At 48.5% G+C, this 72,089-nt stretch overlaps 3 protein-coding genes across 3 annotated transcripts in view; 1 reads left to right on the top strand and 2 right to left on the bottom strand.

Annotated features, from left to right (window-relative positions):
- Window positions 1–2,350: 2,350 nt before the first annotated feature.
- CTBS (chitobiase) lies at window positions 2,351–21,313 on the bottom strand. Its single transcript, XM_083157871.1, has 7 exons — window positions 21,146–21,313; window positions 19,171–19,309; window positions 17,834–18,042; window positions 13,817–13,988; window positions 12,878–12,975; window positions 6,444–6,605; window positions 2,351–4,086 (listed from the first exon to the last, which is right to left on the bottom strand). The coding sequence occupies exons 1-7, from the start codon at window positions 21,269–21,271 to the stop codon at window positions 3,901–3,903; spliced, it is 1,092 nt and encodes a 363-aa protein (XP_083013997.1). The 5' UTR covers window positions 21,272–21,313; the 3' UTR covers window positions 2,351–3,900.
- A 13,354-nt stretch (window positions 21,314–34,667) lies between these two features.
- LOC146026840 (vitellogenin-A2-like) lies at window positions 34,668–55,693 on the bottom strand. The gene is made up of 35 exons (XM_083157873.1): window positions 55,562–55,693; window positions 55,349–55,369; window positions 53,368–53,519; window positions 52,497–52,748; window positions 51,991–52,155; window positions 51,719–51,867; window positions 51,244–51,394; window positions 50,688–50,845; window positions 50,387–50,546; window positions 49,091–49,216; window positions 48,614–48,832; window positions 47,785–48,008; window positions 47,585–47,682; window positions 47,322–47,446; window positions 47,132–47,233; window positions 46,918–47,037; window positions 46,638–46,827; window positions 46,292–46,385; window positions 45,870–46,055; window positions 45,194–45,341; window positions 44,267–44,486; window positions 44,000–44,172; window positions 43,389–43,868; window positions 41,462–41,506; window positions 40,530–40,661; window positions 39,954–40,166; window positions 39,723–39,865; window positions 39,095–39,233; window positions 38,192–38,327; window positions 37,905–38,091; window positions 37,149–37,243; window positions 36,971–37,068; window positions 36,296–36,449; window positions 35,920–36,072; window positions 34,668–34,951 (listed from the first exon to the last, which is right to left on the bottom strand). Exons 1-35 carry the CDS (start codon window positions 55,599–55,601, stop codon window positions 34,848–34,850), a joined length of 5,352 nt encoding a protein of 1,783 aa, XP_083013999.1. The 5' UTR covers window positions 55,602–55,693; the 3' UTR covers window positions 34,668–34,847.
- Window positions 55,694–70,766: 15,073 nt separating this feature from the next.
- Window positions 70,767–72,089, top strand: part of LOC146027290 (uncharacterized) — a 14,566-nt gene continuing 13,243 nt past the window's right edge. Inside the window, exon 1 of the mRNA XM_083158224.1 lies at window positions 70,767–70,889. Coding sequence (XP_083014350.1) covers window positions 70,838–70,889 — 52 coding nt within the window. The 5' untranslated portion in view covers window positions 70,767–70,837. The remainder of the gene's footprint in view (window positions 70,890–72,089) is intronic.

Below are 72,089 nucleotides of genomic sequence, written 5' to 3' on the forward strand. Positions count from 1 at the left end.
GCGCTCTGCCCCCGGCTTCCCATATATACCCTCACACAGCTGCGCTCTGCCCCCGGCTTCCCATATATACCCTCACACAGCGGCGCTCTGCCCCCGGCTTCCCATATATACCCTCACACAGCGATCTGCCCCCGGCTTCCCATATACCCTCACACAGCGGCACTCTGCCCCTGGCTTCTGGAGAGGGGCATGCTGGGAGGTATGGGCATGTACTAAGCACTGCCTACTCAATGCAATCCATCCCGCCACTGATCGGGTACATGCTGGCAGTAATAACGCTGCTATGTACTTAGAATTTGATTACAATAAAAAAGGACATTCCTCCTGGTAAGCGATAGAAAGACTTCTGGGGGTTACGAATAACGATAACAATTCATGGCGCTAATTCAGACCTGACACCCCCCCCCCCCCCTGCAGGGCCTGATTAGACCCTTCAGACGGAGGTTGTCTTCTATAATCTCGTGCCACACACAGGTTCTGGAGACCCAGCTTCCCATGCACAGAATAAAATGAAAATCAAGTACCTCTGTATGTTTCCAACCCGCCACCATCGTCGTCATCATCAGATGTTTCAGGTGAAGTTTCTCCATCTTTTAGACGACATTTAATGTGATCTCCTCGAGTGGTCTAATTATTTCATGGATAGTCAGAATTCAGTGTCCTCCCTGTACCTGTTTTAGACCTTTCCTAGTTATACCCCTCCTAATGAAGGCATAAAGGTCAGCTCAGAGTATCCGCACACTACCCGGCGTTCTCACCATCACAGCAGCACCGGTGCCACCTAGAGGGTGGGTGTAAATGCCAATCTGATGGCCCTGTCCGAAGCTCTCCAATATATGGTGAGCGGTCATTACCCCATTTTCACACCTATTAAAGGTGGCCATACATCAGAAAGCCCAGTCTAAAGGCCCATACACACTTAGATTTTCATTTAAAAAGACTTTGCCAAACTCTTTGATAGATATATCTTTCACCAGTGTAGTGCGTACACATTGAGCTATCTCTGATAGATATATCTTTCACCAGTGTAGTGCGTACACATTGAGCTATCTCTGATAGATATATCTTTCACCAGCGTAGTGCGTACACATTGAGCTATCTCTGATAGATATATCTTTCACCAGTGTAGTGCGTACACATTGAGCTATCTCTGATAGATATATCTTTCACCAGTGTAGTGCGTACACATTGAGCTATCTCTGATAGATATATCTTTCACCAGTGTAGTGCGTACACATTGAGCTATCTCTGATAGATATATCTTTCACCAGTGTAGTGCGTACACATTGAGCTATCTCTGATAGATATATCTTTCACCAGTGTAGTGCGTACACATTGAGCTATCTCTGATAGATATATCTTTCACCAGTGTAGTGCGTACACATTGAGCTATCTCTGATAGATATATCTTTCACCAGTGTAGTGCGTACACATTGAGCTATCTCTGATAGATATATCTTTCACCAGTGTAGTGCGTACACATTGAGCTATCTCTGATAGATATATCTTTCACCAGTGTAGTGCGTACACATTGAGCTATCTCTGATAGATATATCTTTCACCAGTGTAGTGCGTACACACTGAGCTATTTTCCCCAAAGAGCAAGAGATTTTCAGGAGGCGAAAGACTTTGCTGAAAATCTTTCATTATAAATGGGCTGGGTTTGAATTCCAAGGGTTCCATATATACAGTGCATTGGTGGCAGTGGGCATATAAATATATGAACATTGGTGGGCAGTGTTGGCACTAATATATGCATTGCTGGCACAGACCAGTGTTTATATATTTATATGTCCACTGCCACAAATGTATATTTATTTATATGCAAACTGTCCATTATTTAAATGGCAAGCGTGTACTAACGGGGTGCGCAAACCCCCCTCCCTCCCCGTGTGCCCCTGGACCGATTCGGCGGCACCACCCGCCAGCCCCTTCCCTCCCTCGGAGAGATGTGGTCGCATAATTCCCCCGTGGATCAACGCGGCGGCCGCATCACCCCCCCCCCCCCCCTACAGCATCCATGGCTGTCCCCAGCAGGTAACGGCACACACAGCTGGCCACCAATGTTTATATTTTTATATTCCCACTGCCACCAATGAATTCATTTAAATGCAGCAACAATACAGCTGTCTGTTAGGTTTGTGTAAACGTGCAATACAATCACTTTCCTTCATTGACTAAACAAGTGCTGGTCCTCCTGCTACATGGATTGGGTGAGTGTGAAATGTATTAAACCTTGTATGGACCCTGCACCAACCGGATTCTACACAGTGAGTGCCTTCCTGCCTTTTTTGAGAAATATATATATTTATATATCTGGGTTTCCAATCCAAAAGAAGAGGACACAGCCGTCACTGCAGCAAGGTGTCTTTATTAGAGCCTCAATGGCTCGTTTCGGGGCATCAGCCCCTTTCTCAAGAGGCACAAAGACAAACGGCAAACAAAGTGCCTCTTGAGAAAGAATTGTACAAAAGGACGTCCACCGCTCTCTTCAGCCGCCCACCCGCCCGTCTGCCACTTGGATACTTCTGCGGCTCCCAGCATCTTCACTGCCACGGGCCGCCCGGAAGCTGCACCTCTCTTCCCTGCTAGTCACATGACTCTGGTTGTATGAGCCATCTAATGACACATTGCTGGGGCTTAATAGCACATCCAATCCCAACTGATCTGACGTGCAGCACAGACCAACCCTCCAATCCCGTGAGGGCGGACGTTGTATCCTGTTGTATCATTGGCCCTTATTCTGATTCGAGCGGTACGGCCCGCGTGCGGCCGTACCGCCGATGTTTTCCGTCTGCACATGCGCAGAGGTCAATCTGCGCATGTGCAGGCGAATTCGCCGCACATAACGTTACTACGCCGCAAAGGGGGCGTATAGGGGAGTGAGGGGCTTCATGCCCTCATTTCCCTATGTATACGCCCCGCGTTTCATGGGCGTTCCCATGCAAACGCGGGGCGTACGCATGGTAATGAGGGTATGACGCAACTCATGGGGGCGGAAAGCTGACGTCGCCGGATGTCAGCTCTCAGCCCCCATACAAGCTAGCACACGGACGATTGTCCGTGTGGTCTCAGCTTGCGGGACCTGGTGGGGCGTGCGGCCCTGCCTTCGATGGTCGACGACCATCGAATGCAGGGGGCAGCTCCCACCATGGTGGAGGCGTACGCCTCCACCATTTTTATGCGGATCGCCAGCCGTCCGTGTACGGACGGCCGTGGCGATCCGTCTCGTGGGCGGGGATTGGTTTGTGCGGCCAGAGCACCGTGTGCGGCTCTGGCCGCACCAACCAGAATAAGGGCCATAGTGTGCACACAATCCATTGAGATTGTATGATTGGGTGCAATGTCAGGTGTATGGGGGCCTTTAGACCCCAAATACTTCACCTGACGCTCCCAGGCCTTTGCTGACACCAGAATAAGCTGCTTGGCCACATTGTTCCTGCTATAATCTGTCAAACAGCCGCTGACTGGAGAAACCTGCCACCATCCCCCATGCAGGTGATCACACCTTGTGAGTGGTACGTCTAGAGGATCGAATACGCGACTCCAGTTCTTCCAAATCGTTCAACGAAATCTGGTCTCCATGGTTACAGTCTCAAAACGTCCCTCCCATTTTGTATCATTAAATTCAGATTCCGTGATTACTGGATCATCTGACGACCTATGACCTATGTTGTCACATCAGCAGATTTTATTAGATCATGTTTATACAAAAAAAAAAAAAACACCCCATAGAAGATAATGTTTGGCAGCTCACTGGACTGTGATCAGTGTGATCAGTGTGCAATGGTCTGCGTCCGCCCGCCAAAGGCCAGCTCAGAATATCCTCACACTACCCAACGTGCTCACCAAGGCTGGCACCTCACCATCACAGCAGTGCAGGCGCCACCTAGAGGGCAGTTACGGCAGCAACGCCTTCCACATCTCTTTGGTTTGCTGCTGGGCTATCGGGTCACTGGAATAATCCAGGAGGTCCCCATTCCACATACCAGTCCCCCGGAGTCCAAGCTTCTTGATATAAGCCGTTTTCAGAGTAATGCTCTGCGGGTCGTCGTACCAGACCTGGTGGATTCTCCCTTGTGAGTCCTGTTAGAACAATCAGTATAAATGTATTACACGGTCAGTGAGCAACAGGATGCACAGCGGGTACAGCACAGAGTAGTTACAGTGCGACAGGGTGCACAGCGGGTACAGCACAGTAGTTACAGTGCGACAGGGTGCACAGCGGGTACAGCACAGAGTAGTTACAGTGCGACAGGGTGCACAGCGGGTACAGCACAGAGTAGTTACAGTGCGACCAGGTGCACAGCACAGAGTAGTTACAGTGCGACAGGGTGCACAGCGGGTATAGCACAGAGTAGTTACAGTGTGACAGGATGCACAGCGGGTACAGCACAGAGTAGTTACAGTGCGACAGGGTGCACAGCGGGTACAGCACATAGTAGTTACAGTGCGACCGGATGCACAGCACAGAGTAGTTACAGTGCGACCGGATGCACAGCGGGTACAGCACAGAGTAGTTACAGTGCGACAGGATGCACAGCGGGTACAGCACAGTAGTTACAGTGCGACAGAGTGCACAGTGGGTACAGCACAGAGTAGTTACAGTGCGACAGGATGCACAGCGGGTACAGCACAGAGTAGTTACAGTGCGACAGGGTGCACAGCGGGTACAGCACAGTGTAGTTACAGTGCGACAGGATGCACAGCGGGTACAGCACAGTAGTTACAGTGCGACAGGATGCACAGCGGGTACAGCACAGAGTAGTTACAGTGCGACAGGGTGCACAGTGGGTACAGCACAGAGTAGTTACAGTGCGACAGGATGCACAGCACAGAGTAGTTACAGTGCGACAGGATGCACAGCGGGTACAGCACAGAGTAGTTACAGTGCGACAGGGTGCACAACGTGTACAGCGCAGAGTAGTTACAGTGCGACAGGGTGCACAGTGGGTACAGCACAGAGTAGTTACAGTGCGACAGGATGCACAGCACAGAGTAGTTACAGTGCGACAGGATGCACAGCGGGTACAGCACAGAGTAGTTACAGTGCGACAGGGTGCACAACGTGTACAGCGCAGAGTAGTTACAGTGCGACAGGGTGCACAGCGGGTACAGCACAGAGTAGTTACAGTGCGACAGGGTGCACAGCAGGTACAGCACAGAGTAGTAACAGTGTGACAGGATGCACAGAGGGTACAGCACAGAGTAGTTACAGTGCGACAGGATGCACAGCGGGTACAGCACAGAGTAGTTACAGTGCGACAGGGTGCACAGCGGGTACAGCACAGAGTAGTTAGTGCGACAGGGTGCACAGCGGGTACAGCACAGAGTAGTTACAGTGCGACCGGATGCACAGCGGGTACAGCACAGAGTAGTTACAGTGCGACAGGGTGCACAGCGGGTACAGCACAGAGTAGTTACAGTGCGACAGGGTGCACAGCGGGTACAGCACAGTAGTTACAGTGCAACAGGATGCACAGCGGGTACAGCACAGAGTAGTAACAGTGTGACAGGATGCACAGCGGGTACAGCACAGAGTAGTTACAGTGCGACAGGGTGCACAGCGGGTACAGCACAGAGTAGGTACAGTGCGACAGGGTGCACAGCACAGATTAGTAACAGTGTGACCGGATGCACAGCGGGTACAGCACAGAGTAGTAACAGTGCGACAGGATGCACAGCGGGTACAGCACAGAGTAGTTACAGTGCGACAGGATGCACAGCGGGTACAGCACAGAGTAGTTACAGTGCGACAGGATGCACAGCACAGAGTAGCTAGTGCGACAGGGTGCACAGCACAGAGTAGTTACAGTGCGACAGGATGCACAGCGGGTACAGCACAGAGTAGTTACAGTGCGACAGGGTGCACAGCGGGTACAGCACAGAGTAGTTACAGTGCGACAGGGTGCACAGCGGGTACAGCACAGAGTAGTTACAGTGCGACAGGGTGCACAGCGGGTACAGCACAGAGTAGTTACAGTGCGACAGGGTGCACAGCGGGTACAGCACAGAGTAGTTACAGTGCGACAGGGTGCACAGCGGGTACAGCACAGAGTAGTTACAGTGCGACAGGATGCACAGCGGGTACAGCACAGAGTAGTTACAGTGCGACAGGATGCACAGCACAGAGTAGCTAGTGCGACAGGGTGCACAGCACAGAGTAGTTACAGTGTACCACTAACTGCTTCTCTCTAGTAAATGTAGCCAGGAGAAGTGCCACCCTCACACCTGGGCATAACATGACCGAAGTACAAGTCTGAAGACTTTGCCAACCCACAGGAGTGTAAATCTGCCCCCACTATATACAGACACGGGGCTGCCATGGGTCACTGGTTATTTCCCTCTCGGATTCCGGACCTACTGTAATATTATAATGACTTGCTGCCATGGTAACTATAGCGGCATTTTACTGTGTGAATAGAAAGTGGAACCGCACCAACCTTGTAATTATAGAAGGGGGCTTTCTGCTCATCGTCCCATAATCTCCCCGACAGCGAGCTGTTCAGCTGCTTCATAATCGCACGGTACGGTACCTGGCGGCCCACTGCATCGCTGCATTCAGCCCCCCGGAACGGCTTCTTCTCTAGCGCGCAGCGATTATCCTGGAGGGAATGGGATAATAACTGCGGTCAGTCAGTGTTTACAATGCATGCTTCTATGGAACAGGTATAGCTATATAAATATGTCTCAGCATGGTGCCTGCGTACGGGGAAGTGTAACATGTAGCACCGCTAAATAATCCCTCCCGTTAGTGAGGACAATAGTGCGCAATAATTATTCAATGAATCAAACATATCTCAGTTTTGACAATATTCAACAACATAGAATAAGGTGTATTTTAATTTATACAATGAAAACAAATAAAAATGGAGATCTTCCAACAGATTTTCAAAATTGTAGATAAAAATGGGATTTGTGTACTTACCGTTAAATCCTTTTCTCCGATTCCACAGGTGGCACTGGAGATCTACAGTGGGGAATAGAGGGCGACCACTAGGAGCTTGGGCACTATAAAAATATTACACAGAGTGGCTAGCTCCTCCCCTCTACTTCCCCCTACCCGGCAGTCTAAAGAATGTGCCCGGAGGAGGCTGGAAGATGCAACATACTTCCGAGAGGAGGATCACCAACCACATACAACATACATTCTAGAAATCGTAGAACAGAAGAATATTAGAAAATTCAGTCAAACAGAGACAACCAAACACTTGAATAGAACAGAGGCCTTTGTAGACAACTTCGAATGACCCTGTGATAACTGTAATGAATACCAGAAGTCCTTTAAAAGGTAGCAGCGCCGGGAGGGCGTCCAGTGCCACCTGTGGAATCGGAGAAAAGGATTTAACGGTAAGTACACAAATCCCATTTTCTCCTTCATCCACCAGGTGGCACTGGAGATCTACAGTGGGGACGTCCCAGAGCTCCCATCCCGGGTGGGAAGGCGCTGAGATCTTTCCAACACTGCCCGGCCAAACTGGGAAGCTTGAGCCGCAAAAGTATCAAACCGGTAAAATTTGATAAATGTTCTATGTCCCGACCAGGTGGCGGCCCTACACAATTGAAGTACCGACACGCCTCGGGCAGCCGCCCATGAAGGGCCTACAGACCTTGTAGAGTGTGCCGTAATCGTCGGAGGAGGCACCTGAGATGCCGTCAGGTATGCCTGTCTGATTGCAAGACGAATCCACCTGGCTAAGGCCTGCTTGGAGGCCGGCCAACCTCTTTTGGACATGTCATAAAGAACAAATAGAGAATCAGTCTTCCTCAGGGAAGCTGTCCTGGAGGTGTAAATTCTGAGGGCCCTTACCACATCCAGGTATTTTGAATCACTGGAGTCCTCTGTAAACGCAGGCACCACAATGGGCTGGTTTATATGGAAAGAGGACACCACCTTTGGGAGGAAGGATGCCTTCGTCCGTAATTCTGCTCTGTCCTCATGGAAAACCAGGAAAGGCGGGCGGCATGATAATGCGCTTAAGTCTGAAACCCGCCTAGCTGACGCTAACGCCACAAGAAGAACTGTTTTCCAGGTTAGATATTTTAACTCCACTTCTTCCAACGGCTCAAACAGTGGAGACTGAAGGAAAGAGAGAACTAAATCTAGATCCCATGGTGAGGTGGGATTTCGAAAAGGTGGTTGAATCCTCAACACTCCCTGGAAAAAGGTCTGCACCTGAGGTAGTAGTGCTATCTTCCTCTGGAAATAGATGGAAAGTGCCGAAACTTGGACCTTCAGGGATCCCAGGCGTAATCCTGCTGTGAGACCCGCCTGGAGAAAGAGCAGCAGACGCGGCAGTTTAAAGTATCTAGGTGATACTTGACGGCTCTCGCACCACGAAATGTATGCCCTCCATATACGATAGTAATGAATGGAGGTGACTTCCTTCCTTGCTCGTAACATAGTAGGAATCACTGCTGAAGGAATCCCGGCTCTTCTTAGGATTGACCTCTCAGTAGCCAGGCCGTCAAATGAAGCCGCTGTAAGTCCGGATGGACGAAGGGACCTTGTGACAGCAGGTCTTGTTGTAGCGGCAGAGGCCACGGCTCGTCTACCAGTAGAGCTGTGAGCGTGGTGTACCACGACCTGCGAGGCCAGTCCGGTGCTATTAGCAGCACCGTGACTGGTTCTCTGCGAATGCGCTGAAGAATCCGCGGTAACATCGGAAATGGAGGGAAGATGTAAACAAACTGGTAATGCCAGGGCATCGTGAGTGCATCTACCCCCTCTGCTGCCGGATCCCGTGTCCGAGCACAGTATCTCGGAAGCTGGTGGTTGTTGCGGGAGGCCATCAGGTCTATTTGTGGACAACCCCAGCGATGGATCAGACTCTGAAAAACCTGCTGATGAAGCTTCCATTCTCCTTGGTGAATGTTGTGACGACTGAGGTAGTCCGCTTCCCAGTTCTCTACTCCCGGGATGAAAACTGCTGAAATTGCTCTGAGGTGTTCCTGTGCCCAGAGTAATATTCTGCTGACCTCCTTCATTGCGGTCCGACTGCGTGTTCCTCCCTGCTTGTTTACATATGCCACTGCTGTGGCATTGTCGGACTGTACTCTGACGGCTCTGTTTTGAAGCAAGTCTGCCGCCTCCAGCAATGCGTTGTATATTGCTCTGAGTTCTAGGATGTTTATCGGGAGTAAGGCTTCCAGAGGGGACCACAGACCCTGGAACTGATGTTCGAGTACGACTGCCCCCCACCCCCGGAGGCTGGCATCCGTGGTGAGAATCGTCCAGTCCCATATTCCGAATCTTTTTCCTTGATTGAGATTTTGTGAATTGAGCCACCACGCCAATGATAGGCGCGCCCGAGGAGATAGAGTTATTCTCCGATGGAGCGTGAGATGGGAACCTGACCACTGATTGAGTAGGCAGAGTTGAAGAGGTCTTGAGCGAAACCGTCCGTATTGAATCGCTTCGAATGTTGCTACCATTTTTCCCAACAGACGGACGCACAGGAAAACTGTGACCCGTCTGTGTTGTAGCACCAACCGGACCAGGGCTTGAAGTGACGCAATCTTGTCCTCTGGCAGGAAGATCTTCTGTTGGACTGTGTCCAGCATCATTCCGAGGAACAGTAACCTCTGTGTTGGCTGGAGTTGAGATTTCTGATAATTGAGCATCCAGCCGTGGCGTATCAGTATCTCCTGTGTACGCTCTATGTTGGAATGAAGGATGGCTGCCGACGGCGCCTTCAGAAGCAGATCGTCGAGATATGGCACTATCGAAATCCCTTGGGATCTGAGAAGTTGCATCATCACCGCCATGATCTTTGTAAAGATCCGGGGTGCCGATGAAAGTCCGAAGGGTAGAGCTTGGAACTGAAAGTGATCGTCTCTGATGGCGAATCTTAGAAACGCCTGATGAGGCGGCCAAATTGGTATGTGCAGGTAGGCGTCCTTGATGTCTAAGGACACCAAGAACTCCTCCGGCTCCAAACCTGCTATGACCGATTGTAACGATTCCATTCTGAACTTCACCACTCTCAGGTAAGGGTTGAGATGTTTCAGATTCAGAATTGGACGCGTGGAGCCGTCTGGCTTCGGCACGAGGAAAAGGGTCGAATAAAAACCCTGAGTTCTCTGCTCCGGCGGGACTGGGATGATTACGCCCATTCCCCTGAGCTTGTGAACTGCCTGCAGGAGGGCTGTTGCTTTGTCTGGAGAAGCTGCCAAACCGGTTGTGAAAAATCGGTTTGGGGGCTTCCTTTGAAAGTCTATCCTGCAACCGTGGGTCACAGCTTCTGTGACCCAAGCATCCTGACAGGATAGACTCCAGACCTGATGATAGAGACGCAGCCGCGCCCCCACCCTGGAGTCTCCTGAGTGGGGCTGAGGTAAGTCATGCTGCTGGCTTTGGGGCCGGCTTGGGGTCCTGGGGAGCTGCGGAAGCAACACCTCTACCCCGACCTCTGTAACCTCTGCCACCCGAGAGGCCACCCCTCGCGCGGCCCCGGAACCTTGCCGTAGGGCGAAAGGACCGAAAGGACGGTCCCTGAAAGGGCCTTCTAGGCGGAGCGGGAGGCGCTGCGGAAGGTAAGAAAGATGACTTCCCCCCTGTGGCCTGGGAAATCATCTTGTCTAATTCTGGTCCAAATAGACACTCCCCCTGAAAGGGCAGTGCCTCCACTGCTCTTTTGGATTCCGCGTCTGCCTGCCATTGGCGTAGCCAGAGGGCTCTGCGGGCCGAAATGGACAGAGCGGAGATGCGGGACGCCAAAACACAAACATCCGAAGATGCTTCTACCAGATAAGCAGCGGCTTCTTTAATGTGGTCCGCTAAGGCCACTAACTCACCAGTTGCGGGATCATCGCCGAGATTTTCCTGAATCTGGGTTGCCCAGGCCTCCATTGCCTTGTTCACCCAACATCCCACTTGTGCAGGACGTTGAATCAATCCCGCCGCCGTGTAGATGTTCTTAAGAGTGTTCTCAAGTTTTTTATCAGAAGTTTCCTTCAACGAATATGTTCCCGGTATCGGGAGCACTGTCTTCTTAGAGAGACGGGAGACCGATGTATCCACGGCCGGTGGGGTCTCGCATAATTTCCTACTGTCTGCAGGAAAAGGATATGCTGTTAGAAACCTGTTAGAGACCTGGAAACGTTTATCTGGATGAAGCCATGCATCCCTTAAATGTTGATCTAATTCCTCAGATACGGGGAAAGCGGCCGCCTGCTTGCGACGCTTGCCAAACATCTGAGGACGATCTGGCAGAGTAATTTCGTCGTCTACCCTTAGGGTTGACTTCACCTTAGCGATGAGGTCTTCTAACCCCTGAGAAACCGGCTCAGGAGCTGGTTGTACCTGTACCAAATCCACCGGGTCAGTGTCAGGATATTGACCCTCCTCGAGGTGAGGCATGTCATCGTCTGACCCATATGTGTGAAATCTATCAGTGAGCAGATTGCGCTCATTAGGCAAGCTGGGCGGAGCTATTGGGTCCGCATCCCTAGGGTTAAGTGCCCTAGTTAATGATTCCACTGCTGAGGTTAATTCAGCCTGTTGGGACCTGGCGGTCTCTCTATCCTTATGAGAGGCTGATATTTCAGCAGATAAATGTGAAATCACTTGTGTCAATTGAGAAGCCCACACAGGGACCTCCTGCTGGGGTGCAGTCGGGGAGTCAGAACATTCTACACAAAGTACTGCTCCTTCCACCTGCGGGGTGAATTTATCCTGACATCTTTTACATGTCACCTTTTTTGTAGAACCCCCAGCCATAATCACTCTTACAGATAAAGTAAAGTATAGCAAGAATCAGTGTAGAACAGGTAGGGTGAGACAGAGGAGAATGAGCACCCACCAGTCAGATCTGCCCCCAGCGATAGAAACCTGCAGGGCTCTGACAATAATTTGCCACAGCCCTTGCTCGCTAGCCTTACCTCTATCACCCCACTGTATACTCACAGACCTGGGTGATAAGAGGTCCTCGGTAGGGCTGTACACACTCCCAGCGGCAGGACGCGGCTAAGCAGTGCTCCGGAGCTGCAGTAATGGCGCCGGTGTGAGGAGAACGCAGGGGAAGCTGGGAAATCCTCCCGCGCGCCATAGCTCCGCCCCCCGACTTCAGCGCGCTTAATAACGCCGCTGTGTATAGCACCGCCATTACGCCCGGCCCCCCCTTGATAGCAGGGAGCCGGGCTCTACTCACCCTGCCTCGCTGACCGGTGGCGGTGGGCTGTGCGGACCGGACGCGGCCGCAAGCGACGGCGTCCAGTCACTCTGGGACAGTGGTCCCAGGAGCCGGGGACCCCACGCAGACCGCAAGCAGTGGCGTCGGGGTCCCCTCCGGCAGCTCCCACGACGCAGACAGGCAGCCGGCAGACGCTGCCTGTCTGTCCTCAGTTGTTAAAGTTGAATAATTAACATATATAAAATAAAAAATCTTCATTTGCCCTGCGAGGGCAAACTGTTGCACCCAGCTCCCCGGGCACATTCTAAGACTGCCGGGTAGGGGGAAGTAGAGGGGAGGAGCTAGCCACTCTGTGTAATTTTTTTATAGTGCCCAAGCTCCTAGTGGTCGCCCTCTATTCCCCACTGTAGATCTCCAGTGCCACCTGGTGGATGAAGGAGAAATACAAATGACAACAAATATAGTTGTTCAAGATAATGTACCCAACGCGTTTCTTACGACTTCATCAGGGGTACATGGGGAAAACTGTACGTTTACAGGATAATGTATTCCTATATAAGTGTACATGTACAGCTGTCAATGTATATATACACAAACACACATGACAAAACTTATAGGGCGAGTTGTAGTTTTGTGAATAACACGCAATACTAGAATGGGGAGGATCCACCTGCCGGCCATTGCAGAAACTGGCAGTCATATTGCTACTATGTGGGCACGTCACATGCCAATGCAATCATTACCTCGGACAGCTGCAGACAGGTGTAGTCGTAGCCGTACCAGGCAACCCCCATTACCAGCTTCTTAGGGCTGATTCCAGCATTAATGAATTCCGCATAACCTGGAAAATGAATGTAGGTAATTTGTAGTATAGACAAAGAACGAGAGAACCACAACTTACTGCTGCCATGTAACCCTTCCCCCACTTCTATTCCCATCGCTACATGCTTCAGGAATAGGGGCATTCCCATCCAATACATTAGGAATTCCACTAGGTGGCGATAAATTAACATTCCGTCACGGTATCTATAGGACAGCGCCGTTCCTGCATTTATCATTGAAGGACCGGCACTTGTCAGTAGCTTTGAGCTCGTCTGCAGGGATTTCCTTTCAGTATTGCAGAGGTATGAAGACCGAACACCACAAAGCACAGATTCCGGGGGGGATTAAGTTGAATGAAGCAAAAAACATTCACTTCAAAGCAGAACCCGCCCCCGCCCCCCCAAACTATGCTCGCCACCTATTCTATTCTCCCTCTATGTGGACCCCCACTAGGGAGAATAGCCAGTGGCCGTCGGGCAACTGTCTGTCGGAGTTTTGACAGTCAGGATCTAACGGCGGCACATGCGCAGACCGCCCACCTCAGCACATCGCGGGAACGGCTCCTTCCGGAGCCCCTGTCCCTGCGAGCGGGGGATTATACATCCCGGCATTAGGATCGTACTTTACAATGTGATCCCGGGAGATCTGTAATAACTGCTAATAAGCCGCAAGGGCACGTGACTGCGCACGCTGACTGACCAAGTTACGGTTTGGGCGTCTGACTGCGCACGCTGACTGACCCGTTACGGTTTGGGCGTCTGACTGCGCACGCTGACTGACCCGTTACGGTTTGGGCGCGTGACTGCGCACGCTGACTGACCCGTTACGGTTTGGGTGTCTGACTGCGCACGCTGACTGACCATTTACGGTTTGGTTAAACGGTGCGTTTGCTCCAGCGACGCATTCTGTCCAAATCTGGGATTGTTCGTCGTATGACATCACAAACAGGAAGTCGCACAGGTCGGCGATGCCGGTGTAGTTATAGCAGCGAAGGTCGATACAGTGTGCAGACCACGCAACATCAAAGGTGACCTGCAAGAGAAGCAGAGCGCAATTCAGGAGAACAGTCTACAACAGTGGTGTCAAACTCACAGGCCAACCGCTGTTGGGGGAACTACACATCCCAGCATGCCGTGCCACAGATTTTATATAATGGATTGCTAAAACTGTGGCAGGGCATGCTGGGACGTGTAGTTCCACAACAGCTGGAGGGACACGAGTTTGACACCACTGGTCTACAACAGTTGAAACAGCGAACGATCACGGAGCCCGTACAATGGATACGGCAAAGGCATATGCAATAATAAATGATGGAGATCTGAGAGAAGCGTTAGATATTTACTAAGCGCCAACAGTCAGCAGACTGAGCGACAGAGTTTCATACATTCAATGCAAAACCAGCGTCTTACAGTATTACAGCCTAAACCCTGCGAGCAAAACATCCGACAGTCACTGGCTCCGACTACCCGCTGCTTAGTGAATATACCCTGGGGCAGGGGTGGCCGGACTTTTACAGTCTGGGATCTACCCCTGTGTAAAATATTCCCCTCCAAATGCAATATGTCCCTTACACATAGAAGGAGACAAACTTCAAATTACAAAAAAGAAAAAAATATCATTTTTTTTGTTTTTAAGGGGCACACAACTCCATCACAGGCAGCAACTGGGATGAACATTTGTAAACAGAGCCCCTTCCCCTCCCACCGCATAACAGCACAGATAAAAAAAACAAAAAAATCTGTGGACAAACTTATCCCCCCACGTGCAGTGCACTTAACTTACTGTGATGCTGCCATTTGGGTGCAGCTTCCCTGTGTTCTGAGCTCCCAGCCCTGTCCCACCACCGCTGAGCCTCCAGTCCTTGCTGCCACAGTGCACTGCACTCCCGGCCCCCTACCACAACCACCGCTGAGCCTCCAGTCCCTGCTGCCACTGTGCACTGTGCTCCCAGCCCTGTCCCACCACCGCTGCTGAGCCTCCAGTCCCTGCTGCCACTGTGCTCCCAGCCCTGTCCCACCACCACCACCAATGAGCCACCAGTCCCTGCTGCCATGGTGCACTGCGCTCCCAGCCTTTTCCCACCACTGCTGAGCCTCCAGTCCCTGCTGCCACTGTGCACTGCGCTCCCAGCCCTGTCCCACCACCGCTGCTGAGCCTCCAGTCCCTGCTGCCACTGTGCTCCCAGCCCTGTCCCACCACCACCGCTGAGCCTCCAATCCATGCTGCCACTGTGCACTGCGCTCCCAGCCCTGTCCCACCACCCCCGCTGAGCCTCCAGTCCCTGCTGCCACTGTGCACTGCGCTCCCAGCCCTGTCCCACCACCCCTGCTGAGCCTCCAGTCCCTGCTGCCACTGTGCACTGCGCTCCCAGCCCTGTCCCACCACCGCTGCTGAGCCTCCAGTCCCTGCTGCCACTGTGCTCCCAGCCCTGTCCCACCACCACCACTGAGCCTCCAGTCCCTGCTGCCACTGTGCATTGCGCTCCCAGCCCTGTCCCACCACTGCTGAGCCTCCAGTTCCTGCTGCCACTGTGCACTGCGCTCCCAGCCTTTTCCCACCACTGCTGAGCCTCCAGTCCCTGCTGCCACGGTGCACTGCGCTCCCAGCCCTGTCCCACCACCGCTGCTGAGCCTCCAGTCCCTGCTGCCACTGTGCACTGCGTTCCCAGCCCTGTCCCACCACTGCTGAGCCTCCAGTCCCTGCTGCCACTGTGCACTGCGCTCCCAGCCCTGTCCCACCACCGCTGCTGAGCCTCCAGTCCCTGCTGCCACTGTGCACTGCGCTCCCAGCCCTGTCCCACCACCGCTGCTGAGCCTCCAGTCCCTGCTGCCACTGTGCACTGCGCTCCCAGCCCTGTCCCACCACAGCTGCTGAGCCTCCAGTCCCTGCTGCCACTGTGCACTGCATTCCCAGCCCTGTCCCACCACTGCTGAGCCTCCAGTCCCTGCTGCCACTGTGCACTGCGCTCCCAGCCCTGTCCCACCACTGCTGAGCCTCCAGTCCCTGCTACCACAGTGCACTGCGCTCCCAGCCCTGTCCCACCACCGCTACTGAGCCTCCAATCCCTGCTGCTACTGTGCACTGCGCTCCCAGCCCTGTCCCACCACCACCACCACTGAGCCTCCAGTCCCTGCTGCCACTGTGCACTGCATTCCCAGCCCTGTCCCACCACTGCTGAGCCTCCAATCCCTGCTGCCACTGTGCACTGCGCTCCCAGCCCTGTCCCACCACTGCTGCTGAGCCTCCAGTCCCTGCTGCCACTGTGCACTGCGTTCCCAGCCCTGTCCCACCACTGCTGAGCCTCCAGTCCCTGCTACCACAGTGCACTGCGCTCCAAGCCCTGTCCCACCACAGCTGCTGAGCCTCCAGTCCCTGCTGCCACTGCACTGCGCTCCCAGCCCTGTCCCACCACCGCTACTGAGCCTCCAATCCCTGCTGCCACTGTGCACTGCGCTCCCAGCCCTGTCCCACCACTGCTGCTGAGCCTCCAGTCCCTGCTGCCACTGTGCACTGCGCTCCCAGCCCTGTCCCACCACCGCTGTTGAGCCTCCAGTCCCTGCTGCCACTGTGCACTGCGCTCACAGCCTTGTCCAACCACCGCTGCTGAGCCTCCAGTCCCTGCTGCCACTGTGCACTGCGCTCCCAGCCCTGTCCCACCACCGCTGTTGAGCCTCCAGTCCCTGCTGCCACTGTGCACTGCGCTCACAGCCTTGTCCCACCACCGCTGCTGAGCCTCCAGTCCCTGCTGCCACTGTGCACTGCGCTCCCAGCCCTGTCCCACCACCGCTGTTGAGCCTCCAGTCCCTGCTGCCACTGTGCACTGCGCTCACAGCCTTGTCCCACCACGCTGCTGAGCCTCCAGTCCCTGCTGCCACTGTTCACTGCGCTCCCAGCCCTGTCCCACCACCGCTGTTGAGCCTCCAGTCCCTGCTGCCACTGTGCACTGCGCTCACAGCCTTGTCCCACCACCGCTGCTGAGCCTCCAGTCCCTGCTGCCACTGTGCACTGCGCTCCCAGCCCTGTCCCACCACTGCTGAGCCTTCCAGTCGGCTCAAACATGGGCTTCCTGCTTTTCACTTGCAGTGCGCGGGTGATGTCACACGTGCACCCGCGCACTGCATCCCAGGGAACGCTGAAGCCTCTGTTCTGTGTCAAAAGCTTCAGCAGTTATGTGTACACAGGGAACTTGGTCACGATCTACCCGCAGGACTTCCACGATCGACGGGTAGATCGCGTTCAACCTTTTGGCCAACCCTGTCCTAAACCCTGTTCCCCACCGCCTAAACCCTCTCAACCTACAGCCTCCTAACCCCTTCTTCTAAATGCCAAACCCTAACCTTCCCCCCACCACAGCCTACCCCTAAATGCCACTACTAATGCCTACCCCTAACCTACCCCCCACCACAGCCTACCCCTAAATGCCACTACTAATGCCTACCCCTAACCTACCCCCCACCACAGCCTACCCCTAAATGCCACTACTAAGGCCTACCCCTAACCTTCCCCTCACCACAGCCTACCTCTAAATGCCACTACTAATACCTACCCCTAACCTTCCCCCCCAAAACCTTCTCCTAAATACCCCCAAAAATGCCAATACCTAACCCCCATTTCACGGCTACCCTGGCTTACTTACCGGTCAGGATGTCGGTTGTTGGGATACCGGTGCCGGTCTACTGATGGCAGTTGGGATACCGGCATTGGTATAGTGAACACTGCGATGCGGACTGCATCCAGACGGAGCCGTTCTGGTAATGTACTGACCACAGTATGCGGATTACATTAATAGGACGGGAACCAGGTTGTGCCATCCCTCCTGCAGACATTACATTTACAGTGGATACTTCCGATGTGACGTTATAGGGACAGCGCCTCACCTGGGATCCGGGGATTTCCCGATGGAACGCTTCTGTGGTCTCCTGCACCAAAGCCGTCAGAGCGTAATACTCGGCGCTGTACCGGAGCACGGACTGCTCGATGTCCAAGTTAATCCCATCCAGGTACAGACTCTTTGCCAGATTCACCTGCTGAGCCACCCATGCCGACCTGTTCCGGGCATCCACTATATCCGCCAGGCAGACGTCCCCTATAACACAGGCGTAGAAGGATTAATACGACACAGAACCTTATATGCTACCCAGCAGAGGCAGGCGGTCTGCACCCGGAACCAGGGTCTACGAATACAGCCCACACGCGGGTTTTAGGACACGGTAAATGGAACAATCAGTATATATCATTTTTTGATAGTCATACGCCAATGGGTACAGCCACATCCACCGGGGGTGAGGGGGTTCCGGTATAACTGAATGGTTAGACTCCTCCCCTGCCCCCTACATACTGCTGAATCCTAACCTCACGTTACACATAACATTCCGGAGGGATTCTTAGCGTTCCAGCAGTCAGCATGCGGCGCCCAACAGTGCTATTCAATTGTCGCTCTGTTCAGGAGCAATCGGCCATGGTCACGTCAGATTGCACCCCGCAGGGGCAGTGGGCTGAGATGTGTGAATTTACTCGTTTGAGCTTCAATTGGACTTTTTACATCGCACCAATTAGTCACGACGGGTTCAGCGACCAAACACAAATTAGCGCAATAAATAAAAATCAATTGAATAGCCCACTGATCTCCCGCCACTGTAGACAGGAGATCGCCCACAATATAACAACTGAATTCCCTCCCGGAAACACTGATTACAGGAGTGTAAACCCTTCAGGTACATGTGTATATAAATAACTAACGGCTTCTGCAATTACATTCACTTTGAGCTGTGACAGTTTTTAGGCCACAAACTCTCCACCCCTCCCCCAGTCCCTATCTGCCCCTACCTCCAATCTGTCTTCACAGCTCCCGCTCTCCATATATAGCAAGTTTGAAGTCCGTGTCCCTGCAAAATTTGTGTTCACTTTCTGTTGACATCTTTTAGCACAAAAGGGGTAATTTCGTCTGTTGAGTGGCCTCTAGTGGTCAGGGGAGGTACTACACCTCATTCAGGTGAGGAGATAGATCTATGAACTACACCACCAGAGGTTTGTCAGACAGATTGTAGCATCCCCTGTGCCTGATTCAGGAACGTCGGCTGCTCTATGGACGGCCAATGGCTGTGCCTATGCCCGTTCCTGGTGTCCCCAATCTACCCCCATGCCGTTACTTTGTCAGTCAGACTGTAACTATGACACACGTGGTCCCTCATGGTCCCGCCAGCATGGCACTTACCCTTCAGAACTAATCTCGCGCCTTTGGCGTGTGCGTAGCACATGAGCTCCGGGTCATACGGTGCAAACAGCGCCACGGTGGTGACCACGGACCAGTCATAGTTCTTCCAGTTCTTGCCTCGGACATAAAACACATAGACCTGGAAACAGGAACATCGCAGCGATCATCAGCTCCATGTGTCAGACTGGGGCCACAGACTAATAAGTCACCGGCATTATAGGCACCAGGGTGGGTGGGGGGGGGGGGGGGGGGGAATCTCCAAACTGAAATCAATTTACAGAGCACAAACAACATGTGTCTGACAAGTGTGGGCTACATGCAGAAGCAGCCAGTATTTACCCTGCACAGAAACAATATGGATGTATGTGCTCCCTGTGCGGCAGCGTGGTGTGTGACAGACACAAAGTTCCTGATTATATTTATTTACAGGATAAAGTGTCTCTACAGAGATATAAGAGTTACACAACACAACGCAACGCACCTGCCAGGAGCAAAGGTTACAGCGGGCACTGCCAAATTATCCACAGGGTATTATAGAAACCTACCCCCTGGGCTGGCAATCAAGGGGACAGGGTACATGCCAACGTGGGGGAGTAATTAGGCACCGATGTGATTTGTACAGATGAAAATACAGAATTATAATACACACACACACACACAGTCCCCCCCCTCCACACACACACATACAGTGACACAGTCGCCCCCCCACACACACACACACACACACACACACACACAGTAACACAGTCCCCCCCCCCACACACACAGTGACAGTCTCCCCCCCACACACACAGTTAAGGCCCCCTTACACTTGTCAACTTATTGTCTCAACAAATTGAACCTGATTGACTCGAGATTTATCCAATGTGCAGGAGGTTCAATCTCTTCCAATCTCTTGGTTATACTCAATGGCACAGGATTGTAGATTGTGTCCTACACATCAGGCACATAAGATTTTGTCAGACGGCACATCAGATCTCGTCAGATAAATTGACTCAAATTGGATGAAATCTCACAAAATCTCACAAGTGTAAGGGGCCCTTAACACAGTCCATCCCCCCCACACAGTGACACAGTCCGTCCCCCCACACACACAGTGACACAGTCTCCCCCCACACACACACAGTGACACAGTCTCCCCCCCACACACACACAGTGACACAGTCTCCCCCCACACACACACAGTGACACAGTCTCCCCCTACACACACAGTGACAGTCTCCCCCCCCCCACACACACACAGACCCCCCACACACACACACACTAACACAGTCCCCCCCACACACAGTGACACAGTCAGTCACACACACACACACACACACACACACACACACACAGTGACACAGTCCCCACACACACACAGAGTGACAGTCCCCCCACACACACAGTGACACAGTCCCCCACAGACACACAGTCCCCCTCACACACACACAGTCCCCCCCCCCTCCACACACACACATACAGTGACACAGTCGCCCCCCCCCACACACACACAGTAACACAGTCCCCCCCCACACACACACAGTGACACAGCCCCCCCCCCACACAGTAACACAGTCCCCCCACACACACAGTGACACAGTCACACACACACACACACACACACACACACACACAGTCCCCCCCCCTCCACACACACATACAGTGACACAGTCGCCCCCCCCCCCCCCCCACACACACACAGTAACACAGTCCCCCCCACACACACACACACACACACACACAGTGACAGCCCCCCCCCCACACACACATTAACACAGTCCCCCCCACACAGTGACACAGTCCCTCACATACACATTAACACAGTCCCCCCCCCCCCACACACACACACACACAGTGACACAGTCCCCACACACACACAGTGACACAGTCCCCCCACACACACACAGTGACACAGTCCCCCCACACACACACACTGACACAGTCACACAAACACACAGTCCCACACACTTACACCCCTCCCCCCGCACTGTACCTCTGGGTCCCGGGTGCCGGTGATGGGCTGACAGAGAGCGGGGTCTGAGCAGGGACAGGCGGCAGCAGCAGCGCACAGGAGAGGGAGAAGAGTTAGGACCCAGCAGCCGCCACCAGAGACCCCCATCCTCCTCCCTGCACAGCGGCGGCGGCGGCCTGGAGAGTGACTGACTGTAGAGGGGGAGTGGTTATATAGGAGTGGGCGGGGTAGATACAGGAGAGTCACCGCCCGCACCGCTCAGGTAGGTGGGGTTAGAGGAAAAGGAGGGGCTATACAGGAATCTGACAGAGCAGAAAGCTCAGGTAGGTGGGGTTGTAAGAGGAGGGGGCGTGGTTACACAGGAGAATGACAACTCGGACACCCCATGCACGATAGACGGGGAGGAGTTATAGAAATGATTGACAGTCATGCTGAAGCCTGAAGATAAGTTAACAGTTCATCAAGACTTTTATGTTCCAGACAAAGCTTATTGGTGACATAATAATACTACCAATAATAATACTAATACTACTAATAATACTAATACTAATGCTACCACTAATAATACTACTAATCATACTGATAATAATACTACCACTAATACTACTAATAATACTAATACTACTAATAATACTAATACTACTAATAATACGGTACTTATGAGTTATCCGGGCGCCCGATTTCTAAATCGGGTCGGATCGGGCACATCGCATCGCATCGCATGCGACCATCGGATGCGATGCGATGCGATGCGATGCGATGACCCGATTTTTCCATAGGAATCAATGTTAAAATGGACAGAGTCCATTTTAACATGGAATTCAATGGGAAAAAGGGGTCCTTTTCATACCCCTACTATCCAAGTGGGCATGGAGTTGGATATAAACCTGTGGCGAGCGTAGCGAGCCACCGAGCCCGAAGCGTGGCGAGCGTAGCGAGCCCCGCGAGGGGACATAGAATACCGTCCCCTCGCGGGGCTCGCTTCGCTCGCCACGCTTCGGGCTCGGTGGCTCGCTACGCTCGCCACAGGTTTATATCCAACTCCATGCCCACTTGGATAGTAGGGGTATGAAGAGGACCCCTTTTTCCCATTGAATTCCATGTTAAAATGGACTCTGTCCATTTTAACATTGATTCCTATGGAAAAATCGGGTCATCGCATCCGATGGTCGCATGCGATGCGATGCGATGCGATGCGATATCGCATCGCATCTGATTGTATGCCTTAACTTAAGGCATACAATCAAAAAATCGGGCGCCCAGATAACTCATAAGTACCAATAATACTAATAATACTAATATTACTATTAATACTCATACTACTAATACTACTAATCATACTGATAATAATACTACCACTAATACTACTAATAATACTAATACTACTAATAATACTAATACTACTAATACTACTAATCATACTGATACTAATACTACCACTAATAATACTAATAATCATACTGATAATAATACTACCACTAATAATACTAATAATCATACTAATAATACTATTAATAATACTAATACTACTAATAATACTGATGATAATAATACTACCAATAATAATACTAATACTACTAATAATACTAATATTACTAATAATACTAATACTACTAATCATACTGATACTAATACTACCACTAATAATACAAATAATCATACTAATAATACTAATAATAATACTAATACTACTAATAATACTGATAATAATACTACCACTAATAATACTAATAATACTAATACTACTAATAAAACTCATACTACTAATACTACTAATCATACTGATAATAATACTACCACTAATAATACTAATAATCATACTAATAATACTAATAATCATACTAATAATACTAATAATAATACTAATACTACTAATAATACTACTAATCATACTGATAATAATACTACCACTAATAATACTAATAATACCACTAATAATACTAATACTACTACTACTACTACTACTACTACTACTACTAATAATAATAATAATAATCATACTAATAATACTACTAATCATACTGATACTAATACTACCACTACTAATAATACTACTACTACTACTAATAATAATAATAATAATAATAATAATACTAATAATAATAATACTACTAATCATACTGATACTAATACTACCACTACTAATAATACTACTACTACTACTACTACTACTACTACTACTAATAATAATAATAATAATAATAATAATAATAATAATAATAATCATACTGATCTCCCTACACATTGGCATTGTGGGTTATTTATATCCCTGCTTGAAATTTTTCTTGTGTGCTAATGCCGCCTACAAGGGGGAGGTGTAAGTCGTGCATGGTGGGTTGTGTGTCATGGATAGGTCTGATTGGTGCGAGGTGGGAATGTGTGTCAGGTAGGGGGCTGTGTACATGGAAAGGGGTGTAGGGTTGGATTGGAGGGTTGAGTACATGGGAAGGGGTGTAGGGTTGGGTTGGAGGGCTGTGTACATGGGGAGGGGTGTAGGGTTGTGTTGGAGGGCTGTGTACATGGGAAGGGGTGTAGGGTTGGGTTGGAGGGCTGTGTACATGGGGAGGGGTGTAGGGTTGGGTTGGAGGGCTGTGTACATGGGAAGGGGTGTAGGGTTTGGTTGGAGGGCTGTGTACATGTGAAGGGGTGTAGGGTTGGGTTGGAGGGGCTGTGTACATGGGGAGGGGTGTAGGGTTGGGTTGGAGGGCTGTGTACATGGGAAGGGGTGTAGGGTTGGGTTGGAGGGCTGTGTACATGACAAGAGGTGTAGGGTCGGGTTTGAGGGCTGTGTACATGGGAAGGGGTGTAGGGTTGGGTTGGAGGGGCTGTGTACATGGGGAGGGGTGTAGGGCTGGGTTGAAGGGGCTGTGTACATGGGGAGGGGTGTAGGGTTGGGTTGGAGGACTGTGTACATGGGAAGGGGTGTAGGGTTGGGTTGGAGGGCTGTGTACATGACAAGAGGTGTAGGGTCGAGTTTGAGGGCTATGTACATGGGAAGGGGTGTAGGGTTGGGTTGGAGGGCTGTGTACATGAGAAAGGGTGTAGGGTTGGGTTGGAGGGGCTGTGTACATGGTATGAGGTGTAGGGTTGGGTTGGAGATCTGTGTACATAGGAAGGGGTATAGGGTTTGGTTGGAGGGCTGTGTACATGGGAAGGGGTGTAGGGTTTGGTTGGAGGGGCTGTGTACATGGGGAGGGGTGTAGGGTTGGGTTGGAGGGGCTGTATACATGGGGAGGGGTGTAGGGTTGGGTTGGAGGGCTGTGTACATGGGAAGGGGTGTAGGGTTGGGTTGGAGGGCTGTGTACATGACAAGAGGTGTAGGGTCGGGTTTGAGGGCTGTGTACATGGGAAGGGGTGTAGGGTTGGGTTGAAGGGGCTGTGTACATGGGGAGGGGTGTAGGGTTGGGTTGGAGGGGCTGTGTACATGGGGAGGGGTGTAGGGTTGGGTTGGAGGGCTGTGTACATGGGAAGGGGTGTAGGGTTGGGTTGGAGGGCTGTGTACATGACAAGAGGTGTAGGGTCGGGTTTGAGGGCTGTGTACATGGGAAGGGGTGTAGGGTTGGGTTGGAGGGCTGTGTACATGAGAAGGGGTGTAGGGTTGGGTTGGAGGGGCTGTGTAAATGGTATGAGGTGTAGGGTTGGGTTGGAGGTCTGTGTACATGGGAAGGGGTGTAGGGTTGGGTTGGAGGGCTGTGTACATGGGAAGGGGTGTAGGGTTTGGTTGGAGGGCTGTGTACATGGGGAGGGGTGTAGGGTTGGGTTGGAGGGCTGTGTCCATGGGAAGGGGTGTAGGGTTGGGTTGGAGGGCTGTGTACATGGGAAGGGGTGTAGGGTTGGGTTGGAGGGCTGTGTACATGAGAAGGGGTGTAGGGTTGGGTTGGAAGGCTGTGTACATGGGAAGGGGTGTAGGGTTGGGTTGAAGGGCTGTGTACATGGGAAGGGGTGTTGGGTTGGGTTGGAGGGGCTGTGTACATGGGAAGGGGTGTAGGGTCAGGTTTGAGGGCTGTGTACATGTGAAGGGGTGTAGGGTTGGATTGGAGGGCTGTGTACATGTGAAGGGGTGTAGGGTTGGGTTGGAGGGCTGTGTACATGGGAAGGGGTGTAGGGTTGGGTTGGAGGGCTGTGTACATGGGGAGGGGTGTAGGGTTGGGTTGGAGGGCTGTGTACATGGGAAGGGGTGTACGGTTGGGTTGGAGGGCTGTGTACATGGGAAGGGTTGTAGGGTTTGGTTGGAGGGCTGTGTACATGGGAAGGGGTGTAGGGTTTGATTGGAGGGGCTGTGTACATGGGGAGGGGTGTAGGGTTGGGTTGGAGGGGCTGTGTACATGGGGAGGGGTGTAGGGTTGGGTTGGAGGGCTGTGTACATGGGAAGGGGTGTAGGGTTGGGTTGGAGGGCTGTGTACATGGCAAGAGGTGTAGGGTCGGGTTTGAGGGCTGTGTACATGGGAAGGGGTGTAGGGTTGGGTTGGAGGGGCTGTGTACATGGGGAGGGGTGTAGGGTTGGGTTGGAGGGGCTGTGTACATGGGGAGGGGTGTAGGGTTGGGTTGGAGGGCTGTGTACATGGGAAGGGGTGTAGGGTTGGGTTGGAGGGCTGTGTACATGACAAGATGTGTAGGGTCGGGTTTGAGGGCTGTGTACATGGGAAGGGGTGTAGGGTTGGGTTGGAGGGCTGTGTACATGAGAAGGGGTGTAGGGTTGGGTTGGAGGGGCTGTGTACATGGTATGAGGTGTAGGGTTGGGTTGGAGGGCTGTGTACATGGGAAGGGGTGTAGGGTTGGGTTGGAGGGCTGTGTACATGGGGAGGGGTGTAGGGTTGGGTTGGAGGGCTGTGTACATGGGAAGGGGTGTAGGGTTGGGTTGGAGGGCTGTGTACATGACAAGATGTGTAATGTCGGGTTTGAGGGCTGTGTACATGGGAAGAGGTGTAGGGTTGGGTTGGAGGGCTGTGTACATGAGAAGGGGTGTAGGGTTGGGTTGGAGGGGCTGTGTACATGGTATGAGGTGTAGGGTTGGGTTGGAGGGCTGTGTACATGGGAAGGGGTGTAGGGTTGGGTTGGAGGGCTGTGTACATGGGAAGGGGTGTAGGGTTTGGTTGGAGGGCTGTGTACATGGGGAAGGGTGTAGGGTTGGGTTGGAGGGCTGTGTACATGGGAAGGGGTGTAGGGTTGGGTTGGAGGGCTGTGTACATGGGAAGGGGTGTAGGGTTGGGTTGGAGGGCTGTGTCCATGGGGAGGGGTGTAGGGTTGGGTTGGAGGGCTGTGTACATGGGAAGGGGTGTAGGGTTGGGTTGGAGGGCTGTGTACATGACAAGAGGTGTAGGGTCGGGTTTGAGGGCTGTGTACATGGGAAGGGGTGTAGGGTTGGGTTGGAGGGCTGTGTACATGAGAAGGGGTGTAGGGTTGGGTTGGAGGGGCTGTGTAAATGGTATGAGGTGTAGGGTTGGGTTGGAGGTCTGTGTACATGGGAAGGGGTGTAGGGTTGGGTTGGAGGGCTGTGTACATGGGAAGGGGTGTAGGGTTTGGTTGGAGGGCTGTGTACATGGGGAGGGGTGTAGGGTTGGGTTGGAGGGCTGTGTCCATGGGAAGGGGTGTAGGGTTGGGTTGGAGGGCTGTGTACATGGGAAGGGGTGTAGGGTTGGGTTGGAGGGCTGTGTACATGAGAAGGGGTGTAGGGTTGGGTTGGAAGGCTGTGTACATGGGAAGGGGTGTAGGGTTGGGTTGAAGGGCTGTGTACATGGGAAGGGGTGTTGGGTTGGGTTGGAGGGGCTGTGTACATGGGAAGGGGTGTAGGGTCAGGTTTGAGGGCTGTGTACATGTGAAGGGGTGTAGGGTTGGATTGGAGGGCTGTGTACATGTGAAGGGGTGTAGGGTTGGGTTGGAGGGCTGTGTACATGGGAAGGGGTGTAGGGTTGGGTTGGAGGGCTGTGTACATGGGGAGGGGTGTAGGGTATGGTTGGAGGGCTGTGTACATGGGAAGGGGTGTACGGTTGGGTTGGAGGGCTGTGTACATGGGAAGGGTTGTAGGGTTTGGTTGGAGGGCTGTGTACATGGGAAGGGGTGTAGGGTTTGATTGGAGGGGCTGTGTACATGGGGAGGGGTGTAGGGTTGGGTTGGAGGGGCTGTGTACATGGGGAGGGGTGTAGGGTTGGGTTGGAGGGCTGTGTACATGGGAAGGGGTGTAGGGTTGGGTTGGAGGGCTGTGTACATGGCAAGAGGTGTAGGGTCGGGTTTGAGGGCTGTGTACATGGGAAGGGGTGTAGGGTTGGGTTGGAGGGGCTGTGTACATGGGGAGGGGTGTAGGGTTGGGTTGGAGGGGCTGTGTACATGGGGAGGGGTGTAGGGTTGGGTTGGAGGGCTGTGTACATGGGAAGGGGTGTAGGGTTGGGTTGGAGGGCTGTGACATGACAAGATGTGTAGGGGTCGGGTTTGAGGGCTGTGTACATGGGAAGGGGTGTAGGGTTGGGTTGGAGGGCTGTGTACATGAGAAGGGGTGTAGGGTTGGGTTGGAGGGGCTGTGTACATGGTATGAGGTGTAGGGTTGGGTTGGAGGGCTGTGTACATGGGAAGGGGTGTAGGGTTGGGTTGGAGGGCTGTGTACATGGGGAGGGGTGTAGGGTTGGGTTGGAGGGCTGTGTACATGGGAAGGGGTGTAGGGTTGGGTTGGAGGGCTGTGTACATGACAAGATGTGTAATGTCGGGTTTGAGGGCTGTGTACATGGGAAGAGGTGTAGGGTTGGGTTGGAGGGCTGTGTACATGAGAAGGGGTGTAGGGTTGGGTTGGAGGGGCTGTGTACATGGTATGAGGTGTAGGGTTGGGTTGGAGGGCTGTGTACATGGGAAGGGGTGTAGGGTTGGGTTGGAGGGCTGTGTACATGGGAAGGGGTGTAGGGTTTGGTTGGAGGGCTGTGTACATGGGGAAGGGTGTAGGGTTGGGTGGAGGGCTGTGTACATGGGAAGGGGTGTAGGTTGGGTTGGAGGCTGTGTACATGGGAAGGGGTGTAGGGGTTGGGTTGGAGGGCTGTGTCCATGGGAAGGGGTGTAGGGTTGGGTTGGAGGGCTGTGTACATGGGAAGGGGTGTAGGGTTGGGTTGGAGGGCTGTGTACATGAGAAGGGGTGTAGGGTTGGGTTGGAAGGCTGTTACATGGGAAGGGGTGTACGGTTGGGTTGGAGGGCTGGTGTACATGGGAAGGGGTGTAGGGTTGGGTTGGAGGGCTGTGTACATGAGAAGGGGTGTAGGGTTGGGTTGGAAGGCTGTGTACATGGGAAGGGGTGTAGGGTTGGGTTGGAGGGCTGTGTACATGGGAAGGGGTGTTGGGTTGGAGGGCTGTGTACATGGGAAGGGGTGTAGGGTCAGGTTTGAGGGCTGTGTACAGAGGCGTACCTAGATAATCGTGGGCCCCATAGCAAAAGTTTGTAAGGGCCCCCTATTTAGTAACTGATGGTGATAAATGTATGTAAAACATATACTTAGACAGCAAAGATGGGCCCCCTTCAGCTCTGGGCCCCATAGCCAGCTGCACCCCTTGCACCTATGGTAGTTACGCCCTTGGCTGTGTACATGTGAAGGGGTGTAGGGTTGGGTTGGAGGGCTGTGTACATGTGAAGGGGTGTAGGGTTGGGTTGGAGGGCTGTGTACATGGGAAGGGGTGTAGGGTTGGGTTGGAGGGCTGTGTACATGGGGAGGGGTGTAGGGTTTGGGTTGGAGGGCTGTGTACATGGGAAGGGGTGTACGGTTGGGTTGGAGGGCTGTGTACATGGGAAGGGTTGGAGGGTTTGGTTGGAGGGCTGTGTTACATGGGAAGGGGTGTAGGGTTTGATTGGAGGGGCTGTGTACATGGGGAGGGGTGTAGGGTTGGGTTGGAGGGGCTGTGTACATGGGGAGGGTGTAGGGTTGGGTTGGAGGGCTGTGTACATGGGAAGGGGTGTAGGGTTGGGTTGGAGGGCTGTGTACAATGCAAGAGGTGTAGCGTCGGGTTTGAGGCTGTGTACATGGGAAGGGGTGTAGGGTTGGGTTGGAGGGGCTGTGTACATGGGAGGGGTGTAGGGTTGGGTTGGAGGGGCTGTGTACATGGGGAGGGGTGTAGGGTTGGTTGGAGGGCTGTGTACATGGGAAGGGGTGTAGGGTTGAGTTGGAGGGCTGTGTACATGACAAGATGTGTAGGGTCGGGTTTGAAGGCTGTGTACATGGGAAGGGGTGTAGGGTTGGGTTGGAGGGCTGTGTACATGAGAAGGGGTGTAGGGTTGGGTTGGAGGGGCTGTGTACATGGTATGAGGTGTAGGGTTGGGTTGGAGGGCTGTGTACATGGGAAGGGTGTAGGGTTGGGTTGGAGGGCTGTGTACATGGGGAGGGGTGTAGGGTTGGGTTGGAGGGCTGTGTACATGGGAAGGGGTGTAGGGTTGGGTTGGAGGGCTGTGTACATGACAAGATGTGTAGGGTCGGGGGTTGAGGGCTGTGTACATGGGAAGGGGTGTAGGGTTGGGTTGGAGGGCTGTGTACATGAGAAGGGGTGTAGGGTTGGGTGGAGGGGCTGTGTACATGGTATGAGGTGTAGGGTTGGGTTGGAGGGCTGTGTACATGGGAAGGGGTGTAGGGTTGGGTTGGAGGGCTGTGTACATGGGAAGGGGTGTAGGGTTTGGTTGGAGGGCTGTGTACATGGGAAGGGTGTAGGGTTGGGTTGGAGGGCTGTGTACATGGGAAGGGGTGTAGGGTTGGGTTGGAGGGCTGTGTACATGGGAAGGGGTGTATGGTTGGGTTGGAGGCTGTGTACATGAGAAGGGGTGTAGGGTTGTGTTGGAGTGCTGTGTACATGGGAAGGGGTGTAGGGTTGGGTTGGAGGGCTGTGTACATGGGGAAGGGGTGTTGGGTTGGGTTGGAGGGGCTGTGTACATGGGAAGGGTGTAGGGTTGGGTTGAGGGCTGTGTACATGGGAAGGGGTGTAGGGTTGGGTTGGCGGGCTGTGAACATGAGAAGGGGTGTAGGGTTGCGTTGGAAGGCTGTGTACATGGGAAGAGGTGTACGGTCGGATTGGAGGGCTGTGTACATGGGAAGGGTTGTAGGGTTGGGTTGGAGAGCTGTGTACATGGGAAGGGGTGTAGGGTTGGGTTGGAGGGCTATGTACATGGGAAGAGATTTGGGGTTGGGTTGGAGGGCTATGTACATGGGAAGGGATATAGGTTGGGTTGGAGGGCTGTGTACATGGGAAGGGGTGTTGGGTTGGGTTGGAGGGCTGTGTACATGGGAAGGGGTGTAGGGTTGGGTTGGAGGGCTGTGTACATGGGAAGGGGTGTAGGGTTGGGTTGGGGGCTGTGTACATGGGAAGGGGTGTAGGGTTGGGTTGGAGGGCTGTGTACATGGGAAGGGGTGTAGGGTTGGGTTGGAGGGCTGTGTACATGACAAGAGGTGTAGGGTCGGGTTGGAGGGCTGTGTACATGTGAAGGGGTGTAGGTTGCGTTGGAAGGCTGTGTACATAGGAAGGGGTGTAGGATTGGATTGGAGGGCTGTGTACATGGGAAGGGGTGTAGGGTTGGGTTGGCGGTCTGTGAACATGAGAAGGGGTGTAGGGTTGCGTTGGAAGGCTGTGTACATGGGAAGAGGTGTACGGTCGGGTTGGAGGGCTGTGTACATGGGAAGGGGTGTAGGGTTGGGGTGGAAAGCTGTGTACATGGGAAGGGGTGTAGGGTTGGGTTGGAGGGCTATGTACATGGGAAGGGATGTAGGGTTGGGTTGGAGGGCTGTGTACATTGGAAGGGGTGTTGGGTTGGGTTGGAGGGCTGTGTACATTGGAAGGGGTGTAGGGTTGGGTTGGAGGGCTGTGTACATGGGAAGGGGTAGGGTATGGTTGGAGGGCTGTGTACATAGGAAGGGGTGTAGGGTTGGGTTGGAGGGCTGTGTACATGGGGAAGGGGTGTAGGGTTGGGTTGGAGGCTGTGTACTTGACAGGAGGTGTAGGGTCGGGTTGGAGGGCTGTGTACATGTGAAGGGTGTAGGGTTGCATTGGAAGGCTGTGTACATAGGAAGTGGTGTAGGATTGGATTGGAGGCTGTGTACATGGGAAGGGTGTAGGGTTGGGTTGGCGGGCTGTGAACATGATAAGGGGTGTAGAGTTTCGTTGGTGTGCTGTGTACATGGGAAGGGGTGTAGGGTTGGGTTGTGAGCTGTGTACATGGGAAGGGGTAGTTGGGTTGGAGGTCTGTGAAAATGGGAAGGGGTGTAGGGTTGGATTGGAGGGTTGAGTACATGGGAAGGGGTGTAGAGTTGGGTTGGAGGGCTGTGTACATGAGAAGGGGTGTAGGGTTGGGTTGGAGGTCTGTGTACATGGGAAGGGGTGTATGGTTTGGTTGGAGGGGCTGTGTACATGGGAAGGGGTGTAGGGTTGGTTGGATGAGCTATGTACATGGGAAGGGGTGTAGGGTTGCGTTGAAGGTATGTGTACATGGAAGGGGTGTAGGGATGGGTTGGAGTGCTGTGTACATGGGAAGAGATTTGGGGGTTGGGTTGGAAAGCTGTGTACATGGGAAGGGTTGTAGGGTTGGGTTGGAGGGCTGTGTACATGTGAAGGGGTGTAGGGTTGGGTTGGAGGGCTGTGTACATGGGAAGGGGTGTAGGGTTGGGGTTGGAGGGCTGTGTACATGGAAAGGGGTGTAGGGTTGGGTTGGAGGGCTGTGTACATGGGAAGGGGTGTAGGGTTGGGTTGGAAGGCTGTGTGCATGGGAAGGCGTGTAGGGTTTGGTTGGAGGGCTGTGTACATGGGAAGGGGTGTAGGGTTGGGTTGGAGGGCTGTGTACATGGGAAGGGGTGTAGGGATGGGTTGGAGGGCTGTGTACATGGGAAGGGGTGTAGGGTTGGGTTGGAAGGCTGTGTGCATGGCAAGGCGTGTAGGGTTTGGTTGGAGGGCTGTGTACATGGGAAGGGGTGTAGGGTTTGGTTGGAGGGCTGTGTACATGGGAAGGGGTGTAGGACTAAGTTGGATGGCTGTCTACTTGGGAAGAGGTGTAGGGTTGGGTTGGAGGGGCTGTGTGCTTGTGAAGGGGTGTAGGGTTGGTTTTTGGGGGCTGTGTAAATGGTAAGGGGTTTGGGGGTTGGGTTGGCGGGGCTGTGTGCTTGGGAAAGGGTGTAGGGTTGGGATTGATGGGCTGTGTACATGGCAATGTGTTTAGGGAAGTAGATACCACAGTTGTGCAATAGTTAAATATAGGGAACAGATAACCCCTTGTATTGGAGAGTGATTAGAGCTGGGATAACAACTTGTAAACAGCTCTGGACACCTGGTAGAGTTTTCAGTAGAAGCCGTCATTGTGTAGATTTGTACACAATAGACACTGAAGCTACTGTAGATGCACAATTTACAACAATAGGCTGCGGAACCGTTGGTCGCCTGCTTGTTCCTATCATTATACTCAGCTCCCGGGCTGATTATCCTGTCTAGGGATCTGCTCATCCGATCCGGCTTCCTGCACAACATCCGGTCCGTCCTGATGAGCAATTATCATTATTGTGCAGATTTTGTAGCGTGAACACGATCTGTGTGGCCTGTATTATGTGTTACCTTTGTCCGCCCGTGTTAGATACCTGCTTAGTGTGCGGCCTGTATTATGTGTTACCTTTGTCTGCCCATGTTAGATACCTGCTTAGTGTGCGGCCTGTATTATGTGTTACCTTTGTCCGCCCGTGTTAGATACCTGCTTAGTGTGCGGCCTGTATTATGTGTTACCTCTGTCCGCCCATGTTAGATACCTGCTTAGTGTGCGGCCTGTATTATGTGTTACCTCTGTCCGCCCGTGTTAGATACCTGCTTAGTGTGTGGCCTGTATTATGTGTTACTTCTGTCCGCCCGTGTTAGATACCTGCTTAGTGTGTGGCCTGTATTATGTGTTACCTCTGTCCGCCCGTGTTAGATACCTGCTTAGTGTGCGGCCTGTATTATGTGTTACCTTTGTCCGCCCGTGTTAGATACCTGCTTAGTGTGTGGCCTGTATTATGTGTTACCTTTGTCCGCCCGTGTTAGATACCTGCTTAGTGTGCGGCCTGTATTATGTGTTACCTTTGTCCGCCCATGTTAGATACCTGCTTAGTGTGCGGCCTGTATTATGTGTTACCTCTGTCCGCCCGTGTTAGATACCTGCTTAGTGTGCGGCCTGTATTATGTGTTACCTCTGTCCGCCCATGTTAGATACCTGCTTAGTGTGTGGCCTGTATTATGTGTTACCTTTGTCCGCCCGTGTTAGATACCTGCTTTGTGTGCGGCCTGTATTATGTGTTACCTCTGTCCGCCCGTGTTAGATACCTGCTTAGTGTGCGGCCTGTATTATGTGTTACCTCTGTCCGCCCATGTTAGATACCTGCTTAGTGTGCGACCTGTATTATGTGTTACCTTTGTCCGCCCGTGTTAGATACCTGCTTAGTGTATGGCCTGTATTATGTGTTACCTTTGTCCGCCCGTGTTAGATACCTGCTTAGTGTGCGGCCTGTATTATGTGTTACCTTTGTCCGTCCGTGTTAGATACCTGCTTAGTGTGTGGCCTGTATTATGTGTTACCTTTGTCCGCCCATGTTAGATACCTGCTTAGTGTGTGGCCTGTATTATGTGTTACCTTTGTCCGCCCATGTTAGATACCTGCTTAGTGTGCGGCCTGTATTATGTGTTACCTTTGTCCGCCCGTGTTAGATACCTGCTTAGTGTGCGGCCTGTATTATGTGTTACCTTTGTCCGCCCATGTTAGATACCTGCTTAGTGTGCGGCCTGTATTATGTGTTACTTCTGTCCGCCCGTGTTAGATACCTGCTTAGCGTGCGGCCTGTATTATGTGTTACCTTTGTCCGTCCGTGTTAGATACCTGCTTAGTGTGCGGCCTGTATTATGTGTTACCTTTGTCCGCCCATGTTAGATACCTGCTTAGTGTGCGGCCTGTATTATGTGTTACCTCTGTCCGCCCGTGTTAGATACCTGCTTAGTGTGCGGCCTGTATTATGTGTTACCTTTGTCCGCCCATGTTAGATACCTGCTTAGTGTGCGGCCTGTATTATGTGTTACCTCTGTCCGCCCGTGTTAGATACCTGCTTAGTGTGCGGCCTGTATTATGTGTTACCTCTGTCCGCCCATGTTAGATACCTGCTTAGTGTGTGGCCTGTATTATGTGTTACCTCTGTCCGCCCGTGTTAGATACCTGCTTAGTGTGCGGCCTGTATTATGTGTTACCTTTGTCCGCCCATGTTAGATACCTGCTTAGTGTGCGGCCTGTATTATGTGTTACCTCTGTCCGCCCGTGTTAGATACCTGCTTAGTGTGCGGCCTGTATTATGTGTTACCTCTGTCCGCCCATGTTAGATACCTGCTTAGTGTGTGGCCTGTATTATGTGTTACCTTTGTCCGCCCGTGTTAGATACCTGCTTAGTGTGTGGCCTGGTGATGTGATGTAGATTGTCTCAGCTCAGGTGTGACCCAGCTTTACTGTCACAGGTATAGACATATGCTGCTCATTCTGACACACGCCACCAAATATAAATACATTTAATGCTCACATTTGTTAGAAGAACAACAGAGATTATTTTGTGGATGCAAATATTTATTGAAAATTTCGGGGTTACATTGAAGAACTATACACTTGGTGGGCGATGCGATTGGGGTGATTGGGGCTGCCGGTGCAGCTCATTCTTGTCTTACTTTAAACTTTAACATTTCTAGGTACAAACAAGAGGTTCCGGCAACAGGATGGCGAGGAGGATTAAGCTGCGCACTGGAGGGTTTCGCATGAGCAGGCGGTGTGTGCGTCCATTCTGTCTGTAAAGTCTTCACGTCTGTCTGACAGGATCTGTCCCTCTGCCAGTTCTGTAGGGGAACAAGATGGTTACTATCTGGCTGCGACATGGAGCGCGCAGAAGGGGCGTGGTGTTCCCTCATTTCCCCTTGTTATACTGTGTATGTAATGATTGCTGAGGGCGGCTGGGGTTACCGGGGAGCAATGACACATTGCAGCAAATCTGTCTGATGCATTGTCTCATAGGCGCCAGATGTTATACATGGGTTCTGTAGTTCATACGTTTCTAATTAAGGTGTGTCCGGTAATCATGATTGTCCTAAAAAACTGTACCCATTACATTGTGCCTGACCAGAATCTGTATACGGCATAATGTGACTGACTGGAACCTGTATGTGGAATAATGAGACTGACTGGAACTTGTATATGGAATAATGTGACTGACTGGACCCTGTATATGGAATAATGTGACTGACTGGATCCCGCATATGGCATAATGTGACTGACTGGAACCTGTATATGGCATACTGTGTGACTGACTGGAACCTGTATGTGGCATAATGAGACTGACTGCACCCTGTATATGGAATATTGTGACTGACCAGAACCTGTATATGGCATACTGGGACTGACCAGAACCTGTATGTGGAATAATGAGACTGACTGGAACCTGTATATGGCATAATGTGACTGACTGGAACCTGTATGTGGCATAATGTGACTGACTGGAACCTGTATGTGGCATAATGAGACTGACTGCACCCTGTATATCATGGAATATTGTGACTGACCAGAACCTGTATATGGCATACTGTGTGACTGACCGGAACCTGTATGTGGCATACTGTGTGACTGACCGGAACCTGTATATGGCATACTGTGACTGACTGGAACCTGTATATGGCATACTGTGACTGACTGGAACCTGCTTTTCTCCGGTAAATGATGTTTACACATTCCTATCGGTATCAGGTTGCGCCCTGAGGCCTGTGTAACACATGATAGGACACACTATTGGGCAGACATGAGGCAGACTCACCGGTAGAGACGCAGTGGAAGCCGACATTGACCGGGACTATGGATGTTGGCGTGCAGCCGTTGGCGCAGCGCAGGACTGGGTGCATGGTGTAACACTTGCTCTCCTCGTTTTCTGGTTTTTCTACCATTATCATGCGCCGCGTAAGTTTACATTCTGCAAAAGATAGGCACATAGTAAATTATTCTGTACATTTATATCTTAGGGAGACGCAATGTTTGTACTGAGGTGCTGTATCCATAGCAGCATTCTAATACTGCACTTATTATGGCCGAGACATCATGAGGAAACTGATCACATGACCCCCTCCCTCCACCTGTAATACAGAGCAACCGCCACTAAACCAGACGGCAGCCATCTTTGTTGCTTCTTCACTTACCCCCTGAGCAGGCATCCTCAGCCAGGATCCAAGAGTGGCCGAAGCTTTCTTCATCATTGACCTGGGATCCATCGGCAGCCCTATACTCGCTTTCATCATCATGGGCACCGCAGATACCGCAGGTCTTACCTCTCATCCATAAAGCGGTGTGGACCTGGGGGAGCAGAGAGACATTAGTGTCAGCGCCGGGAGGGTTCTACGCCTCGCACACTTCTGGTTCTGCTGTGTTTGTGCCATTGAGCGGACCACAGTATTTATATGATTATAGGTTATTTATATATTGCGCCAATCGTATTACACTGCTCGGTACGGAGATCATATGATGACACCAAGGACACGATTATATATTGGTTGATTTTTGTGGAGTTGCCAATATATAGTCCCAGCGGCATATTCTGTACAGCCAGTGGGATGGGTTTATGTGGGAGCAAATCCCCAAATCTTATTGCGATCTTGCAAACCATCGACTGCTGAGATTGATACCATTTATTGGCGTTTCTATGCTTAGCGGTGGAAAACATGGTTAGCCAATGACTAATGAATGGGTCAATGGCCAACTGCATGGGGCCTGATGTCCCCGACTGGATCTGGGTCCAGCCAATAGACCAGCTTTATACGATTTGACCACCCAGGGGTCTGAGTTGTCCAGCAATGTGCGCACAGCCGTTCGGTTACCTCACTTGACTTTCCGTCATAAGACACCTTCTCGATACCAAACTTTGGTGCAAACAGGACAATCTTCTCCTGATTCTTGTCCAGGTTCAGAACAATATCTGAAATGAGTTAGACAGTGGGTCAGTGGCGCATTGTATCTCAGTGGCGCGAGGCTGGCGACTGTTGTGTGGCCACTTACTATGGGCGGATGTGTAGGGGAATCCCTCCTTGGTAATCTCAATGTTATTAATCTTTACCATGGGCTGATTGGCTTTCATGTACAGCTCAATGTCACTGGAAAAGATGGACGAGCAAATGAATGTGGATCATAGGATGGTCATTGTCTAGGTCAACATAGATAGAAGATCAACACAAGCAATAGGCCAATCTGGATAAGGCCACACATGAAAAAGTCAACGTGGGTTTTTCAAAGTGTTCTGTCGACATGGGCAACCAATTCGTGTAGCGCGTACCCTTGCGTGGTTCGCATTGCCACTCCAAATTTTAGTCCACGTGGATCGGAAAGCATGAAAAAGACGATAGAAAAAATTGTGAAAAACTAAAGTTGACCCTTTCATGTATTGACCATTTGTCATGTGGACCTATTGCTTCTGTCGACCTTTTTGCCATGTCGACCGATTTACCCGTAAGACGGAGCAAATACAGTAACGTAATAAAGCTATCATGTTTCGTGCCGCCAGTATAACTAACAGATTATTTACCATACTACTGAGTAATGAATAAATATAATATGGATTTAATGTAACATTTACAATTAATTTATTAACATTATTGATCAATATTCTTACAATATGATACAATATAATTCTGATATCTCACTAGATTACAATACTAATAACATGATACACGGTAATAAATGATGTATGCAGTGATATAATATAGATTTCACCGTACTGTAATAACATAACACATATATAGATTATAATATACTTACAGGTCTCCCAGCTTGATGCTCAGGTCTTTGTTTCTTGGATTCTCCCGGGAGCTTCTCACCATAATCAGGAACTTGAACTCATCGGTGCGGTCCTGGGCGAGGATGTGGTAGCAGTTACCGGGCATGGTGTAATTCAGTTTCACATTGTTGAATGTTTTTATCATGTTGTTGGTTATGGTGCAAGTTCCTGGAATACAGAGATGGGGATTAGGCGGGAGGTGAGGGGGGGGGGGGGGGGTTGTATTGTGTATATATATAAAATACATTTAGGGGGAGATTTATCAAACCTTCAAGTCTGTCTGCAATGTTGTTGTGCAAGTCAGCAAAGATGTTCCAGGTAGGGACCTGAATGTCAGCGGGGCGTGCGTACCAGGCGGCGGTGACTGCGGCGGGGAGGTTGAATCCCTGGTAGTACAGTGTGGCCTGCAATCAGGATAACACACAATCAGTTATACACAACACAACAAGATGTCAGCTAACAAAAACACAAACAAATCTCAAACATATAGGCGGCAGGTTGGGGGCTCCGCCATTGTCTCTTCTGTTGGGGGTCCCTGGCACCAGGCGGCAGGTTGGAGGCTCTGCCATTGTCTCTGCCATTGTCTCTTCTGTTGGGGGTCCCTGGCACCAGGCAGCAGGTTGGGGGCTCCGCCACTGTCCTTCTGTTGGGGGTCCCTGGCACCAGGCGGCAGGTTGGAGGTTCTGCCATTGTCTCTTCTGTTGGGGGTCCCTGGCACCAGGCGGCAGGTTGGAGGTTCTGCCATTGTCTCTTCTGTTGGGGGTCCCTGGCACCAGGCGGCAGGTTGGAGGTTCTGCCACTGTCCTTCTGTTGGGGGTCCCTGGCACCAGGCGGCAGGTTGGAGGTTCTGCCATTGTCTCTTCTGTTGGGGGTCCCTGGTACCAGGCGGCAGGTTGGAGGCTCTGCCATTGTCTCTTCTGTTGGGGGTCCCTGGCACCAGGCGGCAGGTTGGAGGCTCTGCCATTGTCTCTTCTGTTGGGGGTCCCTGGCACCAGGCGGCAGGTTGGAGGCTCTGCCATTGTCTCTTCTGTTGGGGGTCCCTGGCACCAGGCGGCAGGTTGGAGGCTCTGCCATTGTCTCTTCTGTTGGGGGTCCCTGGGGCCAGGCTTCCAGCCTGTTTCATTTAGCCAATACTGTATAATAGCACATTGGGTGTAAATGGGGCCATTACCTGTGGGATTTTCATGACAACGTTCATGGTCCTGGGGTTGCTGAGAGAAAGAACTAATTTTGCTTCTTTTGAGGGGTTTCTCTTTGTTCTTTGGGAGAATCCTGACATGAGGGCAGCTCCGGGAATGTACCAGCCGATCCTGCAATATCACAATGTATGACCATTATACATCACTCTTGGCCTCTGCAGTAAGTACATCACTGAGGAGATTTACTAGGGTATGGCTACTCCCTATAGTACCTTATATTCTACCTATCAACAGCGATGGTGATGTCACAGCTGTGCGCCAATAGCCAACTGCGCCTAAAATCTCCCTCTAAGTTATATATTACAGGAGTGACATCACCGCTCTTATATGTGATGACATCACTGTAGGATATTTTGCATATATGTTTATACCACTTGGGTATTCTAATAATACATTTAACCCTGAGGTTTTATAATAATATAATTCATAAATGATTTAGTACTTTAGAGTACAAGACCTGGAAAATAAAACCCTCCAGTGATTCTATGTGGTCATGTCCAGCAGTCACTGACACAAGCAATGGCGCAGTACCAAATACGATCCCATCTTATAATGGTAATACAAGGTGGCCATGCTTTATACAGATGAATCTTGTCTTACGCTCTTGCGACGTTCTTCAGCTTGGATGGGACACTTCTCCAGTTCACTTTCAGCCTCATTGCTGGCTGGTTACCCAATCGTCCGGTCTCGGCCCAGGCAGATATCTTGTACTGCTGGCAGTTCTGGCCCCATTTCAGACTAGCCTGAATCACAAAGAGATATAGGTGATATATACATAGATGACCAGCGACCTGTGCAATATGGCAGCTTCTTGTGGTGTTAGGCCAGTACCTGGGCTTCATGCTGGCTTTCAACCTGTGCATTGAAGCAGGCTCTCCAGCGACTCTCTCCGGTAATGTCCACCACGTAGGCCTGCATCTTGGGTTTGGATGACTGATAGCTGGTGTATACGATTATCTGGTAACCCTGCTTCCTGCTGTCGGCTCTGACGGCCTGTGCGGTGATCACCCAGCAGGGGGACTTGTTTTCTCCAAGGAATCGGGACTAAAAATACAATTTGATGCATTACAATGTGGTTTATATTAAGGAAATGTTCTATTACTGGAACAGCTCAATAAACGTATAGATAAAAGGTTTGGGCTGTTATACAGTAATCATGGAGTGTTGTGTAACGATGAAAAAGTCCCCTCAAACCACGATTGTCCCATTACAATAAGGCAACCCTAATACTTTGTATTGTGTTATATCTGGGGTCCTGACTGCTCTAACCATTGTATGTGAGATTGATAAACCGTAGGTTGGGCAGGGCCCATGGGTCTGTCTCCAGAGGAAGCCTAGCAGATTCCACCATTCCGAGGCTGGTCTCCATGATTATGGCCTACAATGTTACACCCCCATCTTACTTACACTTGAGTGGCGTTTTCCAGGAGATGCGCTACTGCTGCTGCTGCTGCTACTGCTGCTGCTGCTGCTGCTGCTGCTTGAAGAGCTGGAACTGGACTGGGATGAGTGCACTCGGCCTGAAGCTGTGCGTACACGCTGGAACAGGGGAGAGAGATAGTGATCTAGTATCTGCAGTGTTATGGGTGAGGTCACTTTCTGTAAGACAGTTCACCATGCCTAAAATCTGCTAAACCTTGTTTCATTGCCCCTGCATACACCCTCCTAGTCTAGCAGAGTAACTACAGGGGGGAACAGTATGGGGCTGATTCAGTGCATGGATGAGGGGGGGGCGGTCTAGCGCAACCCTACATTGTTGTGGAAGAATATAGAGCTGGCCGGTATGTGGTATGTGCAATGTTTTTAGGGGGTGATTCAGGTTGGTTTGTAAAAGGAAACTCCTTCTATAATGGACAAAACCATGCTGCACTGCAGATGGGGCAGATGTAATGTGCACAGAGTTAGATTTGAGTGGGGTAGTGTAAGAATAAAGCAGCTGGTATTGTCCATTAAAGAAGGATTTTGCTTTATCACCCCCTTAGTGGGTGCCAGATGACTGCCCAACAATTGGGATCCCTACAGTCAGTATACTGACATCGGAATCCCGACAGCCGGTGCTCCGACAGGGGGGATCCCAACTGGCAGGGGCTATTCTCCCTTCTGGGGGTCCATGACCATAGAGGGAGAATAAAATCTGTGGTGAGTGAAGCCCGCAACATGCCCCCCCCCCCCCCCCCCCCCCCCCCCGTGCCATTCAGTGCCTAGTACACTGGCTGCATTTTTAAATGCCCACATGTTGTTTGAAAGGAGGACTCAGCATTTTTCTTCTATGACTTCAATTTAATCTTGAATTACTCGCACATTATCACAAGTGTAAAGTATGTTAAAACAATCCGTACCTGACTGTTAGGTCTCTTAAATCGCAGGTTGTAGAGTTCGACAAACTTAAAAAAAAAAAATCCAAAGATGTTATAAGCAGGCATTGTAATCAATCACAGAACAAGACGTATATATTGTTTTGAATGTTAATGATATAATTTTTTACTTTATTATTTTAGTGAAGGATTTTGGCCTTATATGTGTGGCATGGTAACTGCAGCTGAAGTTTTTGAGACACAGTGAAATACAATTGCAATGGCTTTGCCTGCACAGACAGAAGGGCACTAACCATTTCACTGCACAGACAGAAGGGCACTAACCATTTCACTGCACAGACAGAAGGGCACTAACCATTTCACCACATAGGCAGAAGGGCACTAACCATTTCACTGCACAGACAGAAGGGCACTAACCATTTCACTGCACAGACAGAAGGGCACTAACCATTTCACTGCACAGACAGAAGGGCACTAACCATTTCACTGCACAGACAGAAGGGCACTAACCATTTCACTGCACAGACAGAAGGGCACTAACCATTTCACTGCACAGACAGAAGGGCACTAACCATTTCACTGCACAGACAGAAGGGCACTAACCATTTCACCACCTAGGCAGAAGGGCACTAACCATTTCACTGCACAGACAGAAGGGCACTAACCATTTCACTACACAGACAGAAGGGCACTAACCATTTCACCACATTAGCAGAAGGGCACTAACCATTTCACCACATAGGCAGAAGGGCACTACCCATTTCACTGCACAGACAGAAGGGCACTAACCATTTCACTGCACAGACAGAAGGGCACTAACCATTTCACTGCACAGACAGAAGGGCACTAACCATTTTGCTGCATAGGCAGAAGGGCACTAACCATTTCATCACAGAGGCAGAAGGGCACTAACCATTTCACCACATAGGCAGAAGGGCACTAACAATTTCACCACATAGGCAGAAGGGCACTAACCATTTCACCACAGAGGCAGAAGGCACTAACCATTTCACTGCACAGACAGAAGGGCACTAACCATTTCACCGCATAGGCAGAAGGGCACTAACCATTTCACCACATAGGCAGAAGGGCACTAACCATTTCACCACAGACAGAAGGGCACTAACCATTTCACCACAGAGGCAGAAGGGCACTAACCATGTCACCGCATAGGCAGAAGGGCACTAACCATTTCACCACATAGGCAGAAGGGCACTAAACATTTCACCACATAGGCAGAAGGGCACTAACCATTTCACCACATAGGCAGAAGGACACTTACCATTTCACCGCATAGGCAGAAGGGCACTAACCATTTCACCACATAGGCAGAAGGGCACTAACTTTTTAACCGCATAGGCAGAAGGGCACTAACCATTTCACCACAGAGGCAGAAGGGCACTAACCATTTCACCGCATAGGCAGAAGGGCACTAACCATTTCACCACATAGGCAGAAGGGCACTAACCATTTCACCACAGACAGAAGGGCACTAACCATTTCAACACAGAGGCAGAAGGGCACTAATCATTTCACCGCATAGGCAGAAGGGCACTAACCATTTCACCACATAGGCAGAAGGGCACTAACCATTTCACCACATAGGCAGAAGGGCACTAACCATTTCACCACATAAGCAGAAGGGCACTAACCATTTCACCGCATAGGCAGAAGGGCACTAACCATTTCACCACAGAGGCAGAAGGGCACTAACTTTCTCACCGCATAGGCAGAAGGGCACTAACCATTTCACCACAGAGGCAGAAGGGCACTAACCATTTCACCGCATAGGCAGAAGGGCACTAACCATTTCACCGCATAGGCAGAAGGGCACTAACCATTTCACCACATAGGCAGAAGGGCACTAACTTTCTCACCGCATAGGCAGAAGGGCACTAACTGTCTGACCACACAGGAAGAAGGGTGCTAACCTTTTCACCAACACACATACCTTTGCATCGTCCCGGTCGCTGGTCAGCTGACGTCTGTTGTTTTGATTTCCTCGCTGGGATGTTTTCTTGTGTTGTTGGCTTGAGCTGCTGCTGCTGGAGCTACTGCTGGAGCTGCTGCTGGAGCTACTGCTGCTGGACTTGCTACGTCTGCTGGAGCTGCTGCTACTGGAGCTACTGCTGCTTTTCTTACGGTTGTTTTGTGGGCCGGCATTGCTTTGGTCTCTATGACGCTTTTCCCATGATGCTCTTCCTTCCTTCTTCTGGTGTTTCTTAGATGCCTGAGAACTGCTGGATGACATCGATGAACTACTGCTGCTGCTGCTGCTGCTACTACTGCTGCTACTGCTGCTGCTGCTACTGCTGTTGCTGCTACTGCTACTGCTGCTGCTTTTGGTGCCCTTCTTTTTCTTTGCAGCCTCAACAATATCAGTGTTCTTGTCGTGCTTCTTCTTGGTTGCGCTTCTTGACTGATTCTTGGCCTAAAATGACACAATAAAACACAGGTAAAGACTGTAAGCCTGTCCTGGGTTATCCGCCACCACCTAAGAACACCACCCAGCGGCAGAGCACCACACCCGCGCATGCCACCAGGTTACACCGAAATGCTCACCAAGTGCTCATCGATTCCAAGGATTGTCCTCAGCCTCTTATGAATCTCGGATTCCTCCACCTGCTCTCCTTCTTTCTCCAGGTCGGCTAGGGCAATGATTTTCGCGGAAGCCTTGGGTCCGGCTGTTATTTCCAGTTGAAGTTTCTCGATAGGTGCATCTTTCTGTCCTGTGACTGCAAAGAGAGCGGAGGTTACACCACCCGGGGACCTCGAGCAATTTCAGCAGCTTTTTCTTAAAAATAAATAAATAACAATAGAGTCACTTACTTGGCTTCACTGTGACTTTCGCCTCATGTTCTCCTACAATCCTGTACAAGAAGCTGTGTTTGCGGCCGGCAGCGTCGCGGGCTTTGTGCCCCATACACATTTGGAATGGAAGTTTGGAGATCCTGACGCAGAAGTTGAACACCTTAGAAGGTGAATACTGATGTTGTCCTGTTTCTCCAGGGTAAGCGTATTTCTTGGCCACTATTTCCGAAGATCCTTCCTGAAAGGAAAATGTATATATATGTTCTAGTGTGAACTTACCGGCATTGCAATACGAAGGAAGTATATGCAAAGGATAGATCAGAGGTTTGAGCGCAGGGACTATTTGCCCATAAGCAGCCTTCTATAATGCGTAGTTTGCTCCCCAAGAACTCTTCAGCAAAATATTGGGGAAGCCTTGTCTATTGGCGATATATTGGATCTGTCTCAACATTGCCAACAGCCAATCAGGGACCCTTAAGATTAGTGCTGGTATAATTTCAGAGTACCCAGATGCGGGTAGGTCAGGTACAGAGTACCCAGCCCAACTTGGTGCGGTGGTCCAGCATATAGGGAAGGCTCCTGTATTCACACAGCCTTGCGTCCAATACCGGACCTGTAAGATTTTGTGCGCATCGGCAAACACTACCGATGTTATTATATTGACACAAACATTTGGGTTACAATAGAGGCGTTCCTCATCAGAGACCTCTACATCAGCTCCAAAATTGGCACCATGGCAAAAGGGAAAGGAGAAAGTGATTCACAAACTTTGAGTTTCTAAATTTTGTATGTTTAACTGGCTCCACCATTTATAGGCCGTGATTAGAGCTTGGCAGGTAATTATCATTATATCTTATTTATGAGGCGCCACAAGTGGTTTTCAGCGCTGTACAGGGAATGAGGTGGATATTTTGTAGTCCAAATTTTTGCTTCTCCTGCCATTACCATCATACTGGTTCCCTCCATTGATGCCTTTCCAGATGTCTCAAAGTTCTTCCTGAGGATGTCCTGATCAGCCCCCTTGGGCACGATTGGCGTCTTCTTCGATGTTTCCAGTTCTTCCAGGTTTCTGGACACAGCGAATGCTTGAGTTCTGTTGTACAAATAATATATTATTGTTGTTGTCTTGTATAGTTGCAAATGTTGTTACAGTTGTGCTGTGTGTCGTGAATGAATGGAAAATGCAATAGATAGACAATGTTTACATTAGTGGCTCTTCTCTGTGTTGTTGTGAGTCCATACAACGCACTCTTTGTTGTATTATAGCGTTACTAGGAAATATATGTTGCGCGCACATTTCCTTATGGATAATCCCCTTCTAATTACCCGAATATTCTCAATAGCACAAAACGGATTTGAGAAGCGATTATCTTTATCTAGATGATTCCTTATACCACCATATAATGTGATATTGAATGGTGTATTACCAAGTCCAACTAACAATGTGAAATGCGTTGTGCATATTTTACCATGTTGTTATCAATCCCTTTCTTAGCTACCCAATATAAAATTCAATGAGAATATATTTGAGAAGTATAGAGCACATTAATAGATACATTCTGTATATAGGTTGAAGTATAATATCCCAGTAAAACTGCGAAACGCGTTGCTCACACATTACCTTGCCACTATAAGATCAGTCTCTTGCTGGCTTGGTGCACTTTCAAACTTGACATTTCCCTCCTTAACATCGATTTTGGCAGTGAACTTTGCAGGGGTGACGGCTTGGACCTTTGCGTGAAATTCAATACCGGACTGCACTAAACGTGTATTTATACCCATAGTGGCCACTGTATGCATTGAAATACTGTAAATACAAAAAAACAAATCAGCCATTAGACTGCAAAACCTGGACAAGATTTACTGATGAGAAACAAAAAATATATTTAGGGCTTTCAATGTTGGTTTTTAAAATAAAAACTGAATGGGAAAAATAAATCAGGAAATACGCTGGCTGACATAGTTGCGTAATTTGCGTACGTGTCACAGAGCAAACAGCGCATAAATGGCGCTCGGCAGGATAGATAGACGTTATCTGCTCACCTGGGAGTGACATCAGCGTGAAGCTGGATGCTAGACTGCAGCAACTGAGCGATACTCAGATCACTTGATGGCGAGGGGTTGGCTTTCATCTCAACTGGAAAGTATAACACATTATCCGTTTATCATTTAGAAACAGAAAACAAGTGGGAAAAACAGAAGCATTAAGAACAAGAAAAGAACAGTAGTAAAAGTAATAATAAATGACTTCCAATATATGAACAGAGAGAGAGAAACCTATGAAATGACCAGTCAGGAATCCGGGCGACCATGTTTTTTCCCCACTTTACAACAATGGAAATAGGAGAAGTCCAACGTTTTGGAAGTGAAGGAAACAAGCATATCTTACCATTAAAGGCGGCGTTGCCAACAGCGGCGGAGTGAATGCTCAGATCCAGTGGAAGACCTAAGGATGTAGGGATGATGTGGCGTACTTCGGCCAACAGCACAGGCTGAGCCCACTGTCCTATAAATCCATCGAGAACGCTCTTCACGACTCTCTTAATGACTGAGTGTTGGGCGGTGGGTTCCGTCACCATCTACATACAGGGAAGAGCAGCAAATAAGTCAATCAAGGAGCAAGGCTGGCGTGTTTTAAGCATGCCAGACAGATACCGCCCATGTCCTACCTTCACAACGTTCTGTAGGGTATCCTTAGTTGCCTCGCTGAAGTAGACTTCTTGACCAAACATCTTGACGTTGGCAGAGAACAGAGGTGACTCAGTTGGGATGGATTTGAATCCTGCCAGCTATGGAACAAACCAGTGAGATACATTAATCCTTTGAAAGGGCAAGAAACTGAAACTCCAGAGGCAAACTTTGGAGGGGATATGAGGCACCCACCGCTCTGACGATCTTGACAATATTTTTCTTCATTGAGAATTCAGCAAAGGGAATGTTTTGTTTCCTGAGAAGTTCTTGGAGACCCTCAGCCCGGAGAGCAAACTGCAAAAAAACACGCAAATGAGTCATGCATATGGGCTAGTGTGAGTGCATGCAAGACATATGGCAGCGTGCATTGCATCACCCTTACCTCAGCGATGTCTGTGGTTGCGCCAGCCATGTAGCCTCTAACTTTAAAGATGACAGCAACTGGCAGCAGGGTGGTGGGACTGTTCATAATGAGAACATTGGCGGTAGCACCGGCCATCAGGGGGTCTGTAGAAACAAATACAAATGCATGTAGCTATTGCATAGGCTGAAAGCAGCCATAACATGAAATGATCTGTTGTTGCAAATTGCCGAATATCTGTAACCGCACTTTCGTTAGCTGCACCTATCAATGTCGTTACTTACAGTTGAACGCGTCGAGGTGAATCACTTTGCTGTAGCGCATGCTCAGTTTGTCAAGGACTGGACTCAGGATCTTAATGGCGACGTTGGCAGCTGCATTCCTGAATTAAAAAACAACGTATTAAGTAAATAATGAAAATACAAATAACATAAAAAAAAGGGGACGGACAGACGACGGCTGGCGCCAGATGTTTGGCACTTACACTTCATGGAACTCTGGTACTGTGGTTTGTGTCAGGGCCTTCAGGTAGGAGTACACGAAGCTGGCCAGCTGCAAGTTAACCTTGCTCTCCTTCTGTATGGCAAGCGCCATGGTGGTCACTGTGGCTGCTGGTGGTCTGGTCTCTAGAAGAACTGCGGACGCCATCATTCGGACTTCGGTGTGGATGCTTTGGTCCATTAAGACGCTGAGAAGAATTTCTTGGACCTTAAAAAAAGCAAAAACAATAAATTATGATAATAAGACATTATAGATGATAAGGTTCTCACTGAGATGGAAAAATCCACAGTCCTTTATGGGTGTGGCCAAGAATATTGTGTGACATCATAGGAAAGACGTATGATGTTACTATGGTGAAGACAGCCCCAAAAAAGACCTTAGACAGGGCAGACAGCTCCCTGGGTGCGTTTGCCTATCTGCATCCAATTATGCATTCCTCTGTGCATGGTGCTGGTAACCCCTGAGCGCAGCAAGGTAGGGGGAGGGTAATTGGGGCGATCACCCCCATAGCATTGTGTGGCTGTGATCACTATCCCCTGCTGTTTGTATTTCCTGTATGGCCTCTTTACCAAATTCAAAGATCTTACATTGGTTATGTTGTCTGTTACTCCCGGGCAGCGGTTACTGTGCTGTGACTCCGAATTAATTGTTAAACCGACCACCCTAAATGAAGTCTAGATCCACCCCTGCGGTAACCAAAACACATTTTTGAAGTTGCAACCCCATAAATCCTTATTGGTTATTGTTGTGTCGGTCTAGTGTAAATAATGGGCCAGTGTCGGTATTTCCCCTCCGATGAACGAGGCACTTACTCTCTTGGGTTCATCTTTGGCAATGTTCCTCAGGGCCATCACGGCATCAACCTGGACTCGGACTGGTAGCTGGGAAGCGCTGGAAGAAAACCCTGGCATGAACTTCAGGATGCGCTTGATACTGGCAACTTGTCCGGCATTTCCCAGAGCTTTCAACGCCAGAAGAGTGTCCTCGATGCGCGCCTTGTTGGCTGCCTCAGCCGCAAATTCATGGAGGGGCTGAAATGCCAAGCAAAGTCTTTACAGTATAGGTAGAATATAAATCATCCAATGACAAAAATGGAGATACCAGTCCCAGAGGACGCAGAAGCCCCAAACTGCCAGTCGGACGTGCTTTCAATATCTAGCTTGCACTAGATCAATCAAAGTTTGTTTTTAATTGGTTGCTATGGGTTATTACCTCACGGTTAGACTAAATAAGAGGCAATATATAGTAAATTACATTGTAATGCAGCATGGAGAGGACATTGTGCTCACCTGCAGGGCCGATTCTGGGCACACTTCGAAATCTGCACAGAATTTGTTGACCATTGTACCATAGGATAACATGGCCGCCTTACGTAGGATCGGAGAATTCTGAACTCTTGTGTCTGACAACAAATCCTGTAGAGGGGAAGAATATACAACGTTTCATTTAAGGAATTGAAAATAATATTTGGTTATGTAACACTGATGTTTATATACCACTATGTTATATACCACTATATACTGATGTTTATATACCACTATGTTATATACCACTATATACTGATGTTTATATACCACTATGTTATATAGCACTATATACTGATGATTATATACCACTATGTTATATAGTGCTATACTGTATACTGATGTTTATATACCACTATGTTATATAGCACTATATACGGATGTTTATATACCACTATGTTATATACCACTATATACTGATGTTTATATACCACTATGTTATATACCACTATATACTGATGTTTATATACCACTATGTTATATACCACTATATACTGATGTTTATATACCACTATGTTATATGGCACTATATACTGATGTTTATATACCACTATGTTATATACCACTATATACTGATGTTTATATACCACTATGTTATATAGCGCTATACTGTATACTGATGTTTATATACCACTATGTTATATAGCACTATATACTGATGTTTATATACCACTATGTTATATAGCACTATATACTGATGTTTATATACCACTATGTTATATAGCACTATATACTGATGTTTATATACCACTATGTTATATAGCGCTATATACTGATGATTATATACCACTATGTTATATAGCGCTATATACTGATGATTATACTGTATACCACTATGTTATATAGCGCTATATACTGATGTTTATATACCACTATGTTATATAGCGCTATATACTGATGTTTATATACCACTATGTTATATGGCACTATATACTGATGATTATATACCACTATGTTATATAGCACTATATACTGATGATTATATACCACTATGTTATATAGCACTATATACTAATTTTTATATACCACTATGTTATATAGCACTATATACTGATGTTTATATACCACTATGTTATATAGCGCTATATACTGATGATTATACTGTATACCACTATGTTATATACTGTAGCACTATATACTGGTGTTTTATATACTATATAATGATATTTATATACCACTATGTTATATACCACTCTGTACTTGTGTTATATACTACCACTATACACTGAAGATAAGAGGCTGCTATGCAGTAATGTAGATAGATCCCATTGGAGGACTCACCGCTGCGCTTTGCAGTGCTCGCTGGCTGGCGCGGGTGTAGTACATAGCCATAGTAAGAGACATGGCAGCTTCTTGTGTGCTCTGGTTTGGAATATTGTGCTTGACAGCCTTAAGAGACTCCTCTGATCCAATGAGAGGGATTGCTTTGGTCATCCATTGTCTGCAGAACATTAATGACACATTGATATATTGAAGCATACACAGAAACGTCAGACACTGTTCTCTTTAAACCACCACAATGCTTGCGGAATCTCTCCATAGTCTCTCCATTAATATATGACGCCCAGCCTGGGGAACTTACCTGTACAGAGGTCTGTCTGAATACTGCTTTATTAAGGCAGGGAAGCTCTCGGGGTCTGCGTTCCTCAGGAGCTGGACGAGTTGAAGGAATTTTGCTGGTGCCTCCGCCTGGACCTCCTGCTGGTTGTTCTGTACCAAGTGGTGGAGAGTGTCTGCGATCTGACAATGGAGAGGGACAGGATAATGTTACACCATGGAACATTGTAGGCTCAATATCTAGTCTGCAGGAGATAGCCACCCTCATCATTGTGGTAACCACCCAATACAGATAGAATGACAAGGAAGATAAGCAAGAATCTGCATCAGCTCCACTGAGACTCCACTGATGCTGGAGGACAACTACATGCCCCCTCGTCCTTTCACTAAATCTAGCCCTTGGGTGCATATCTGCACTGTGCCACTCTTCACCTGCCACTGACTGCCACCCTTGAAAATGTTACCCCTTGGTCTCTACCCCGTATGCCCCCTGGTGAGTGCTTACCAGGGCCTGTTCCTGTTGGTACCACTTGGCTTACCTGATATCAGTTTTTTATACAATATGGCTGATGTTTTCTCACCTGTGACTCAATGTTCTTAGACTTCAGTAAGTGAAGTGGCATCTGGTAGATTTCAGAGCCAAAGCGGTACTTTATTCCTCCACGGTTCTCCAGTTGCACACGAGGCTCGTTGACCTTGCTGGATTTTACATCTTTCAATGTAAGGACTTGTCTGGAAAAGAAGAGACGTGGAGCTTGGAGTTACAGCTTAGAACAATGGGACAGGGGCAGAAGAGCTGAATGACTGCAGAGAACATGACCTCAGATCATAAGTGCAATGCAAGGTGGGTAATGACAAATGTCCATAAATGTCAATTTCTAGCACATTATTATTTATTTTCAATCTAATATAAGATGTACTGAGCCACCATATACAACTTGAAGGAGACCTGTTTCTAAGCTTTAAAGCTCACATGCCAATGACTCACGTGTGATCATAACCCACTGAGATTGCCATGTAATCGCCAGGAGATAAGATGGCTGCTTGAGTATATACCTGACTTCTGTTACAGCGGCTCCATAAAGCTCAAAGAATGGAGAGTACTGGAAGACTTCTTTGGCCTTGACTTCTTCAATGATTGGCCCCTGAGATCTGTCTCTTATCCTGTAGGTAGCTGTCAGCATTGCACGCAAGTGTTTGGATTTCTAAAGGAAAAAGCAACCGATGAGTACAGTGCAAACCAGAGCTTCATTCTGCCCAACATAGACTGGGCCAGCAGGCACAAGCAGCCCCAGGCGGCCTGGGATTTCAGGTTGCTTCACACTGACCTGTTGGCATGCTCTGCAGGGTTCCAGGAAGGTCATTCCTTCCCTCTTAACTACACGGTCATCACACTTGGACAGGTCCCTGGATTTAATCAGAATGATGGAGTTTGACTTGCGGTTATCTTGCTGGACCACGTATCTTGTCATACACCTTCCAGAAATACATTCCTGTGTGGAGACAAAGCAGTAATGGTGTGGGTGCAATGGTGGGTTGTGTGATAGACTCAGAGGGACACAGCACTTAGGACTTGTCCTGCTGGGCTCTGAGACACGTTTGCTTTACCCCGGAGGACCCCACTACATTGACCCCAATGCTCTATAATATACAGAAAGAACATCAAGCCAAGGTTATTGAAGCTCTATATATTTCACGGGTTCCTTGGCCAGTTGCCCACATACGACCCTATATTCTGTCACTTTGAGGTTGGGGACAGTTAAAGGGTGCAGAATTGGCATAGAGCCAACATATTTGTCAGGTGGGAACATCGTTAGAAACAGACAACACATACCTCTTCCAGATCATAAACATTCTGGGTCTTCCGGACATGGACTTGCAGCAGATTGAGGATTCCCCTGATGATATTGACAACTGTCTTTGAGACACCCTCTGCAGCGAATACATCTCCAACACGGCCATTGTGGTATTCAAACTTAAAGGGCTTTTTAATCTCATCTGCAATGGCTTGGGTCAGCTTTGGGGATCGAGTGAAAGGATCTCTGGGCCACTGGCCGTGATATTCCTTTACATCAACTCTTTGGACCTAGAGAAGAAACACAATGATAAGATAAGGGTTATCGATAGGAAATCTCCCCAGTCCTGCTCTGCAGACCCACTCCCCATGTCCACTCCCCAGCCCTGCTCTGCAGACCCACTCCCCATGTCCACTCCCCAGCCCTACTCTGCAGACCCGCTCCCCATGTCCACTCCCCAGCCCTGCTCTGCAGACCCACTCCCCATGTCCACTCCCCAGCCCTGCTCTGCAGACCCACTCCCCATGTCCACTCCCCAGCCCTACTCTGCAGACCCGCTCCCCATGTCCACTCCCCAGCCCTGTTCCCCTCCCATCTCCAATAACCAGCCCTACTCCCCAGCCAGGATGCATTTGAAATCCCGGCGGTCGGAATCCTGGCGGTAGAAATCCTGACGCCGGAATCCAGACGGCCGAAATCCCGGCACTTTGTCCCTCTGTGGGTGTCCACGACACCCATAGAGGGAGAATAAATTAGTGTGCCGAGTGCAGAGATCCACGTCCCCCCCTTGTTGGGATTTCGGCGGTTGGGATTCCGGCATCAGGATTTTGACCGCTGGGATTCCGACCGCCGGGATTTCAAACCAATCCCCCCCAGCCTTGCTCACCCTCTTCGCTCCCTATCCATTACCTTTAGGATAAAAGTTCTCTGAGCGAAGCCACTGATCTCGACGTCAAGGTTCATCTTAAGCCCGGCTTTGGACAAGCCATTGTCTGGAAAACCGTTTACGACAATTCCCTCATAATTGTACACATAGGTCTTGGTGGGATTTAACAGTTGATCTGAAATGAATACAATGCAAGTGTTAGCTGTATATATATATATATATATATAGATAGATAGATAGATAGATAGATAGGTGGATGTCCGGCACTCCCCGCTTGCTGGTGATATTGCGTGCCGGGTGCCTTCCCCTGTGGCTGTGCAGCCACCAATATAATTTCCAAAGTATAGGCGTCACTCCGGGTCTTGTGAAAGCAAGTGAAGTTTATTAAGCTTCTATGTGGTCAACGCCGTTTCGGGTGTTAACCCTTCGTCAGGACCAGAAGACAGTCAAACGTGCACGTTTGACTGTCTTCTGGTCCTGACGAAGGGTTAACTCCCGAAACGGCGTTGACCACATAGAAGCTTAATAAACTTCAATTGCTTTCACAAGACCCGGAGTGACGCCTATACTTTGGAAATTATATATATATAAAAGGACGCACTCGCAGGATGAACTCAGTGCAATGCCTTTGTTACCGGCCTGCTCTTACCTGCCATGTTACAGGCTGTCCTGGTTGGTTGGTAGTTTATCTCTCTCCAGGGATTGGTACAACTACCCTTATGTAAGCGATAACCAGGTGCCAGTATATATATATATATATATATATATATATATATATATATATATATATAATGCGGCAATGATCCGGCACTCCAATTTACAGAAGTAGTTTGCCCTGGTGCCACCTCTGTGGCCTTGCGGCGACTGTATATGGCGTGGTCCGACAAGCGGGGAGGGGGGAGCGGCACTCAAGGGTCTGTGTAGCATGAAGTAATCAGTCCACGAGGTAGTTTACCTCGTGGACTGATTACTTCATGCTACACAGACCCTTGAGTGCCGCTCCCCCCTCCCCGCTTGTCGGACCACGCCATATATATATATATATATATATATATATATATGTGATCAGTGATGTCACTGGTTGCCTTGGTTACAGTCCTATAAAATGCCCGTGTCATTGTCCCGCAGATTGGTTCAGACAACAATATGTTGCCCCAAGGCTTAGGCCCCAGATCTGCACCCCGAATATTAGTGTCTGTGCCTGACATGTCAGTCACATTGGGGTGGGGGGACGAACCGGACCCCCTGTTATAGTTGGCTCTTATGTCCCCAGGAACTTTGGGGTAGATGTATCTGACCTTACAAGGAGGACAGATGAATTCTCCCATAGCAACCAATCATCTAGACTACTAGATAAATGATAGCTGAAAGCTGATTGGCCGGTGTCTCCACCTGTCCTCTGTAGAGACTGGCTACATCTCCGCCATGGATGTTATGTACTTCTTTGTTGTTGTGAGATTTATATTACACATATGAAGTAATGTAATACCGGTTACACAATTATCCCACCCGTAACCCTAATCAACCATCCTACATTCCTATTGTGCCTCCGCCAAATCTTCATAAATCCCAGATGTACTTCTACAGCATTCCCCATAGCAACCAATCAGATCCTAGGATGTCATGTACAAAGGAAATGTATAATGTGACTGGTTGCCATGGGAAACTACTTTTTATTGTTAGAAGCTTTCTGGTTACAAAGTCAAAGAAAGACCATCCATGTACTAGGCCTAGAGAGAGATAAAGTAGCAGCCAATCATCTGCATTAAGCTTGAAAAGGGATAACATGGAGAGTGATAAACCACCACCCAATCAGCTCACAACTGCCATGTTACAGGATGAGGTTGAAAAGTGACATTTACGGGCCGATTGGTTGGCACTTTACTGTATCTCTCTCTATCTCTCTCCAAGACTTAGCACACAGGTCTAAGTCCATTAAGATGGTGCAGTCATAGATCTATTCCTCTCTGTTCACATTGTGCCTTCTGGAAATGGCGCACTCACCGTAATCTGATTTTTCGCTACCTAAGAAAGAGACAAAGGGAAATGTGTTATTGGTTTGCACAGAAAACAGAGTAATGGTCTGATATACTGTATACACTTTACACTAACTTTATATTACTAATTACAAATTCTATCAAATGCAGTATTAATACATTGTATCATTTCTAGTATTATATCTAATATATAATCTATGAGACGGGTGTAAACACTCACTCGCTAGTGCGAGCAGTAGCACTAGGATGATTCCCCTCATGATGATGGTGAATACCCATACACAGACAGCCTGAGGTATTTATACCCAAATATCCCGGGACACATCACTTTGCAGATTGCTGCCACTGGTTAATCATTAACGTCTTACCAAATACTCCGGATTGTTTGTACAACGAGGATCTTTTATATTAATATAACATTCAGAAATAAAACAGAACATTCAACAGTCTTCAGGTTAGCTGGAAAATATATATAGTTATTGGTATTCATTTTAGATATATTTTAATCTGCTATTGATACATTTTAATTGCCATGGAATAAAAGTGATTAATAATTGGAGGGGTCAGGGTAACTTTGTTTGTGTGGGGTCACAGTGACAGAATCCCTCAGATCTAATCTCACTGATAACAAACTGCAGCTGATTCAGCTGAAATCCTCTCACAAAATAATTCCCTGGTTCTTATTTTAATCTCCATTATTTCACGTTGTTATGGGTCGCAGTCGGCGCAATCCGCCATTTTGTCCAAATATCCAGGCCACACAAATATCCAGACCACACAATATCCAGGCCACACAAATATCCAGGCCACACAAATATCCAGGCCACACAAATATCCAGGCCACACAATATCCAGGATCGCTCTATTCACTTCCGCTGGAATGCAAAATGCACCAGTTACGCAGGTGTGCAGCGACATGTGCGAATGTGCAATATTCCGTGCAGGTTACCCACACATACCAGGCTCGGACGAGACGAGAGGCCCTGCTGTCATATCGTGACGCATAAAACATAAGCAATAAATACAATGTAATATTAACATGTGTATAGGAATCACACCAGAGAAATAATCACAAGAACAAAATACACAAAATATACAGGAAAATGTGGCCGGTAAAATGAGAAAGTACCAGCAGTGCATCTAAGCCTGTATTATATTATATTACTTGTTCTACAGTATATTAACTTATATTATATTACATATTATATTAGTGGCTATATATTTTATTATATTATATTAGTGGCTATATATTATATTATATTATATTATATTAGTGGCTATATATTATATTATATTAGTTGTTCTATATTACCGTATATTATATATTATATTAGTTGTTCTATATTACATTATATTATATATTATATTAGTTGTTCTATATTACCTTATATTATATTATATATTATATTATATTAGTTGTTCTATATTATATTATATTATATTAGTTGTTCTATATTATATTACATTATATTATGTTAGTTCTATATTATATTATATTAGTTGTACTATATTATATTATATTATATTATATTATATTAGTTCTATATTATATTATATTATATTAGTTGTTCTATATTATATTATATTATATTAGTGGCTATATATTATATTATATTATATTAGTTGTTCTATATTATATTATATTAGTGGCTATATATTATATTATATTAGTGGCTATATAGTGGCTATATATTATATTATATTAGTTGTTCTATATTATATTAGTGGCTATATATTATATTATATTAGTGGCTATATATTTTATTATATTATATTAGTTGATCTATATTATATTATATTATGTTATATTAGTGGCTATATATTATATTATATTAGTTGTTCTATATTATATTATATTATATTAGTGGCTATATATTATATTATATTATATTATATTAGTTGTTCTATATTATATTATATTAGTGGCTATATATTATATTATATTAGTGGCTATATATTATATTATATTAGTTGTTCTATATTAAATTATATTATATTATATATTATATGAATTAGTTGTTCTATATCACATTATATTATATTAGTGGCTATATATTATATTATATTAGCTGTTCTATATTATATTATATTATATTAGTGGCTATATATTATATTATATTATATTAGTTGTTCTATATTATATTATATTAGTGGCTATATATTATATTAGTTTTTCTATATTAAATTATATTATATTATATATTATATGTATTAGTTGTTCTATATCACATTATATTATATTAGTGGCTATATATTATATTATATTAGTGGCTATATATTATATTATTTGTTTTATATCACCTTATATTATATTAGTTGTTCTATATTATATTATATGAGTTGTTCTTTATAACATTATATATATAACTTTATATTATATGATATATGATATGGTTCTGTATTATATTATATTAGAGGCTATATACTATATTATATTAGTTGTTCTATGTTATATTATATTAGTTGTTCTATATTATATTATATTAGTGGCTATATATTATATTATATTAGTGGTTATATATTATATTGTATTATATTAGCTGTTCTTTATGACATTATATTATACTAGTAAGCGCGCAAAAGCTTCAAAAGTTAGTCTGCTACCTTCTGTGTTTATGCATGTGTGAGAAGAGATGTAGTTTCACCCTCTGGCAGCAGATGGCAGTGTTTCGGAGACTCATGGACACTAGACATATAGATTATTAGTGGTTATATATATTATATTAGTTGTTCTATGTAACATTGTATTACATTAGTGGTTCTCTATTATATTATATTAATGGCTATATATAATATTAGTTGTTCTATATAACATTATATTACATTAGTGGTTCTGTATTGTATTATATTATAGATTGAGACAGGGGTTGGGCTGGCACAGGCTAGGGGGACAATTGTTAAATATAGTTTAGGTGTTATTAATTGATGTGAACCAACATAAGCTAAAGGCCAAGCGGGAAAAACCCTGACTGGCTGTTAACGGTTGGTGGTGCTCCCAAACAAAGTTCAGAATATAAACTGAAAAGGGATGTAGTCTAAAGGAGAAGACTAAAGAAGAACCAAAAAAGGTTTTTGGGGCACACTTGATATGATAAAATACAGTTTAAGTGATGTACATATGATATAGCAATAAAACGTAACTTTTAATGGAAAGCTTTGTTAAATAAAATAAATTCCTATTAATATATCCACACACCGTTTATGTGATAATTGGAGAGCACCTATGCTCTCCAATTATCACATAAACGGTGTGTGGATATATTAATAGGAATTTATTTTATTTAACAAAGCTTTCCATTAAAAGTTACGTTTTATTGCTATATCATATGTACATCACTTAAACTGTATTTTATCATATCAAGTGTGCCCCAAAAACCTTTTTTGGTTCTTCTTTTGTATTATATTATATCAGTTGTTTTATTTACCTTTAGATTATGTTAGTGGTTATACAGTATATTATATTAGTAGTTCTGTAGTGGTTATATATTATATTGTATTATATTAGTTGTTATATATTACATTACATTATATTATATTATATTAGTGACTATATTCCTTTGTAATGTGCAACGGAATATGCTGTGCTATATAAGAAACAGTTAATAAATAAATATATTATATATTAGTTGTTCTATATAACATTATATTACATTAGTGGTTCTGTATTGTATTATATTATATCAGTTGTTTTATTTAACTTTAGATTATGTTAGTGGTTATACAGTATATTATATTAGTAGTTTTGTAGTGGTTATATATTATATTGTATTATATTAGTTGTTATATATTACATTACATTATATTATATTATATTATATTAGTGACTATATTCCTTTGTAATGCGCAACGGAATATGGTGTGCTATATAAGAAACAGTTAATAAATAAATATATTATATATTAGTTGTTCTATATAACATTATATTATATTAGTGGTTCTGTATTATATTATATTAGTGGTTATATATTATATTAGATGTTCTTTATAACATTCGTTTATATTATATTATAATAGCGGTTATATATTATATTAGTTGTTCTATGTAACATTGTATTATATTATACCAGATCATTCTATTAGTACTATCATGTTGTACTTGAATTTTTTTTAACAATTCATCTTGTTTTATTTAATGACAATAAAGCTTTTTATTTATTTATTGCCGGTTATTTATATAGCACACACACATATTCCGCAGCGATGTATAGAGGATATTTGAACACTCACATCAGTCCCTGCCCCGGTGGAGCTTCGAATCTATATTCCCACCACATGTACACGCACACACAGATATTCTAGGGTTAATCTTTGTTGGGACCCAGTTAGCCTACCAGTATATTTTTGGATTCAAGCATGGGGAGAATATACAAACTCCACACAGTTAGGTCTATGGAGGGATTCAAACGCCTGACCTCAGCACTGTGAGGCAGTAATACTAACCATTACACCGTCCGTACTGCCCCGTATATATAACACATGGTGGGGATAGAACCCATGACCTCAGCGCTGTGAGGCAGTAATACTAACCATTACACCGTCCATACTGCCCCGTATATATAACACATGGTGGGGATAGAACCCATGATCTCAGTGCTGTGAGGCAGTAATACTAACCGTCCGTACTGCCCTGTATATATAACACATGGTGGGAATAGAACCCATGACCTCAGTGCTGTGAGGCAGTAATGCTAACCAATACACCGTCCGTACTGCCCCGTATATATAACACATGGTGGGGATAGAACCCATGATCTCAGTGCTGTGAGGCAGTAATGCTAACCATTACACCATCCGTACTGCCCCGTATATATAACACATGGTGGGGATAGAACCCATGACCTCAGTGCTGTGAGGCAGTAATACTAACCGTCCGTACTGCCCTGTATATATAACACATGGTGGGAATAGAACCCATGACCTCAGTGCTGTGAGGCAGTAATGCTAACCATTACACCATCCGTACTGCCCGTATATATAACACATGGTGGGGATAGAACCCATGACCTCAGTGCTGTGAGGCGGTAATGCTAACCATTACACCATCCGTACTGCCCCGTATATATAACACATGGTGGGAATAGAACCCATGACCTCAGCGCTGTGAGGCAGTAACCATTACACCATCCGTACTGCCCCGTATAATATAACCATTACACCATCCGTACTGCCCCGTATATATATAACACATGGTGGGGATAGAACCCATGATCTCAGTGCTGTGAGGCAGTAATGTAACCATTACACCGTCCGTACTGCCCCGTATATATAACACATGGTGGGGATAGAACCCATGACCTCAGTGCTGTGAGGCAGTAATGTTAACCATTACACCATCCGTACTGCCCAGTATATATAACACATGGTGGGGATAGAACCCATGACCTCAGTGCTGTGAGGCAGTAATGTAACCATTACACCGTCCGTACTGTCCTGTATATATAACACATGGTGGGGATAGAACCCATGACCTCAGTGCTGTGAGGCAGTAATGCTAACCATTACACCGTCCGTACTGCCCCGTATATATAACACATGGTGGGGATAGAACCCATGACCTCAGTGCTGTGAGGCAGTAATGCTAACCATTACACCATCCGTACTGCCCCGTATATATAACACATGGTGGGGATAGAACCCATGACCTCAGTGCTGTGAGGCAGTAATGCTAACCATTACACCGTCCGTACTGCCCCGTATATATAACACATGGTGGGGATAGAACCCATGACCTCAGTGCTGTGAGACAGTAATGCTAACCATTACACCGTCCGTACTGCCCCGTATATATAACACATGGTGGGGATAGAACCCATGACCTCAGTGCTGTGAGGCAGTAATGTTAACCATTACACCGTCCGTACTGCCCAGTATATATAACACATGGTGGGGATAGAACCCATGACCTCAGTGCTGTGAGGCAGTAATGTTAACCATTACACCATCCGTACTGCCCAGTATATATAACACATGGTGGGGATAGAACCCATGACCTCAGTGCTGTGAGGCAGTAATGCTAACCATTACACCGTCCGTACTGCCCCGTATATATAACACATGGTGGGGATAGAACCCATGACCTCAGTGCTGTGAGGCAGTAATGCTAACCATTACACCATCCGTACTGCCCCGTATATATAACACATGGTGTGGATAGAACCCATGACCTCAGTGCTGTGAGGCAGTAATGCTAACCATTACACCGTCCGTACTGCCCCGTATATATAACACATGGTGGGGATAGAACCCATGACCTCAGTGCTGTGAGACAGTAATGTAACCATTACACCGTCCGTACTGCCCTGTATATATAACACATGGTGGGGATAGAACCCATGACCTCAGTGCTGTGAGGCAGTAATGTAACCATTACACCGTCCGTACTGCCCTGTATATATAACACATGGTGGGGATAGAACCCATGACCTCAGTGCTGTGAGGCAGTAATGTAACCATTACACCGTCCGTACTGCCCTGTATATATAACACATGGTGGGGATAGAACCCATGACCTCAGTGCTGTGAGGCAGTAATGTAACCATTACACCGTCCGTACTGCCCTGTATATATAACACATGGTGGGAATAGAACCCATGACCTCAGGGCTGTGGTCTATATTACATTATATTATATTAAATTAGTGGCTTTATATTACATTATATTATATTAGTTGTTCTATGTTACATTATAATGTATTAGTTGTTCTGTAGTATTTTATATTGTGTTAGTTGTAGTGAGCAGAAAATAACTGAATACACCTGTGACTCCCCTTTATATGTATGTATGTTGTTATATTAGTTGTTCTATAATATATAATATAATATATTATATTATATTCAGAGGCTGATTTTCCACAAAGCAACCTAGGTGTCTGCTTAGGGCCCAGTAGGTCCCAAGGGGCCCCATAAAGATATTCTGGCCATTCGAAGTATTCCCAGAAGAGCTAACTCCTTAATACATAATGTAATATAACCAGATAAGCAAGCCATTTGTTATTGCTCATTTATGTATTATGTCAGGCGCTGCGGAACCATTGTGGCGCCATATATATATATAAATAATAATGCATAAGTATATAAATAGCAGGCGTGGGACAGTGACCGGTATCACCAAGTTCTGCACATGTAATACCCCAAACAACCAGCAGAGGGCAGCAGAGGACAGCAGACGGCTTCTTTTCCAACATTTACATAAGATGCTCAATATGTTTGGTTCCTCTCTGTTTGCATTTTATAGTGTCTGAGACGGTCATTGTATCCTGGTCATGTAGAACAATATTATATTATATCCAGAACAACTGTGAGGCTAATTCAGAGTCAGGAACAAAGCAAGAGAAATAAGCAAGTATGTGGCAATAAAGGGTGCGAATGCACATGTGCAAGGGCATAACTACCATAGGTGCAAGGGGTGCAGCTGCTACGGGGCCCAGAGCTGAAGGGGCCCATATTTACTGCCTAAGTAATATGTTTTACATACATTCATCAGTCGCTAAATAGGGGGCCCTTACAAACCGTTGCTATGGGGCCTACCAATATCTAGTTACGCCCCTGCACATGTGGGGGTCGGGGTTTGGCAACAATGTTTTTATTGGGGTCCCCAAATCTACAGTGCATTACCCCTGGTCCCCCCCCCCTTTATCCGTCCCTGCACACATATGTTAAATACACCAAGTAAAACATGTCTTATATATGGTACTTGTATACATATAGGCCAAGCCGCAGACATCGGCTAATGACAAGGAGGATGATAGTTACTGGAGGCGGCTGGTTTGCAGTAGTAAAACATGTCTTATATATGGTACTTGTATACATATAGGCCAAGCGGCAGACATCGGCTAATGACAAGGAGGATGATAGTTACTGGAGGCGGCTGGTAGTTTGCAGTAGTAAAAAAAGAAGAAAATGTTTTGTCCAATTAATGTTTTTTTATTTGGTTTGAGGAAAACTCCTTAAAAAGAATGAATTTGTTATAATAAATGGGTGACATTTATACATTATACATATGATTTGATCTGTATTGAAGCCACCATTATATAAGATTGTGACTATAGCGTTATCTACGTTGTGGCCAGTGGCTCGCACATTGCTGACTAGTGATTGTCCTTATAATAAACGACAAGGACACAAAATCAGACACTAAAGGCCTTATTCTAGTTCACTCTTTCTGACAAAATCCTTCTTAGATGGACAAAACCATGGGCAGGTGGGGCAGATGTAACATGTGCAGAGAGAATTAGATTTGGGTTGGGTTTTACTTCAAAGTGAGATCTATATTGCAGTGTAAAAATAAAGCAGCCAGTATTTACCCTGCACAGAAACAAAATAACTCACCCAAATCTAATTCTCTCTGCACATGTAACATCTGCCCCCCTGCAGTGCACATGGTTTTGTCCATCTAAGCAGGATTTTGTCATAAAGAGTAAATTAGAATAAGACCCTAAAGAACAGACAATGGGTCTGATTCAGAGTTGATGGAAAAACCAAAATCTTTCTCTAATGGACAAAACCATGCTGCATTGCATGGGGGCAGATGTAACATGTGCAGAGACAGTTACATTTGGGTGGGTTATATTAATTCTGTGCAGACAAGATACTGGCTGCTTTATTCTTACACTGCAATACAGATTTCTGTATGAGCACCTCCCAAATCTAACTCTTCACTTTACATCTGCCCCCCTGCAGTGCAGCATGGGTTTGCCCATTAGAGAAAGATTTGCTGTTGCGATCCACGATAAATCAGGCCACATGCGCCGTATTGTGTGGGTCCCATGGCTAAAGAAGGGGGGTGTGGAAAGTCGGAGCAAGATCATCTGGAGTGGACGGAAGGGAGGGAGGGGGGTGGATGGTGCTTCAATCTCCATGATAATCAGGGAACCAAAATGTAAGTAAGGATACTCATAACAAGGAACGCCATCAGAATGACTGGCTGTATATGATTAATCACTGATATTAATAACCTCTTCTCACTCCAACCTACACCACCTATCCCATCCACTGGCGTAACTATAAATTTTGCTCCCCCCCTGCCAAAAAGTTTGTGCCTCCCCCCCCCCCCCCCCAGGCTCACGGCAGGCAGCAGCATGTCAGTGCATCGAGTGGGTGCCGATACCCACACAGACCCCACTGCCGCTTGCTCCCCCAAGTGGCTGCTGGGGCTGCCTTACAGTAGTTACGCCACTGATCCCATCACCTGCAAATCATTATGGGGAGAGAGAGAGGAGGATCTGGTGATAGTGAGGTCATATGATAGAAGATCATGGATCAGGTGACAGACATTATATGGAAAGGCCTCTGAGTGTGTGTAATTCTGTGTTTCCTCCCCAATACTGTATCCTGCTCCTTAGGGAACTGCTGGTATATTGGGGGTATATTGGGGTGATGCGCCCCTCTGTGTTTCCTCCCCACTACTGTATCCTGCTCCTTAGGGAACGTGGCACTGCTGGTATATTGGGGGTATATTGGGGTGATGCGCCCCTCTGTGTTTCCCCCGTACACTGTATCCTGCGCCTTAGGGAACGTGACGCTGCTGGTATATTGGGGGTATATTGGGGTGATGCGCCCCTCTGTGTTTCCTCCGCACACTGTATCCTGCTCCTTAGGGAACGTGACGCTGCTGGTATATTGGGGGTATATTGGGGTGATGCGCCCCTCTGTGTTTCCCCCGCACACTGTATCCTGCGCCTTAGGGAACGTGACACTGCTGGTATATTGGGGGTATATTGGGGTGATGTGCCCCTCTGTGTTTCCCCCGCACACTGTATCCTGCTCCTTAGGGAACGTGACACTGCTGGTATATTGGGGGTATATTGGGGTGATGTGCCCCTCTGTGTTTCCCCCGCACACTGTATCCTGCTCCTTAGGGAACGTGATGCTGCTGGTATATTGGGGGTATATTGGGGTGATGCGCCCCTCTGTGTTTCCCCCGCACACTGTATCCTGCTCCTTAGGGAACGTGACGCTGCTGGTATATTGGGGGTATATTGGGGTTATGCGCCCTCTGTGTTTCCCCCGCACACTGTATCCTGCGCCTTAGGGAACGTGGCGCTGCTGGTATATTGGGGGTATATTGGGGTGATGCGCCCCTCTGTGTTTCCCCCGCACACTGTATCCTGCGCCTTAGGGAACGTGACACTGCTGGTATATTGGGGGTATATTGGGGTGATGTGCCCCTCTGTGTTTCCCCCGCACACTGTATCCTGCTCCTTAGGGAACGTGATGCTGCTGGTATATTGGGGGTATATTGGGGTGATGCGCCCCTCTGTGTTTCCTCCCCACTACTGTATCCTGCACCTTAGGGAACGTGGCACTGCTGGTATATTGGGGGTATATTGGGGTGATGCGCCCCTCTGTGTTTCCCCCGCACACTGTATCCTGCTCCTTAGGGAACGTGACGCTGCTGGTATATTGGGGGTATATTGGGGTGATGCGCCCCTCTGTGTTTCCTCCCCACTACTGTATCCTGCACCTTAGGGAACGTGGCACTGCTGGTATATTGGGGGTATATTGGGGTGATGCGCCCCTCTGTGTTTCCCCCGCACACTGTATCCTGCTTCTTAGGGAACGTGATGCTGCTGGTATATTGGGGGTATATTGGGGTGATGCGCCCCTCTGTGTTTCCTCCCCACTACTGTATCCTGCTCCTTAGGGAACGTGACGCTGCTGGTATATTGGGGTGATGCGCCCCTCTGTGTTTCCTCCCCACTACTGTATCCTGCGCCTTAGGGAACGTGATGCTGCTGGTATATTGGGGGTATATTGGGGTAATGCGCCCCTCTGTGTTTCCCCCGCACACTGTATCCTGCTCCTTAGGGAACGTGACGCTGCTGGTATATTGGGGGTATATTGGGGTGATGCGCCCCTCTGTGTTTCCTCCCCACTACTGTATCCTGCGCCTTAGGGAACGTGACGCTGCTGGTATATTGGGGGTATATTGGGGTGATGCGCCCCTCTGTGTTTCCTCCCCACTACTGTATCCTGCTCCTTAGGGAACGTGGCACTGCTGGTATATTGGGGTGATGTGCCCCTCTGTGTTTCCTCCCCACTACTGTATCCTGCTCCTTAGGGAACGTGACGCTGCTGGTATATTGGGGTGATGCGCCCCTCTGTGTTTCCTCCCCACTACTGTATCCTGCGCCTTAGGGAACGTGATGCTGCTGGTATATTGGGGGTATATTGGGGTGATGCGCCCCTCTGTGTTTCCCCCGCACACTGTATCCTGTGCCTTAGGGAACGTGACACTGCTGGTATATTGGGGGTATATTGGGGTGATGCGCCCCTCTGTGTTTCCTCCCCACTACTGTATCCTGCGCCTTAGGGAACGTGACGCTGCTGGTATATTGGGGGTATATTGGGGTGATGCGCCCCTCTGTGTTTCCTCTGCACACTGTATCCTGCGCCTTAGGGAACGTGACACTGCTGGTATATTGGGGCTATATTGGGGTGATGCGCCCCTCTGTGTTTCCTCCGCACACTGTATCCTGCACCTTAGGGAATGTGGCACTGCTGGTATATTGGGGGTATATTGGGGTGATGCGCCCCTCTGTGTTTCCCCCGCACACTGTATCCTGCACCTTAGGGAATGTGGCACTGCTGGTATATTGGGGGTATATTGGGGTGATGCGCCCCTCTGTGTTTCCCCCGCACACTGTATCCTGCTCCTTAGGGAACGTGACACTGCTGGTATATTGGGGGTATATTGGGGTGATGCGCCCCTCTGTGTTTCCCCCGCACACTGTATCCTGCTCCTTAGGGAACGTGACGCTGCTGGTATATTGGGGGTATATTGGGGTGATGCGCCCCTCTGTGTTTCCTCTGCACACTGTATCCTGCTCCTTAGGGAACGTGACGCTGCTGGTATATTGGGGGTATATTGGGGTGATGCGCCCCTCTGTGTTTCCTCCCCACTACTGTATCCTGCTCCTTAGGGTACGTGACGCTGCTGGTATATTGGGGGTATATTGGGGTGATGCGCCCCTCTGTGTTTCCCCCGCACACTGTATCCTGCTCCCTAGGGAACGTGACGCTGCTGGTATATTGGGGGTGTATTGGGGTGATGCGCCCCTCTGTGTTTCCTCCGCACACTGTATCCTGCGCCTTAGGGAACGTGACGCTGCTGGTATATTGGGGGTATATTGGGGTGAGGCGCCCCTCTGTGTTTCCCCCGCACACTGTATCCTGCTCCTTAGGGAACGTGGCACTGCTGGTATATTGGGGGTATATTGGGGTGATGCGCGCCTCTGTGTTTCCTCCGCACACTGTATCCTGCTCCTTAGGGAACGTGGCACTGCTGGTATATTGGGGGTATATTGGGGTGATGCACCCCTCTGTGTTTCCCCCGCACACTGTATCCTGCTCCTTAGGGAACGTGACGCTGCTGGTATATTGGGGGTATATTGGGGTGATGCGCCCCTCTGTGTTTCCCCCGCACACTGTATCCTGCTCCTTAGGGAACGTGACGCTGCTGGTATATTGGGGGTATATTGGGGTGATGCGCCCCTCTGTGTTTCCCCCGCACACTGTATCCTGCTCCTTAGGGAACGTGGCACTGCTGGTATATTGGGGGTATATTGGGGTGATGCGCCCCTCTGTGTTTCCCCCGCACACTGTATCCTGCTCCTTAGGGAACGTGGCACTGCTGGTATATTGGGGGTATATTGGGGTGATGCGCCCCTCTGTGTTTCCCCCGCACACTGTATCCTGTTCCTTAGGGAACGTGACGCTGCTGGTATATTGGGGGTATATTGGGGTGATGCGCCCCTCTGTGTTTCCTCCCCACTACTGTATCCTGCGCCTTAGGGAACGTGACGCTGCTGGTATATTGGGGGTATATTGGGGTGATGCGCCCCTCTGTGTTTCCTCTGCACACTGTATCCTGCGCCTTAGGGAACGTGACGCTGCTGGTATATTGGGGGTATATTGGGGTGATGCGCCCCTCTGTGTTTCCCCCGCACACTGTATCCTGCTCCTTAGGGAACGTGACGCTGCTGGTATATTGGGGGTATATTGGGGTGATGCACCCCTCTGTGTTTCCCCCGCACACTGTATCCTGCTCCTTAGGGAACGTGACGCTGCTGGTATATTGGGGGTATATTGGGGTGATGCGCCCCTCTGTGTTTCCTCTGCACACTGTATCCTGCGCCTTAGGGAACGTGACGCTGCTGGTATATTGGGGGTATATTGGGGTGATGCGCCCCTCTGTGTTTCCTCCGCACACTGTATCCTGCGCCTTAGGGAACGTGACGCTGCTGGTATATTGGGGGTATATTGGGGTGATGCACCCCTCTGTGTTTCCCCCGCACACTGTATCCTGCTCCTTAGGGAACGTGACGCTGCTGGTATATTGGGGGTATATTGGGGTGATGCGCCCCTCTGTGTTTCCCCCGCACACTGTATCCTGCTCCTTAGGGAACGTGGCACTGCTGGTATATTGGGGGTATATTGGGGTGATGCGCCCCTCTGTGTTTCCCTCGCACACTGTATCCTGCTCCTTAGGGAACGTGACGCTGCTTGTATATTGGGGGTATATTGGGGTGATGCGCCCCTCTGTGTTTTCCCCGCACACTGTATCCTGCGCCTTAGGGAACGTGACACTGCTGGTATATTGGAGGTATATTGGGGTGATGCGCCCCTCTGTGTTTCCCCCGCACACTGTATCCTGTGCCTTAGGGAACGTGGCACTGCTGGTATATTGGGGTGATGCGCCCCTCTGTGTTTCCCCCGCACACTGTATCCTGCTCCTTAGGGAACGTGACGCTGCTGGTATATTGGGGGTATATTGGGGTGATGCGCCCCTCTGTGTTTCCTCTGCACACTGTATCCTGCGCCTTAGGGAACGTGACACTGCTGGTATATTGGGGGTATATTGGGGTGATGCTCCCCTCTGTGTTTCCCCCGCACACTGTATCCTGCGCCTTAGGGAACATGGCGCTGCTGGTATATTGGAGGTATATTGGGGTGATGCGCCCCTCTGTGTTTCCCCCGCACACTGTATCCTGCGCCTTAGGGAACGTGACGCTGCTGGTATATTGGGGGTATATTGGGGTGATGCGCCCCTCTGTGTTTCCTCTGCACACTGTATCCTGCTCCTTAGGGAACGTGACGCTGCTGGTATATTGGGGGTATATTGGGGTGATGCGCCCCTCTGTGTTTCCTCTGCACACTGTATCCTGCGCCTTAGGGAACGTGACGCTGCTGGTATATTGGGGGTATATTGGGGTGATGCGCCCCTCTGTGTTTCCCCCGCACACTGTATTCTGCTCCTTAGGGAACGTGACGCTGCTGGTATATTGGGGGTATATTGGGGTGATGCGCCCCTCTGTGTTTGCTGCAGGGAGAGTATAATGTTTATAGCATTAGATTAGTGTCAGTCACCTGCCAGCAGCCATATTGTCACCGACACGTCTCAGTACGTCCCCAGATCCTGCATACAATGTTCTGGGCAGCGTTCCTGTGCACATAACCCGGTGACACCTGAGGGACACGGTGACCGGGGCCCTGATGTAATCAGCTGTTTCTCTTGGCTTAATGATCAGGAGATAATTCTCAGACAGATACACAAATCCCCAGAGGTGTGAGCGTCAGCAGCGTCATTACCTCTAGGACTCATACAGCAGGTACTGAGAGCCTGAGTCTTTTACACGCCACTACAAGTCCCAGCATGGAAGCACCTTCTAGTATGCTTAACAGCTTTGGTGCAACACTCACCCCCCCTCCAACCCTATGGGCCTGATTGCCGTCACAGGCAATATGGTGGCATCTGTAGCAGATGCCAGCCTGTAATCAGTCCGGCACATCTGTACGGCTACATCGCCCCTGTACACCTGCGTGTTATAGCAGCCATCATGGGTATTACCGTCAGGGCCGGCTCTACCACTAGGCAGCTTTAGGCAGCTGCCTAGGGCGCCGGGATCTGGGGGGCGCCACCAAGTCTGCAAATCAAAAAATCAAGGATGTCTATGAGGATCCTTGTTGTACTTAATGCAGGTGGCGGCTGTGGAACTTCTAAGAACTCACCTCTATACTTTCCCTTGAGTCATACTTCCTACATTGCTGACCCCTCCTCCTTGTACTCTATTGTGGGTGACGAAGGGGAGTGTGCAGAGGAAAAGCAGGGGACTTGGCCACCTTCCGGGGGGGGGGTGTCATGGGGATTGGATGACCACATGATCTAAAAAGAAATGGGGGGGGGGGGGTAGGTTGAAGTTTTGCCTAGGGTGCTGAGAAGCCTTGCACCGGCCCTGATTACCGTGGGCTATCACCTGATTAGAGAGTCGACTGCGCGGCATAGTCAGAAATGTGTCACTAAGAACTGGAGACAACCAAGGAGAACAGATATCAAGGGCTAAATGTAATAGGGTGCGATATTTGGTAAACATGACCAAAAATCACAAAACAAGTAGACCAGGTTCTGACTGGTGAATGTGACAGAACCATGCACAGGTCAGTGAGCCAATCAGAGCAAAGACACCAGCAGACCACTTCCTGACTCCCCGGACAGGAGGATGAGAGATGAAATTGTAGCAGCAGCAGCTCAACAGGAGAACAGGAAGAAGGGTCAGTGTCAGTGTCCGTGTCCGTGTCAGTGTCCGTGTCCGTGTCCGTGTCAGTGTCCGTGTCAGTGTGGCTCACTACTGTATGTGTACTGTACAGGGTATTACATCACTTTTATGAGCATGACCCCCCTACCCAAAACTTATATATTCCTTAGGTATACAGCAGAGCCGAATTTCCCATTAGGCACGTGAGGCACCGGCCTAGGGGCGGCACATGTTTGGGGGCGGCACTTGGATGCCTGTGATAGTACTGTCAGCCCAAAATGTACCAATAACTGCAAAATATCCACTGTACTGTACTATATTCCATCTTAAATAGAGTGTAAATGGATAGGACATGCAGATACTGCCCCTATAAACTGTCCTACTTAGTAAACATTATTGTTGTGCCTAGGGGCGCCCTCATCCCTAAATCCGCCCCTGGTATACAGTATATATATCCTGCAACTCCTCCCCTGCCAGGTGCCTTTTTCACACCGTGTTTAATATGTGTATGTATGTGGTGCTGGTAGTAAGTACAGCAGCATTCAGATGTACAGAATCTTGTGTTTTAACCCTCCCCTCAATCCCCTACTGCTCCCCCGTAAGTATAACCCTAACCCTCCCCCGGCAGTATAACCCCTCACCCTGCAGCATAACCCTAACCCACCCCCTGCAGCATAACCCTAACCCTCCCCCTGCAGTATAACCCTAACCCTCCCCCCGGCAGTATAACCATAACCCCTCCCCCTGCAGCATAACCCTAACCCTCCCCCGGCAGTATAACCCCTCCCCCTGCAGCATAACCCTAACCCTCCCCCTGCAGTATAACCCTAACCCTCCCCCTGCAGTATAACCCTAACCCTCCCCCTGCAGTATAACCCTAACCCTCCCCCTGCAGTATAACCCTGACCCTCCCCCTGGAGAATAACCCTAATCCTCCCCCTGCAGTATAACCCTAACCCTCCACCTGCAGTATAACCCTAACCCCTCCCCCAGCAGAATAACCCTAACCCTCCCCCTGCAGTATAACCTTAACCCCTCCCCCTGCAGTATAACCCTAACCCTCCCCCTGCAGTATAACCCTAACCCTCCCCCTGCAGTATAAGCCTAACCCCTCCCCCTGCAGTATAACCCTAACCCTCCCCCTGCAGTATAACCCCTCCCTCTGCAGTATAACCCTAACCCTCCCCCTGCAGTATAACCCTAACCCTCCCCCTGC

The sequence above is a fragment of the Crinia signifera genome, chromosome 8 (assembly GCF_055691185.1).
Source record: "Crinia signifera chromosome 8, ASM5569118v1, whole genome shotgun sequence".
Taxonomy (NCBI): Eukaryota; Metazoa; Chordata; class Amphibia; order Anura; family Myobatrachidae; genus Crinia; species Crinia signifera.

Excerpts from the sequence above, each read along its gene's own strand:
- CTBS (XM_083157871.1), bottom strand. The coding sequence starts at position 21,271 with ATGGGGGTCTCTGGTGGCGGCTGCTGGGTCCTAACTCTTCTCCCTCTC. Across the intron at positions 19,310-21,145 it reads CCGGCACCCGGGACCCAGAG|GTCTATGTGTTTTATGTCCG; the intron begins GTACAGTGCGGG and ends TCCTGTTTCCAG. Across the intron at positions 12,976-13,816 it reads GTTTAACCAAACCGTAAATG|GTTATGCGGAATTCATTAAT; the intron begins GTCAGTCAGCGT and ends TTCATTTTCCAG.
- LOC146026840 (XM_083157873.1), bottom strand. The coding sequence starts at position 55,601 with ATGAGGGGAATCATCCTAGTGCTACTGCTCGCACTAGCGA. Across the intron at positions 50,547-50,687 it reads TCAGACAGACCTCTGTACAG|ACAATGGATGACCAAAGCAA; the intron begins GTAAGTTCCCCA and ends AATGTTCTGCAG. Across the intron at positions 49,217-50,386 it reads GAGCACTGCAAAGCGCAGCG|GATTTGTTGTCAGACACAAG; the intron begins GTGAGTCCTCCA and ends TCCCCTCTACAG.